Consider the following 72089-nt stretch of genomic DNA (forward strand, 5'->3'; position numbering starts at 1 on the left):
TCATTTCTCATTACTTATGTAAATACTACCGTTAATAATTCATCAATTACCGAGGCAAATTACAATACTCAAACCTGATCATTCATCTCGAATATCGTTAGCCAAACTAATGTTATTCTCTGTCTAAAGCATAACAATTGTAGTTCTTTCATATACTAAGTATATACAAAACATAGTTTACATGAACGCATTAATTCTTGAAACTAACTTATAACTCTCAAATCGGACTATCCTCTTAGGATGCCATTAGCCAAAGCCAATCATTTATTCATCTTGGACATCCACTTTGGATGCCATTAGTCGTAGCTAATCATTTGTTCATATCATCCACTTAGGATGCTATTAGTCGAAGCTAGTCATTTATTCATCTCAGTCATCCATTTAGAATGCTATTAGTCGAAGCTAGTCATTTATTCATCTCAGTCATCCATTTAGGATGCTATTAGTCGAAGCTAGTCATTTATTCATCCTAGTCATTCACTTAAGATGCTATTAGCTGAAGCTAGTCATTTATTCATCTCGGTCATCCGCTTAGGATGCCATTGGCCGAAGCTAATCATTTATTCATCCCGGCCACCCATTTAGGATGCTATTAGCTAAAGCTAATCAATTATTTGTCTCGGGCATCCATTCAGATGCCATTAGCCGAAGCTAATCAATCATTGTCCCGGTCATCCATTTGGATGCTATTAGTAGAAGCTAATCAATCATTTGTCCCGGTCATCCCTTCGAATGCCATTAACCGAAACTAATCAATGATTTCTCTCGGTCATCCCTTTGGATGCCATTAGCTGAAGTTAATCAATGATTTATCTCGATCATCCCTTCAGATGCCATTAGCCGAAGCTAATCAATTATTTGTCCCGGTCATCCATTCGAATGCCATTAGCCGAAGCTAATCATCAACCAATTAAATGTTTTAGAGGTGGTTTATGAAATCACTATAACATGGGTAATATCCCTTGAATTGCTCATTCAAACGATTCATAACAACTTGATATTCACTGTAACATAATAGCAGACCCTTCGTGATACTTGTACAGGTGTTCTGTAATAGTTTAACATTCAATAAAAAATTATAATAGATCCTTTGTAATACACAAACAAACAAACAGTTTAGCATTCAGTAACACAACAGTACACCCTTCTTATTACTCATCCAACCATTCATGACAATTAATGTTCAATACAATACAACAATAGATCCCTCGTAATACTCATACAACCATCCGTGATAATTAACATTCAGTATAATACAACGGTAGATCTTTTGTAATACTCATACAACCATTCGTGACAATTTCATTCGATAAAATATAACAGTAGATCCTTCGTAATATTCATACAACCATTCATAACAATTACATTTAATAAAATACAACAGTAGATCATTCATAATACTTATACAACCATTCAATAAAAAACAACACTAGATCCTTCGTAATATTCATATTACCATTCATCAATAACCTAAATTCATAATACCCCAATCAACATCTCATAGTCAGTTTAATATTCATCGCAACACAATAATACATCCACCTCAAACAAGTCATTTCAGAACATTAACATTTTCATCATTGTTTCAACATTCAACAAGAACATGATCGACATTTCTTAGTCGTTTCAACAATCATCAAGAATTTAATCAAACACTTCATCGTGGTTTCATTATTCAACAAGGATTTAATAATATATCATCATTTGTAAATCATTACAAAACATAAACATCATATGAGAAAAAGATGGAAACCACCTACATGTTCCACCTGTAGTTTCTCCTTGTCTTGACGATGGACCGATCCAGGCCGCACCACCTATGACATCAATGCCACAAATCAGTACATTTGCATCCTTAAATCACATTCCTCATCATACTTATTTCAAGAATCCATATGTCCACATTCAAGTGTTCCACATTTTACACCATCATACAATGAAGTTGTTACAAGCATTTAAGTCATTTTGACTAGGAGTCTATTATAGAAAATTGGCAGTGAAAACTAGTTCACTGCAAGCCGCATAATTTGACAGCGAAAACTTATTCGCTGCAGGCCACACTATTCAGCAATGGAAACTGTTTCGCTGCAAGCACTTCAATTTTGGCAGCGAATGCTACTTCATCGCAGCCAACACACTTTCAGCAGTGAATGCTAATTCGCTGCATGCAACTCAATTTTGGTAGTGAATCGCAATTTCGCTGCAGTCAATACACTTTCGGCAACAAACGTTTATTCCTTGCAGAACAACTCAACTTCGACAGAAAATGCTAATTCATTGCAGACAACTCAATAGCAATCACTGTAGACAACTCGATTTTGGCAGCGAATCACAAATTCACTAAAGAACACACTTTTGGCAGCGAACACTGATTCACTGCAGACAACACATTTTCAACAGCGGACACTGATTCGTTAAAGACAACACCATTTTGGTAGTGAATGCTAATTTGCTGCAGATAACATGATTTTAGCAGCGAATCACAAATTCGCTGCAAAACACACACTTTTGGTAGCGAATGCTGATTCGCTGCACACAATTTAGTTTCGACAGCGAATCACAAATTAGCTGCAAATGTCATAATTTCGGTAGTGAATGCTCATTCGCTACATAATTTCGGCAACGAATGCTAATTTGCTGCAGCCAACACAATTTCAGCAACGAATGCTAATTTTGCCGCAGACAACTCAATTTTGACAGCGAATCACAAATTCATTGCAGACAACACACTTTCGGCAACGAACGTTGATTCGCTGCAGACAACACAACTTCGGCAATACATACACTTTCAGCAGCGAATGCTATTTCGCTGCATACAACACAATTTCGACAGTGAATCATGAATTCGCTGCAAAACACTCACTTCCAGCAGCGAACGCTAATTCACTACAGACAACTCAATTTGGGCAGCAAATGTTAATTCACTGCAGAACACTCACTTTCGGCAGCAAATGCTAATTCGCTGCAGACAACTCAATTTCGGCAACAAATCATAAATGATTTTAGTATGAACACACACATGTATTTTCAATTCTAGTGCATAATTTGTCATCAAATCCCAACAGAGTAACATGATCTTAACATGAACACACACATGCATTTTCAATTTCAGCACATATCTATCATCAAATCCTAGCAGAGTTACATGATCTTAACATGAACACATACACACATGCATTTTGGCCAACCCCATAACTATGGTCGACCCTCTACCATATTTTATTCTTTCCATTTTATTCATTTTTTATTTGTTTGATATTCTGGAAATTGGCCTCATTTCTTCTTTGTTTCCTTGTCCTCTTAGTTGATTTTGGTTTCCTTCACAACTAGCATAAGGGTCTTAGGTCAATTTTCTTAGGGACTCCCTCATCATTTTTTATTTTGGGTCTCAAGAATAATGAGGAAAAAGAGACTATATGACCCTTATCTTTTGAATCTAAGTGGGTCTGGATAGTTTGGGAATATTCCTTCTCTCTTATCCTGGTTCTTCCCTTTCTTCTTCCTCTCTTGATTCTCTTTCTTCTGTCAGTTATATTCCACCCGTTACAACCCCTTCTCCTTTCGTCTAAGCAGTTGTTCAACCTTTACTCAAGGTCTCAACTCTTTCTATCTCTCTCACGTTCAAAGGGCACTCTCTGCTAGTTTGGTTTAAGTTTTTGTTGGGAAGAAGGAAGAGAAAAGAAATATGCAGCTGAACATGCAGCTACTGCAGACAACTTTGGGAAAAGGAAGGCTCACCTTCTCTCTCTCTCCTTGTATTTATAATCCCCATTAAATGAGGTGGGGTGTTTGGGGTTGGTTTAGATGTGTTCCTGTTTTGGTTTGTCCAAAAATGGTTTTACCCCTCCCTCTTAACTCCTAAAGACAATCTGGTTTGTTCCCTAAACTTTTAATTAGACTCAGCTGCTGCTAATTCAGAAATCGACAGCAAAAACTGTCGCTGCCGATTCAGACATCGGCAGCGAAAACTGAGTTAGAAATCGATAGTGAAAACTGCATCACTGCCAATTCAAAAATCGACAGCAAAAACTGTGTTTTAGAAATCGGTAACCAAACTATGTCGCTGCTGATTTCTAAATCGACAGCCAAAAACCTTGCCGATGCCGATTCAGAAATCGACAGTAAAAAAAAACTTTATCATTGTCATTTTAGAAATCAGCAGCAAAACTGCGTCACTGCCGATTCAAAAATCGACGACCAAAAACTGTGTTGCTGCCAATTCAAAAATTGGCAATGATGGTGGAGTCATTTCGGCTTTACTTCTTCTTTTTTTTGGTGTTTATAGATAAAGATTGCCTAAATCATAAAACCAAGGACCAAATCATAAAACACGCAATACTTTAGAGGATGGAATTAACCAAACCAGGAGCCAAATTCAAGAAAATTAAAAGTTTGATGGTCAATTAAGTGTCCAAGTGCACAAATCAGAAACTAATGACCAAGATGAAAATGGAGTTAAACTTTGGGGCTGCTGATTGAGTTTGGTAAGGATGAAATTGCATGAAATTCAAAGTTTGGGAGACAATTACAGGTGTTTCAAAGAAATTAGAAGAATAAGGACTAAAATTAAATTTGTCAAATCCTAAATTAAAAACCCTAATTTCTAAGAGATTGTTATGGAGTTCTAGACCTCTAAATAGCACGAGGGCTCTTGTAAATGGAAGAAGAACATCCCCTCTACAACCTCATTTCCATGAAATTGGACATTTACATTCCAATTATTCCATAGAAATTTCCAACATCTTGTCCCTGATCAGCCATCACTGCATTTTTAGATTTTGGGTTGATCAAGTTGGCACTTTCAAAGGAATGAATATAGAGCTATAAACCTCCAAATGAAGCAAGGATGGATCTAAATGAAAGGTGTGTATCTCCTCTACCAAGCTCAGGTAGTCTCCAATGATGTTTACATTATAGTTTCTTTGATAAAGCCTTAAAAGTGACCAACTCAGTTAACAATGACTAAGATCCCTATTTGTGTAAAACCACCTAACCTTTTTGTGTGTTTACACTTAAAAACTCCGAGAGGGTTCTTATCAAGGGTCATAAATCTTTCATCCAAGATTAGAATGTGAGAAATGCATGTTTTTGTCTCCAAGAAAGAGAAAACCACCTAGACAAAACTACCAGCCCTAAAAAACCATTGAAGAACAAAGGTTCTAGCTATTAGCATTTGTCTTAAGTTCTCTTATTTTGATTAAAGGGCTAAGCTTTGATCACTCTATGTTAGAATCCATCAAAAACCCTATAAATACCCCTTAGAAAATTTGAGAGGAAAAAAAAAGAGAACATGGAAAATCATGAGGGAAACACTCTATTGATAGACCCTACTATGAAAGTTAGAAAGAGTAGAAAGTGAAAGGGAAAGAAGAAAAGGAGATGGGAAATAGCAGCCTATAACCAATAAGCTTAGAGAAGGTATAACCATGTGAAAAATGAGGGGTAGAGTCCATGTGGCTTACCCTTTCATGCGTTTTCAATGTTTAATGATGTTTTTGAAACCTTTTAGCATTATTTTATGTTTTAGCATTTATGTGGATTGATGAAGCATAATAGTTTTGGAATATGTCAAATGTAACAATACGTGTTTAATGGCTTTTATCTAGGTTGTTAATGCATGTTCTTGGTTCCTGATTTTAGTTTGGGTCTTAAGTGTTTAAAGAGTTAGTTTTGGATTGAGTTTTGATGTTTTTGTTGGCTGATAATAGGGCTGCAGTTTTGGAAGTTGAAGTCTTATATATGTTCTTGATGATTTGAGGTTATTTGTTAGTATTGTTTTTATTCAAATCTGTTTGTAAGATAATGTGGTTTATTGGGGCTAAAAGAGTTGGTTTAGAGGCCTAAAATATATTCTTTGGGTTTCACAATGTATGTTGTGTTTTCTGGATAAAATGGGTTCATGTTCTTTATGATCATCAGAAAAACGTTGTCTTGAATGCTAGTTTTAAATCTTATTTGGATTTGATTTTGTTAAATAGAACTATTTAAAATGGTATTTAAATTTTCCTAGGAGTCTCAATGATCTTGTTAGACAGATCTAGAGTTGGTTTAGGGTTTTATGCGAAGATTACCTAAAGATCAAATGTTGTTTTCGGCTTTTAATATTTGCTTCAAAGGTTATGTTGTTACAAACCATAACACTACAAGATTTCACAGTTTTACCGACAAAAATATTCCGTCGGTGTGTGATTAGCAATTCATCGGTGATTTATTTACCAACGTCTTCACCGATGGATAAAGTCCGTCGGCTTTCCCTTCATTGGTGATTCCCCATTCTGTTGCTATATCAGTCGGAACAACAAAAAAAACATTTGCTGATGGTTTTACAAACAGAATTTGCGTGCCAAAAAAAACTTTTCCCGCTTGAAATATACCGACTGATTTTTTTTCCATCGGTGATATCGTGATTTACCGATGGCTATGTACCGTCAGTAAATTTATCGGTGAGTGTTTGAAATACCGACCGAATATATCCGTTTGTAAATTCATCGATAAGTGTGGCAGCTACTGTCAAATGCCAACGGATTAAGTCCATCGGTAAAGCTATCGGTGAGTGTATGAAATACCGACCGAATATATCCATCTGTAAATGCGTCGGTGAATGCTACTGTCAGATGCCGACAGATTAATTCCGTCGGTAAAACCCTTGGTAATAGCTTTTTCTAAATTTGTTTTTAAAAAATTATTTAGAATATATAATATAAAATTATATAAATTAATGGTAATAAAAACCAATTATGCAAATAAAATTTATATTCATTCTGTGTTGCCATGTTCATGACCAGTTCGTGAAGCTGTTCATAAGCCGCTTTTTGTTGTTCAGACTCCACTCTTTATTGTGCATATGACGCTTTGAGTTGTGCCTACTCCGTTGATAGATGGTCATATTTTTCGGTGAGCTAAGTCGTGTGTTGCTGTAAGGCCACGAACTCCTTAGATTGGGAGTTCGATATTGATTGGGAGCTCCCAACGGTTGAAACACTATAGGTCGACCGCAAGTTATCGATCATAGTGTTGGAGAGCCCGTAAACCCAATTTTTATCGGGTCCACCTGACGATACAACCTCTATCCACAAATCCGGATCGAATTCCGGATGGGTCAAAATATCGTTCTCGTATCTCTCCCTCAACCGATTATTATAGGTCTCTTGAAAATAAAAAAGTAATCATCATATTCAATTCAATAAACATAATAACTTACAAAATAAAATGGTTGAACAAACATACCACAATGTTGAGCACGGTTATCAACGAACTGTTGCGCCCCCTTTTGGCGGTCTTGACTTCGCACGTGCGTCTTCACAAATAGTTCCATCGGGCTCGGATCACGTCCAAGAGACGTAGCCTATAATGAAAAAATATTTATTAACAACAACTTAATTTAATGATATATATCATTTAAATTAATCTTACCATCCGTTTCGCATGTGTAGCAAACAGAACGAAGCCGCTAGTGTGCATTGTCACCGAGCCATGAATTGGCTGATTCTGGTTGCCAGTACTGGACTGTGAGCGTCGTGTGAATCGCTCAGACGTCACGTGCTCAAGAAAGTGCGGCCATATATCTTTCGGAATGTATATCTGTTTGAAATCCCTCCAAACCGCAACATTGTTCCAGCCTTGGAAACCTCTATCTCTCGCGGGTTTTTTTTCCCTTTTTTGTGCTTCATACTAAAAAGCACGCAACCTACTTCACGAAACCAAAAATTACATTTCAAAACATAAATTTTTGTCTAAAAAAAATCTTATATTGTTTTCGATGTTACCTAGTTGCCGCATGATTTTCCCACACCCTCCTCGCAACAGTGTTATGCTCATTGTCCCAGCAGAATTTGTTCTGTGTATAAATAATTAATTTTAAATAAAAATAATAATTTATTTATAATTATATTAATAAGCTGAAAATTATAAATTAACACCAACCTCAAACCTGTTAAACCATGCATTGATTTGAGGCATCCATTCAGGATGCTTGGATATCTGACTCCATTGAAACAATGGAATCTCCATCAACGATTTAAACGCCAATGATATTACTCGGGCAACTTCAATATTTGTGAACCTGAAAATAAATAAAATAAATTCAATAGTGATTACTTCATAAATTATATTGTAATTAAAAAAAAATACTAAAACTTTAACAAACTTACATTGAAAGGTCGTCCTTCCATTGTGTCTCGTACTTGCAGGTAAATTGATTCTGCTGTGAAGGCACACCGCCTATGCGCTGTGAAGTAGCGCTGGAAGAGGCAGCATCGGTTGACGGCGCTGGTGGTGTAGGTGCCTCTTCTTGAGAGGCACCTAAGGAAATATCATCCTCGCTGCTAGACGAACTAGCTGTGACCATACGTGAGCGACTAGCTCTGGTTTTCATTATACACATCTACATAATTTTATATAAATAATTATATAATTAAATTCAAATGTTAAAAAAAAATTCGACAGCACCTACCATATACTAGATACTACCCAAATCCACAAACCTACACATATTAACAATAGCCACAACCAATTGACCCAATCTATACTAATTATTCCAACATATTCAATTACTAATCCTAAAGTAAATTCAATATTAAGAATTACAATTCAACAAATTATTCAATAATTATGCCAATACAACAATAAAATATATTCAATAAATAAATAAAAACTCTAGACTAACAATTAAAATTAATGAAAAAAATTAAACATAAATCATGCAATAATAGAGTAAAATTAACAATTATTCCAAAATATTCAATTATTAATACTAAGGTAAATTCAACATTAACAATTACAATTCAAAAAATTATTCAATAATTATGCCAATACAACAAAACAATAAATTCAAAAAAAACTCTAGACTACCAATCAAAATAAATGGAAAAAAATAAACACAAATCATGCAATAATAGAGTAAAATTAATAATTATTCCAACATATTCAATTACTAATTCTAAGGTAAATTCAACATTAACAATAAATATTCAACAAATTAACTAATAATAATTATGCCAATACAACAATAAAACATATTCAATAAATTCAAAAAAAAAACTATAGACTTTAGGAATCGAATATGCTTATTTTAATAATGTGTTGAATTCAATACATTATCTACATTACAAAAAATACACCAAAACAAAAAACATAAAAAAAAATAGCAAAAAACAAAACCTTTAAAGTCAAATAAAATAGAAGAAACACATACCTTTTAAACTGATGAAGATTCACAAGAAAACTTGCTAGAGATTGCAGGTGAAAGCTTTGAAGAATGGAGAGGAAAAGAATCGAAATTTAAGGTGAAAAACTGAGAAGAAGAAAAAATGAACTAAAGAGGCAGTCGCTAGAACTTATATGGCAGTTTAACTGATGGATTCAACGATGGACATAAAATTAATTATTATTTTAATTTATTCTGTCGGTGAGGTGTCAAAAAGCTGTCGGTAATTTTTGAATTTCGCACCAAAATTTTTAATGACCCTCCATATTTTTCGTGGTCCGTCAGTAATTTTGTCGACAATATGATGCGTGCAGAGATGCATTTAATGCACAACCCTTTATAATTCGCCCAGTCCGTCGGTAATGTTGTCGGTAAAATTAACCCGCCGACAAGTTACCGATGGACGGATATCCGTCGGTATAGACGTCGGTGATTGTGGCATTTCAAGTAATTACTTTTGAACTCTTTGTGAAATGCCGACGGACTTAATCCATCGATATGGACATCAGTGATTGTGGTATTTCAAGTAATTACTTTCGAACTCTTTGTGAAATGTCGACGGACTTAATCCGTCGGTATAGACATCGGTGATTATGGCATTTCAAGTAATTATTTCGTGTTACAAAGTATATCATCCATGATCTATAATTATTTGAAGTAATTATTTCGTGATTGTGACATTTCAAGTAATTATTTCACGTAACAAATATTTCATGTTACAAAATATATCATCCATAATCTAAATTACATGAAAAAAATGGTTTTACATATGGCTTCATTTTGATTGTTAGTCATAATTTTCTTCTTCTTCGTCATCAATTGAATTGTCATCACCTTCATCGCAATCTTCAATATGGATATCATCTTCTTCATCGACATTTGCATGTCCGCTAAAGCTCAAAACAACATTCAATTCCTCTACGTCAACATCAACAAGACTATCATCGAAAACATGAAAATTTGAATATTCTTCCAATTCAATCGAAGGAGTAACTCGATATGGTTCAACCAACTCACTAACTTGAAAGACTTCATCTCGCTCACTTGTGTCTTCGTTCTCATCCTAAACAACCTCGACATGACCCCGGGGTTTTTTTTTTTAACACAAACAACCAATCCACTATTGATCGATCCTTTCTAAATGAAAGGGTGTATGTGTAATAAACTTGTTGACATTACTTTGCGAAAACAAAGACATTGTTTATGTTACGGAGTCTAGCTTTTGAGTTGATTTCGACTAGACCATAGTGCGGATCAACTCTGATTCCTCTATCAGTCGTGTCATACCAATAGCATTTGAATCAAAACACTCTATTCTGCTTGTTATGATATTGCAGTTCGATGACCTCTTCTAATCTACCATAGTAGTCAACTTCTAACTCACTACTAGTGGATCCCTTAACATAAACACCGCTATTGTATGTCTTTCTTCATTACCCGTATTCTTCAGTATGGAAAACATATCCATTGACAAAGTACCCGTTGTAGCACTTACATTTTCTTTCAGGCCCCAGGCTTAGTGAAGACAATGACTTAGGCACACTCCTTCCCATTTGATAAACCCTGTATGTAATGTACATCAATAAATAGTAAATGAACGAGAATCTCGTAATGACATGCATACATACAGTAATTTTGCAAGTTAGAATGAGTTTGTGATAATGCTTACATATGTTCTGAACTACGTGGCAAATTGTTCATCTTGTAATTGAAAGATCTGGGATTCGGTCAGTTGTGAGTTATTAGAGAGCAAATATTGTCGATGTTGCCTGCAAGTGATAATGAGTGTATGATATTACAATATATAATTAACAATATATTACTCACAAAGTTTAATTAGTATTACACATATATAAACTTACTAAATAAAAGGTTTCAGCTCATCACATTTAAATAGAACATAGTTATGTGCTTGTTTGAACTCTATTTCCGACAAATATCTTCCTCTTACGGCATTTTTAGGTGTGGGTCGTCCAGTATTAGAGAATATTGACAAGTTTCCACTGGAAGGCACTTCACTGCCATCATCATGCTGTGGAACGCGATTGATTCTCGTTCTCAGATGAGGTTCAAAATAGTATGAGATAAATGTTGAGATCTCCTCAACAATATAGGCCTCACATATCGAAGCCTCAACATGCGCCTTGTTCTTAACCTTTTTCTTGAGATTAAACAAGTACTTGCATTGAATTAATCAAGTATTTTCAATTAAGAAAAACATAGAAAATACTTTTATATATGAATTACATTACAACTGTAATATCTAACCGTTCGAATGGGTATATCCATCTATATTGGACCGGTCCTCTAGCTTTTGCCTCGAACGGTAGATATATAGGGAGATGCTCCATTGAGTCAAAAAATGATGGAGGGAATATCATCTCAAGTTTGCATAGTGTCTTGATGATATTCGTTTGAAGCCTCTCAATGTGATCAACATTCAACTTGCTGGAGCATATATCTCTGAAGAAATGACTGATCTCCGTAAGTGTATCCCATATTCCCTTTGGCAACAAATCACGAAAAGCTAATGGGATGAGTGTTTGCATAAACACGTGGCAGTCATGACTATTCATTCTATACAATCTGCAGTCCTCTATATTAACCAGCCTTGATATGTTCGATGCATGTCCATCTAGAAAATGCAGACTCTTAAGCCATTTGTAGACTAGCAGTTATGCGTTTTTCTCTAACATGAAGCTTGCTCTTGGTTTTGCGACCCATGAGTCATCGTAAACCAACTCCATATTTTTACGGTTATAGTATAAAGTTATATCCAATCTAGCCTTGATGTTATTCTTTGTCTTCCCCTTCACATCCATGATGGTGTTGAAAATGTCAAACATGTTCTTTTCGATGTGCATGACATCAAGGTTATGGCGGAGCAAATTGGTCTTCCAATAAGGAAGCTCCCAAAAGATACTTCGTTTTACCCAATTATGGGTCAAACCAAAACCAGAAAACTTTTGCTTACCTGATTGAAGGCTAAACACAATGTCACCGTACTCTGATACAACATCATTCAATTCTTCACTAGAAAGATACGGGGATGCAAAATCTTTTTCAACTCTACCAACAAAGAAATCTTTTCCGTTCTTTCTATACCTGTGATTAAGTGGCAAGAAGTGACGGTGACAGTAAAAAAAAGAAGCTTTACCTTCATTTGCTAGCGTGAATGCCTTGTTGTTTTCCATGTAGTATGGACATACGAGTTTCCCATACGTGCTCCAACCAGAAAGCATTCTATAAGCTGGAAAGTCATTGATAGTCCACATCAAAGCCGCCCTCATAAGGACATTTTGTTTCCTCGATATATCATAAGTCAGAGCTCTAGAGGACCACCACTGCGTCAATTCATCAATCAACGGTCGAAGACAAACATTTATATTCCGCCCCGGGCTGCTTAGACCGGGTATGACAGTAGATAAAAACATGAACTCCGGCCTCATACACATTCCCGGTGGCAAGTTATAAACTGTGAGTATGACTGGCCAACAAGAATAAGGAGCAGCAAATTACCCATATGGGTTGAATCCGTCTGTACACAACCCAAGACACACATTCCTTAATTCAGCTGAAAAGTGAGGATGCACATTGTTAAAGAGTTTCCACGCTTCGCCGTCAGAAGGATGCACCATCACTCCATCAACCGCATCATGTGATTGGTGCCATATCATGTGCTCAGCAGTCCTTGGTGATATGAATAACCTCTGCAGTCTAGGTGTGATCGGGAAATATCTAAGTTTTTTATATGCAACTAGAGTCTTTCCCCTGCCAGTTCTAGGTTTGTAACGGGAATGCCCGCATGTCATGCACTCGGTCATCTCAGCATTTTCAAGGTAGTATAACATGCAGAAGTTAGGGCACATGTCAATTTTCTAGTATCCTAAACCGAGGGGTTTCATCATGGACTTCGCAACATAGAAGTTCTCTTTTAGCTTGTTCCCTTTAGGTAAAATGCTTCTCCCCCATTCAATAATCTTGTCATACCCGGCCTCACTCAACCCGTGATCTGACTTGATGGTAAACACCTGTGCTACGGCTGATAATTTACTGTGGTTTGTACAGCCATCCCATAATGGTTCGTCAGAATCTTTCAACAAATCAAAAAACCTAGCTGCATCTGCATTAGGTTCTTCTTCTACGATTGGACATTGACTGACATTACCTTGATTCATTCTCGTTGCATCCATAAACATATTTTTATAAGGATTAGTGTTTTCATTTGCCGCTTTATGCATGTTGCTAGCACTAGAAGTAGACCCAACCACCGTTTCTCCCATTCTCCTCTTACTAACAAATACTTTTCCATGTGCATACCAACATTGGTGATTCTCCATAAACCCTTTGTATAGAAGATGCATCATTACAACATCTAGATACAGATATTTTTTATTTTGACACTTCCTGCATTGACACCTAATACCGCCTCCAGTAAAATTTCTGGGAATAGATGTTGCGAAATTAATAAAACCCTGAACCTCGTTACAATAATCAATCCTCCATAATCGTTGGGGTGAATCTCGATACATCCATGAACGATTATCCATGACTTATATCGAGCCTCTATAAAATTATGATGACATCATATATTAATTAACTAAGTTAGGTAAATAAACTTGCAAAAATATTACTTTACCACTCCAACAAACCAATCACAACTTCTCATAAATATTAAATATTCATTATCATTTATCAACGTCCATACAAATTAATATATATAAATTTACAGAAATTACCACTCTGCAATACCATTGATAAAACTTTAAACGGACCCATTAACAAAGCTCTAAATTATTTCAAAACAGAACATGTAATTAGGTATTTCCATAAAGTTTTAACAATTTACAAACAAATACAATCTTACAAAATCTAAAACAAACCATAACAGGTATAGAATTATACATTCATATACTACAAGTTTGTTGAGAAATAACAATAAAACATGTACATCTACTAACAAAATACATATACTAAAAAAACAATAAAATTGACATTTAATTCAATGTTAAAATTTAAGAAGATAGAATTACTTATAAAAATTGATAAAATCCGTCGATAAATCAGAACACGGATGTTGTGACCACAAAACTTCAAAAAATATAATTTGTTGTGCTGAGATGAGGGAGATTTTTGTTGGGGGGGAGGGGGGCTGGTTGTTTGCAGATGGGAGAGTTGGGATTAGGAAGAAGAAGGAGAAATAGGAGAGTAGAGGGTCGGTAGAGATGACATATATTAACTTTTTTCGACGGTTTCACCGATGGATTTTCCATTAGTGATGTCGTTGGTGATTCAATTAAACCTTCAATATAATTTAATTGAGTCCACCAACATCTAATTTTGGATTTTTCTTTCTCAAATTGAATTTTCTTTGTCAATAGAGCTATCAGCAGTCAATAAAATACTGCCAAATTTTAATTTTTGTATTTTTAAACCTCCCCAACCAAATTTTAACTATTTTCTTAGTGTTCTAGCATCCTCTTTCCACTGTTATATTTTTTTATTTTTTTGTATTATATTGTTTTTTTTTAAAGAGAGGAAAAAATATGAATTGAAGAATAACTCAAAAATAAGTTATGACATTCTTCGTGCACAAGGGTGAATCTGGATAGAGAATATGAGTTGCTAAATGTTTGATATAGAATACAAAAAAAAAAAAAAAAGAGCAAGAACAATTTCTCAACTACAAGCAACTCGGTAGTCTACGTTATACAAGCAACATGATGGATAAAACCCAAACTTACAAAAACACATAAACATGCATTCTCATGGTAAAGAAATTATAATCCCAACTATAGTATTTCCTTTATTGTGCCACACTTTCATTGTATACGAGTACAACAACAAAATTCAACAAAAAAAAAAGAGTGAAACTTGACCTACGGGAAAACAGAGTATCGCTGCATTATAATGACATATCTCTTTATATAGAAACGCCTTTCGTCGTTCCCATTCCAAGAATTTCGATGGAAATTTAAACTACAAATCCGGATGTTTTGATGCATTTTCAACACCTAATATATTATAGGATACTAACACAACTCTATCTGCAAAATTAAAAAGAAAACCATCAAATTAATATAATAAATTATCTATTTAAACCTAATAAAACAAATTAATACATTTATAATCAAAGAAATCATGTGAAGAGCAGGTCTACTAGCGATTAAGTTCAAAATTACTGAAATTATGGTTTTTTTTTTGTTGCGTTGAATTGATTGGAATTTGTTTAATAGTGTGAGGGAGTTTTGATTTGAGATATGAGATTTTAGGGTTGGATGTTTTTCCATTTTGGAGACTGATTTTTGCTTCATTCTGAGATGATATTGTTGTTGTTGTTTTATGAAAATGATGCTTGCGTTTGTTTTCTAAGGTGGCGTTTGCTTGCTCCATCACTAGATGTCTGTGGTTCAGAGATCTCATGTTGGTGGCTTTTTGCTTTTATGGTGGCGCGTGTCTGGGGGTGTGTACGCAGGAGAGGCGGTTAGAATTTAATCAAGGCTAAATTTTAAAATACTTCCCTGAACTTAAGTGAAAAAAAAAATATCCTTGAACAATTCCTTGATTTTGCACCCTAAACCTTATAATTTTTTTAATTTACTCTCAAGCAAAAGAAATTGATAGAAAAACTCAGTCTTGGTTCCACCAACAAGCCTTTCTTAAACATGATTAAGATTAATTAAGGCTTGATTTTCATTATTTACTATCCTTTTAAAGTCTAACTTAGTTCATGTATCGCGAAAAAGTCCATTGAAAGCTTTTTTGAACTTCTTAGCTCTAAGCCTTATTATTAGACCAACTGAAATCTCAAATGGATCCTTTAGTGTTGCTTGGATCGCATCAAATCTCCTCTCCAAGAGAATCCATTGACGATAAGATCATCATTTTCTATGGCCGACCCCAAGTTTTCTCTCTCCTATCTAATTTTCAGTTACCTTCTCTCTTTTCTCTCAACTCTGAAAAACTAAAAACATGTGAAAAATAAAGTTTTAGAATCAAAACATAAACACCTAAATTGAACCTTTTCATGTCTTAGGAACAATGAAGATTGCAATATAAAGTAATAGTGCAATCCATAGTGCCTTGGGTCTTGCTACATGATGTAAAGGCTATAGTTAAATGCCCATCTCTTTTAATATATCGTATAATTTTAAAACAAAATTTCCGTAATAAATCTTACATATTAAAATGTTAATTGATTAGAGCTAAAGTATGGATTTTATAAATGATAAATAATTGGTGATTTATGTCAAAAGTAACAATCATTTATGTCTGTATAAAAACAATCTGTAAAATATTATTTCAATAGCATTATTTACAAGAAAAAAAATAGTTTAAATATGAAAGAGGTGTCATTGGAGATGCTATTTAGAAGAGCCAAATTGATAATATAACTATTTGAATAGTATATAAATATAGTTTTTTTGTTTATGTGCACTCAAATGATAAAAAAAAAAACTATTTAGAAGGGCCAATTATATTTCAATATATTTGATACACAACTATTTTAACTTAATATGATTCGGTTTACTTGACGGGTCTGAAAACAACTCGGATGATTCTCAATCAATCTAATATTAAAAAATAAAATAATAAAAATAATAATAAAATAACCCAAGTCAACCCGGGTAAACTCTCGAGTTATGAGACTAGAATAATCTCATAAAAAAGTAAATTAAAAAAACATATATTTAAAAAAATCAAAAGAAAAAAAATAATGGAAAAAAATACAATGAATAGTGTTTTAGTATTTTTGCAATACACAGTGGGAATAACATTTTGTTTAGCACTTCTCCTAGAGCATATAAAATAAGCATTGAAGAGCTAAAATAATATTTTATTTTATTTATAGCTCTTCATTTAGCATTTTGATGCTATTATAGTTAGTATAGGGTAAAGAATACTGAAAGATTATTGTGGAAGTTGATTCGAAGATGGCTGTTGATATAATTCTCAAGCGTTCGCATTTGGATAGATGCGATCTGCAATTTGTTAGCTCGATCCAGAAGTTTCTGTATCATCCCTGGCAAATTCCCATGCATCAAATCTATTAATTAAGAGGCCAATTGGCGTGCTGATTTGATAGCAGTGAACCCTGTTAATTTTCTCTTTAGTGAAACTCTTGATGTTGTCTTAATTAAACTCATCTGCAAGGTTGCAACTCCTAGATTGTGCTAGTTTTGTCGTGTTTTTGTTTTTTATTGCCAACGTTTCACAAGTCTATATATTATGAGAACTGAGAGCAGCAATTATTTAGAAAGAGGAAAACTACGAGGGAGTACTGGTCGAAGACAAAACCACTCTTAAAACATTGCTGAATGGCAGAAGTAGGTTTCAGAATACAGCAGAAATAGAGAGGTTTCCATTGACAATGTTTCTCCGTTGGGACCCTCTCCTACATGCAGGCATGGCTTGGATTTGAGGTGCCAATCATGGAGGACAATATTGTTTTCTACTTTGGGTCGACCCTTCCATGCATGCATATAGGCATATTGGCTTGGATGGATTCATGGGACAGGCGATTTGAGGTGCGCAATGCATTGGGGCAAGGCTAAGATGGATTCATGATTGTAAAGTCCAGCCCGACCTCATTGGTTAATTGGAAGATTACAAATTTTAGACCTAACTCAGATTGGTTGGTAAATAACTTGCCATGCTTTTATCTCGATGAGACAGACCTATTTGATTTGTCAGCTTTTTAGTTTTTATTAATCCAATAGTTAAATTCAATCCAAACTTGACTATAAACATTAATAATAAAAATACTTGGCCATGCTTGCTTCCTCTCTGATACGAAAGAAGATGATGCCAGATGGCACCGTCACGGCCGCTTGTCCATATCGCTTCCTTTTCCTAGATTTGTTTTTTGTTAATTGTTAAAGTGATATGTTTTTTTTTTCCCCACTAGAAATTAAAACAAAAGATGAGGGTGTTGTATCTATTAGCTTGATTTGTGGTTGCATTGATGAAGAGGAGAGGGTTCGTAGCAAGCAGATCTCTAGATAGGGGATCATAGTATATAATACAGAGAAAATACGTTGTTAATTTCAAAAATTTATAAATTTTATTTTGATTCAAAAGGGTTTTTTTTATTTTTTTATTTATGAAATTGAGAAATAAAAAAAAATCATCAAAACATAATAAAAGAGATAGAAGGTTGTTAGTTGACCATCTTCTACCCATAAAAAAGATTATTCTTTATGTTAATAGGTATTTTTTTATTCTTTATTTTGCCTGAAAAAATAAATAAGGGTTGAGAGGTGAATTTTTCATAGTGTTTTTCAATAAAATTATTAAACACGCTACATACAAATTGTTGAACTTTAGATTAAATATTCATATTTTGATATATTTTAATGATAATAATAAAATAAAAAAAGAACTAATAATATGTCTTGTTGAGAATAAGTTTTAAATATGTTTATTCAAAGAACATATCAACAAGCACAATAGATTTAATGAAAAAATCCATCAAGCAGTTTAAGAAGTAAGCAAAGTGAAGACTTAGATTAAGTATTCATTTTAAGTTCTCAATGTAAATCTTTTATATCCTACTGAATAGGACAATTAAAATGAACTCACACATTTTATATACATTAAATAATTGATATATCATATGATAAAATCTAAGATAAACAATTCTGAAAATTCATCTAGGTTAATTTGTCAAAACTGGAATTCTGCATGAACTAGTTGGATTATTTGGTGAACTAGAATTCTGCATGACAAGTCAACCATTTGGTATGACCAAATGATCCGACTGACCTCTTATTCATCTGTGATGAACACCTGAGAATTCTATAAGAATCGGTTGATTGATTGGCTTGACCAATCTAAACTGGTCGACTATTTAAGTCGTCAATGAGATTATAATGGCTATAAACGATTAGTTTTTCTTGGAAACATATATATAACTTATATAATTGAAAAAATAAAGAGGGATTCTGAACATATATGATATAAAAGCAATTCTTAAAGTAAATACACTTTAAAATAATCAATTTTTTTATTATACTCTAATTTGTGCTATTAAACTTTCACAATCTAGCACAAGAGTGTTCAACCTCATTCTCACTACACTTAAACACCTTCAAATTCTATAAATGTTATCTTGTGAGATATAGAGATATTAAATCTTTCAATTGTATTATCTATCTATTAAGAGAGTTAGTTGTTAATCACTCTTGTAAACCTTTGAGAATTAGCTAAAAACTTTTGGTGTTGGTGAGGTCATTCCAGGAAGGAATAGTCTTGAAGAGGATATATCTTCAAGTGAGAAAAATATTGAAGAGGGCATATCTTGAAGTGGGAAAAATCTTGGTTGGATTTATCAAGTTGGAAAAAATCTTAAAGAGAAAATATCTTCAAGCGGTGAAAAATCTTGGCGTGGATTTATCATGTGGTGTAAAAATCTTGATGTGAATTCATCAAATTGGTATTGTACTCTTGAACTTGAACTAGTAAATAAATACAATACGCAAGTACGATTTAGTACTTGGGGTCTACATGTAGGCTTGTCGAACTACATTAAAAACGAGTTTGTAAATTCTCCTCTCTTATCTCTGTACTTTAAGTACTTTAATTATATTGTTGGTTATTATATTTATTTGAAGTAATTTGCATTATTTGTCAATATTAGTGATACATCTAATTAACTCCTCTCTTGGGTGTTATAATTGCTTTAATCCTTAAACAACATAAATATAATGAAAATAAATAACTTAAATGTATCATTTTAAAAACAAGAATAAAATTATAGTTTAAAATAAAAAAAACAATATCAAGCATTTTTTACAACCCTTTGTGATTTTTATTTATGTTTTTTTTGTTAAATTTTATTTTTGGCTTTTCTATGAGACTTTTTTATCATTATTATTATTGTGTGATTATATAAAAAATAATAAAAAAGTCCTAATATATTATTCTTATATTTTTTGATACATTCGCGGCATAATAATAAAACCATTAAAGTTTTTTTTATTAATTTTTTCTTTTATGACTCTCATAATCTTTTACTTCTAAATATAAACACTATGCTAAATTGTAAAAAACAAAAAAAGAATCACATTAATAGAATGAATAAGTTTTAATTAAAAAGATGTCTTTTATCATTATTTTAAATCCTTTAGAGTTTAGTAGATATTTATTGTAATCACCTTCAGTTTTTATTAAATTAAGTGCATTACTAAAAAAGTATATTTTTTTGTTCATAAATATAGATTAATAAAAGAAAGAAGGATTATAATAGAATATTATTTTATTTTGATAGAATTTAAATTATTAATTTCCAAAACAGTTATTGACATATACTGAAGTAAATAAAAATGAATAGTTCCAATCAATACTATATTATATATCTCAATCTATATTTATCTTTCACCTATCAATTTAGTTTTTGATTGGAGTAAATATTTTATTCTAGTATTTATTTATATATATAATTCATGATGTGTTTATTATACAAATGCATCAATTTTTATGTTCATATTAAAAAACAATTAACATAAAAACACATTAATAATATTTATATTTGTATATATTAAAAAATAATTTTTGATGTGACTCGTGACAGAATCATATAAAGTTGACTAATCTTTTACTATTAAGTGGAGCTTAATAAAGCTATTCTTTCGTACCCGAAATGAGCTCAAATCTGAAAACAAAATTGAAAACATAGTTTTGAAACCCGACCCAGTCATCGACCCGGTTAAGTGATTGGGTCACAGGTCAGATGAGTTGACCCTGGTTGACCCGGGTCAACAAAAAAAAAACCTATAAAAAAAAACACATAAGTAATTACACTACAACACTTACATAAACCAAATTTAAATTATAAGCCAACAACATAAATTTAATTCAATATCCAAAACACAAACCAAAATATTTAAATTCTAAAATATTTAAAACAAAATATCCAACAACATAAATTCTAAAATATTTAAAACAAAACATCCAACAACATAAATTCTAAATCAATAACATATTCACTTTTGTTGAATGAACACATTAACTTCTTCTGTGTCCATAGGAGCAAAATTTGGATCAAATGTCGATGGAATTAAGCCAATCTCATCAACACCTAATAAATCATCAGCATGCTCCTTTGAAACTTCCTCGTCACAATCATCTTCAATATCATTAACATTTATGACATCTACATTTCAAACATAATTAATAAATAAATATTATGTGTTCAACAAAACTTTATTTTAAATAATATTTATCACTAAATAATCAATCATTAATTACCATCATCTAAAGTATCTTATATGGTCATAGTTGATAGAGCTTGGTGAAAACTCTCTACTTCTTTAGTTGTCAAGATTGACGGGTCATCTTCTACTACCCAATTTTCAATGTCACAAATTGTCTCAACATTAATTGGATCATAATTTCATCATTTCCAATAATTTCTATATATTAAAAGTGAAGATAAACACAATATAAGTATTAATAATGTTACTAAACAAGATAAAATAATATTTAAGGAATTAGAGAAAAGAAAAATACTTTTGTTTCAATCTTAGATTGCAGTGGACGTAAACAAGGTTATTAAGCCTTTGGTGCTCCAATCTATTTGTCTTCTTGGAATGAATATGTTCAAACATACTCCAATTTCTCTCACATCCCAAAGAACTACAAGTTTGACTTAACACTCGTATAGCCAACTGTTGTAGATTTGGAGCGCTAGTTTCATATGTTATCCACCATTCATCTATACAAAAAAATAATAAGTAAAAAGAGACTATGTCAAATAATATTTTTAAATATAAAAATTATATACTTAGAGGCATAAGGGTGCGATTATTTATTGCGGACACTCGACCAAAGTTATGTTCAGCATTCCTAAATAACTTCATCTCACTTGTAATCTTACTTTGCAATGGTAGATTTCCATGTGCATACTTCTCAAGAACATCTAGAAGTCCAGAAATAGTGCTCATATGTTTATCCATTATATTTGCATCATATTGAAATTGAGGATTCAACCAAAATACCGCTGCATAAAGATTTCTATAAAATTGTCCATCCCACCGATTATTGATAATGTCTATGAAAGGTTTCACTCTAGCCTTTCTCTTTTGAAATCTCCTAACCATTTCTTCTTTTGCATGATGAATAGCATCATACAAATATCTCATCGAAAGTCTATCATCACCATCAACCATTCGTAGAACTCGAATTAAAGGCTCACTCATTCGCACAATTATTGCACATTCTTCCCAAAACAGAGAGTCTAGCACACTCTCAACAAACTTTTTTCCTTTGCTATCTTTAACATAAGCAGATGAGATCCATTCTCTAGATGTCACCATAGCTCTCAACTCATCTTTATGAGCTAAAATGCTTTGCAATGCAATGAAATTGGTAGCAAAATGAGTAGGAGCTGGACGAAGTATTTCTTTTTCTCAAGTGAACTTCCTCATCAAATACAATAGATAACAATGATTATAAATGTACTTTGTGATACCAGAAGCATGCTCAACAAAACAACAAACCAACTGCAATTTACCAATGTCCTGGAGTATGAGGTTGATGCAATGAGCAGCACAAGGAGACCAAAATATTGAAGGAAATTCTTCAATCAATAACTTGCCAGCAACAATATAATTTGTAGCATTATCAGTCACCATATGCACAATGTTTTCTACCCCAACAAACAAAACAACCTCTCTAAACAACTGATACAACAATCTAGCAGTCTTTGAGACATCTGATACATCCACGGTTTTCAAAAAAACTGTTCCTTTAGGACAATATACTAAGAAGTTAATTAAATTCCTCCTCTTCTGATCTGTCCATCCATCAGCCATTAAAGTGCAACCAATCTTCTTCCAAATGTCTCGATAAGTCTCAACATAAATCTTGACTTCATCAATCGCTTTTGCCAAGTAATAACCATGAATAGCATGCAAGTTTGGTCCTTTATTACCAGGACCCATGGCTGTTACAACATCTATGGCATGCTGATAATACACAGAATTAACAGCATTAAATGACACACATGCATCAATCATCCACTTCGCTAAAGCAAGATCACACCATTCAACTGTTTTCTTCCTTTGCCAACAATTCTGAAGAGACTTTTGAGCACCAGGAGTTGTTCTCAGCATGAAATATATCCCTAATGTTGCAGATTTCTTCTGCTTTCCACAACTTGTAGTCAATTGTTTTACAGTACTGGTGCTTTGAATCTTTTTCTTTTTTGTAACCTTCGGTGGTAATATATGTTTTTTAGTACTGACATCCTCATCATCCTTATCATCACCATCATCATCACCATCATCATCATCTTCTAATTGCCTAATCATCATCTCTCCATGCTTCCTTTGTCGTGCATTAAATGGATTGAATTCTGCTTGCATTTCTCTAACTCTTTTTTTTTGTTTCAGCATTTCCTTTAAGATTCAAAAGTATTTGATGTCGAACATCAAGAGGACATTTACGACATTATTCAACTTCTCCTTTAGCTCCAGTTAAATATTGCTTAAATCGATTAATGCCACCACCCGCAAATACTTTAGCACAATATAAACAAACTAATTTAATTTTTTTACACCCAACACTAAGTTCAAGAGCTTCTCTACAATGACCCCATGCCAAATCTGTTCTTCCTCTACTACCACTTGACATGGAAATTGAAGGTTGAGATGATTAGGTCGTTGAAGGATCACTACTTGGAGTACTACCATTATGTAAAGACATTTTAAGGACCTAACATAATTTATAAAAGGAAATATAATTTGAAGCCAAATCACTTTGCAATCCATTAATTAGATTAACAATGACAGCCTCATCAATCACACATAACAAAAAAATATTATGCTTCCCAGTAAATTTTATCAAAGCTATTTTCTTATCCTGAACTAATAACAAGCAACAAGATGTGGAAAATCAGCCAGCAGTCAACATGAGAAAGTATTGAGAAAGGAAAGTCTGATGCCACAGTAACTCTAGCAAAAGTTGATAAAATCAACTAATTAATCAATGTCACAGTAACTCCATGAAACACAGTTAACTAAGCACAACCAGCTTAAATAAAAATCTAGAGAAGAATCGATGCCACAATAACTCTACCAAAAATTTACAGAAGCAAAAGCAGAACAAACACAGCAACTTTCAGGCCAGCATATTAAAATCTGTACAACTTATGTTTGCTTAAATTTACAGTCAACTATAAAACCAAACAAACATTACTAGCCGAAATGTTTTAAACATAATCAATAATTCTTACAACAATTTCAATCTTTGGCTATAACAGTTCTTAGAACAAAATAGTTTCAATCTCTGGCTATAACAGTTCCAAAAGCAAATGCTTCGAACAAAACTAGTTTCCTCATCCATTTTCGACACTTCCTAATAGCAGAGGATTTATTACGCTGCAGAAAAGAAAGAATAGAGAAACATACCTGAGGTTGAGATGATTGGGCTGCGAATGAATCAGCAAATAGCAAAATGATGCCAGAATTGCAAGTTCAAAACATGGCCAAGAATAAAGAAAAGAGAGAGTGAAAGAAGAAGATTCGTGAACAGAAACAAGAGTCTAACCTTTTTTTGCAGTGAAACAACAATGATCAAGACGTCTTCTGCTCTCCTCTGCTCCTCAGCGATTGAAATTGATTTTTTTGTTAATTAGGTTTGCTCTGTAATCAATATGCCCAATTCTGCTTAATTGTTCTTCGTCGTTTTGGCTTTTAAAACAAAGGCCAAAACCACGTCGTTTAACATCTATCAGTATAAAAAAAAATAGACCGAGTCTCAGCCGGGTTTGACTGGGTGGTCCAGGTCTCGGGTTGATCGGGTTTCACCAGGCCAACTCCCGAGCGGGTTTTTGCCTCCACTCGAACCGGTCCCAAGCCGGGGTCAGCCAGATCCCGGATCGACTCACCGGGCTGGTTCGGGTTTTAAAACACTGATTGAAAATTCACCAGCTAGTTGAGGCCATGCTAGGCTGCTAGGCATTTGTTCACAAAATTGCTTTTATTTATTTAAGGGTAAGGGATACTTTCTGACCATGTGGAAGAGATTTTTTTAATTTATTATATTATTGACTCATTAATTTATATATTGATCGGTCAGAAGACTCAGAACTTACTTAAAATGAATGGAATCTTAAACAAAATTATAAATAAAATTTTTTTCAATAATATTTAAGATTTTTTAAAATATTTATATATATACGAGAAGTAGAATCTTAGATAATCTGTATTTTATAATTAGAGTTTTTTTTTTTGAGTGAAGATAATTTTTATTTTAAAAAATATATATTATTTATTGTTGAGATTTTTTTGCATAGAAGCATTCTTGAAGTGATCCTTGGACTCTGGCAGGCTATGGATCCGGTGACTTGGGTATTCTTGGAATTATGGTCACATATACTGGACACCAGAATTGCTGCGTCAGGTCTCACAATATTTATGGTCACATTTACTGTACAGCAGAATTGCGGCCAAGGAAAGCTTCCAAGTCGACTGGAGGAGGTTAATTACTGTAGCTGAGATAGTGGGGAGAGCTGAAGGCAGCCACCGGAGGAAGAGTGGAAAGCAACCATAGGGGACCGCAGCAAAGGGCTTTAAATTTGTAACAGGAATAATTGAAATGTACAGACAAAGTTCACAAATGCTACTGTTTCTTAAATTGTTTCCAGAGGGAAAGGGAGAGGAGAAGGGGACCCTTGAAAATAACTCCTGTCAGTGGTCCTCTAGGAATCCCTCCGTTAGACAGGCAACCAATAAGAATTCATTAAAGAGGATGGGCATGAAAATGTTAGCCAATCAACACTGAGATAAGACTATGTTATGGGTCCCGAATAGGACGACCAAAGCCTTGTATATTCCACATAACAAACCACCAATAGGGCACGGGGCAAGCTAGCGAGCTAGCTTGCTTTTGCCAAAGAATAAAAGCTCCACTGCTCTCTCCATTCAATAATTGTATATCAATTGGCCCCAAGATAAATACTTCAAGGGACACCCTAATACTCTTCGCAATAGTCATTTTGCATTCTTGCTTTATTTCATAAATATTATGCTCAGCTAGCTCCTCTTCAGTACTTAGGCCAAGCATAGTTAGTACTTCAATAGTTGTCTCACAACCAAATCTTTGGCATGATCAGTACTGGAAGGAAAGCGGCAAACGCCATGGGAGGCAAGACGGCAAGAGCTTGCGATAGCTGTTTACGCAAGAGGGCACGCTGGTTTTGTGTAGCAGATGATGCTTTCCTGTGCCAAGCCTGTGATGCATCGGTCCACTCAGCGAATCAGTTAGCAAGTAGACACCAAAGAGTCAGGCTGGAGACCGCATCATCATATAGGATCAGCAGTTCATTAAACACTGATCAGGATTATTCTCCACCAGCATGGCATCAAGGGTTCACAAGAAAGGCAAGAACCCCAAGGCATAACAGCAACAAGTCTTTATTGGTGCAACAACTGCTCAAAGATGATCGAGAGAAAGTCTTGAACCCTCTTCCTCTTGTTCCTGAAATTGGAAGTGAAGAAGAGCCAAATATGGCTCCTGATGAGAATGAAGATGATCAGTTGCTTTGTAGAGTTCCCGTGTTCGATCCGTTTGCAGCAAAAATGTGTGATATAGTAACAAGTGAAGATGAAAATATGGTTGTTGAGGTTTATGGACAGGAAGGAGCATGTGGCTTGGATAACCTACCAGGGTTTTTGCCTTCAGACATGGATCTTGCTGAGTTTGCTGCAGATGTTGAGAACTTACTGGGACGGGAAGCTGATGAGGAATACCATGATACTAAGGATTTGGAGCTGTTAGATTGTAGTAAAGGGGAAGATGAAAGACAGTTTTGTTTCGCGGACAAAGTAGTGAAAATGAAGGATGAACAAGAAATGGAAACTATCATAGATTGCCATTTTGATCAAGATTTTAATATGGCAAGAGAGTCATTGTTGGGTTGGAATTTCGATTACGAGACACTGGTGGACGGAGATGAAGAGGTGGAAGAGAAAAAGGTGCCAGTGCCTGAGACAGAAATGATGAATAGTACTGGATACAAGGAGATGAAGAGGAACGTATCTTTAAGGCTTGATTACGAGTCAGTCATCATCGCATGGGCTAACCAAGGCTGTCCGTGGACTACAGGAAGCCGACCAGAGCTCAACCCTGATGATTCTTGGACTGATTCCATGGTATATATATACTTCCCTCATTTTCATTTCAGGTTTTTTAAACATAAAATTTCTCGGCGGGGGGAGGAGAAAATGTATAGAAGAGAAAATCAAGGAAAAAAATCGGAAAAATATTTTCGTTGTCCCATAGTATGCTAATCATATTCTCTTGTACACCTTTTGATTATAGGTTGAATTTTTCAAATAAGATGGTGCAGCTCCATACATGCCCTAGCTAGCAAGTTCTAACCTATCTTCAGGATTTTTTAAAAAAAATCCTCAAATTTGCAGTGCACAATGCAATTACCCTGTCATATATGATCAATTAGTCTGGCGTAGTAATTTATTTTTAAAATTTATTAGCAGTAAGTTTTGGTGGATATGTGATTTTTTTTTTCTTTTCTATATGATATTATAGGGTGCGTGCCCTAAAGATGTTAATAATCCATCCGGAGGACTGGGGAGCCATACAAGAGGTGGAGATGGGGAAAGAGAAGCGAGGGTCATGAGATATAAAGAGAAGCGAAGAACACGATTGTTTTCGAAAAAGATAAGGTACGAAGTAAGGAAATTGAATGCAGAGAAAAGGCCTAGAATGAAAGGCAGGTTCGTCAAGAGGACATCCCTCATGGGGACTACTGATTTTCCTTGACAAAAACACAGTTTTAACTGCCAGCATCGATCAGCGAAAGCTTGAATGAGTTATTAGGCTCATTAGTATCAAATTTAATCTTACTAACAAGTGGAACTAAATTTAGATAGATGTCACTGTGACCTCTCAGTCTCCGACGACATGTTACTGTTTGGAAGTTCAAAGTGGGAGTTACATGGACATGCTATGAAGAAGTCAGCCTTAACAAGATGAACTGTTTTACAAATTTCTTGTCTTGGAGCTCTTCTGTTTGTTCATCGATATATGTTGTGCTTAGGAAATTTTGGAGATTAATACAATCTCCCTATTAAGGAAAATAGTTTGACAACATTGTAAATATACTAGGTGTCTACTATTCATTGAAGAAATGCTTGTTCTTCAATTGCGAGCTTTAGCTGGAATGTATTTCTTCTGCACAGCAGCTCATTAATATTTTTCCTTTCAAGCTATAAAGTTATCGCTACCATCTATTTCTTTCTGAATTTCTTGGATTTGTTATTTATGTCAACAAAAGCTAAGAATATTTTTTTCCTTGACAATTAAATGATATGTATTATGCCAATATAAAATTCAATCTTGGTGCAGATGATATATTAAGGCGACCTATTAGGTAGAAAGGGATAAAATTAAAAAAATTAGTTGCTATCTAATTTTATGATAACTAGAAACCCTAACAGGTTTTTCAAAGGCTCTAAGTAAGAGCTGATTATGTAACATAAAAGATAACAATCATCTCATACATCCTATTTAAGGTGAGTTGTTTTGTGTCTGTTTTTCATGATAGAGGTGCCTAAAGTGTTTACACGCTAAGGCTTTGCCTAAACTGAAATAACTATTGTTGTTGCCTATTTTTTACCACACAAAAAATAAAAATAAATAAAATCTAAAATACAAGAGGATAAACTTGAAAAAAGCCTAAAAGATTAACCAAGTTGGTGGTAAAGGACCAAAATAACAAGTGAAAAAGTTGGAGGACTAGAATGTATAAAATTAACAAAATTAAAGACCCAATTCTGATTGACAAATGACTCATTCGGTGAATTTGTTTTATTTGGGGTAAAGAAGTACAAATTAATTTGGATAAGCAAAGACTTAATGAGGATTTTGGAAGGCTTAATTAATTTTATTTAAGGACTTAATTGCAAGGAAAATCAGTTTTTGGATTAATTTGGGTGTTAATTGGAAGAAATTGAAGTTTAGGGACTGAAATTAGACCTTGAAAAGTTTAATTAGTCAAAGTAGGGGCTTTATTGTAAAAAATTAAGGGTTTGAATAAAGAAATTCAAAACCAAGGATCAAATTGTAAAATATGTGAGACTTCAAGGGTAGAAATTGACCAAATTAGAGGCTAAATTGAAGAAAATTGAAAGTTCGATGGTCAATTAAGAGTAGAAGTACACAAATCAGAAACCAAGGACCAAGATTAAAATGTCACTAAACTTTAAGGCTGATAATAAAGTTTGACAGGGATGAAATTACATAAAATTAAGAGTTTATGAGGTAATTATAGGTGCAATTAAAAGTAATTAGAAGAATAGGAACTAAAATGAAATCTATTAGATCCCAAATTAAAAACTCTAATTTCTAGAGGTTTAACCTAGATGACACATCGTTCATCCATTGTTCATCTCCTTCATTGATAGTTTTGGATGATTGGGTTGGCACATTCCAAGAGTTCGTTGTAGAATTCTAAACCTCCAAATGGCACGAGGTTTTTTGAATCTTTTTTAGTGTTATTATGTTTTCTAGTTTAATTTTGATTAATATGTAAAAATATTGTTTTTATTGTTTAAATCTTATTTGGAGTTGTTGTTGATATTACTAAGTATCAAGATAATATGTTTTTGACTGATTTTGATGAAATATGGTAGTTTTGGATTCTGTCAAAAGGTAGTAGGTAATAGGTGTTTGATGCCTTTTCAATTTTAGTTAGTGTATGTTTTTTCTAAGAATGGTTTAGGTTCCACGTGTTCAAAGAGTCACTTTTGAATTGAAATTTAATGTTTTTGTTGGTTGCCATTGGGGTTGCAGTTATGAAGTTGGAATTTAATGCATTTTTGTTAAGATTTGATATTTTTTATTAGTTCTTTGGATTCAATTATGCTTGGTATTGGTAATGTGATTTATGATGACAAAAAATAGTGTGTTTAAGGGTCTGGAATATCAAATATGGGTTTTGGCATTAATTCTTCAGTTTCTAGAAATTTTCCAGATTCTGGGTTCATGTTCTACTCATGAACTTTGCCTTAGCCTCTTGCTTTTTAGTTGTTTTGGGTTAATTCTTGGTACAAACATGTTAGCCTATCAACTTTAGCAAATAATCTAGGGTTAAAACCCATCAATAACATGTATTCATGCATTTAGATTATAGGGTTCTTTCAATAGCTCAAATACATTTTGATTAAATTGTGGCTTTTGAGTGTTAATAGAAGAAAACGGTTGCTTAATTCTTGATCTACGCATGATTACAAACAAAACCTTGCCCTTGATTGCCTAAAACCTTGTCTAATTTGTGATTTTTGTTTGAATGTTTACCGTGTTCTTCATGTTCTTGATGTTTGATCTATTTTTTGTTAGAAAATTTTTTGTTCTTGCTCCTTTTTCCCTTAATATCTCTTATCATACTCCAGTTCTTTCGGTTATGTAATTGCTTCCCAACATTTTTCACCAGGGTTGGATCCTATCCTTCTATTTGTCCTTGTCTTTTTATACATTTTTCATCAAGTCATTTCATTGTATTATCCTTCTACAAACATCATTTTTTATCTTCTTGTCAAAAAGAATAATATATATATAATTGCATGTCCCTATTTTACATTTGAATCATTACTTGGGGATTATTTGCATTCTCAGAATTATACGAAATAATCATCACTATGTTAAAAGTAAGGTAAGCCCTTTACTTGTAAGTTTTCTTGCACATGAACTCGAGGAACACACACTGGTCCAAATGTTCCTCCTATGATTTCCAAGCAATAAACATCAGTACCTGGTCAATCAACCATCCATTTTATTAATCTATAATGAATCCAATTTTCCACGACTTATGTGCTCCACACAAAATTCCATCCATTCCACCTAAGATATAATACCAAGATCATCTATACATTAATACACTATTTGCTCTACTGCTATCTTTTTTTCATCTTCTCTCAACCAAAAAGTTTCTCATATTTACTCATCAAGGCTGTTAAACAACCCAAAACTTCTTACAACTAGGCTACCATGATGACCTTGATTTCACTCCTTTTTAAGACTACTAAACCTAATTTCATTTCACCATATTTCACTATTAAAACAACCTTGGTCGTATCATGTTTAATTTGTCAAAACATTATTTACCTAAGTTATATATATGCTTGCCAAACAGTCACCATTTACCCCATAATAAGGCTGCTAAATAGACACAATTCCCATCACCATAAAGCCATCATAACATACACTATGTATAACACACAATTGGACCATTAAACAACCACCATTTCTCTATTACCATAGAGTTGCTAACACAATCTTTCTTTTTTCTCATTTGGGTTTCACAAATCGAAGCCCTTCATTTCCCAATCTATTATATCCATTGTCTCATACTTAGTCCCCGCTCTTGCAGTAGACTTATAACTTTTCCTTATCAATAGTCCCTATTCTTGTGGCTGACTTTAAGACATCGGACATTCATCCCTACTGAAGCGGCCACTTTAATTCAAGCTCATGATAAATTTTACTTTTATATCTTTTCTTATTAGCTTGTTCATGTTATTAAATGATTCTTCAATATATACATATCGTGATATAACAATTGTAAAGATCTAACTAAGAGTACATCTATTTTTTTTAATCTTGGGTAACTCTTCATTCTTTTAACACAAGGAACAAACTAAGACCTCTTCATGACTAAAATCAATTTCACTACTTTGTTCCCAGTTCAAAACCACCATCCTTATGCTTAGCATCTTAGTTTTAAGCACTAATAGTCACCCTATACTAGGGGCTGACGTATTTCACATTAATACTAGTTCTCGCTTTTCCAACCAATTAAATTTCATGATATCAATAGTCTCCACTCATATGGTTAACTATACAACCTAATATCAATTGCCCCCACTCATATGGCCAATAAGAATGACATTAGTCCCCATTCATGTAGCCGAGCATAGTCATAAGAAATTCCAAAGTCCCCACTCATGTTGGCAACTTTAAACCTTTCTCCCATTATAACCTATACTTGATTTTCCTTCTTTTTCTTTCTTACTTCTTTTCTTGCTTTTTTTTTCTTGCTTTCTTTACAGCAGTATAACTTTATAAAATTAAAGAAGTTTGAACCACAAAACTCTGAAAGTAAATAGTTAAGGCGTCGAGCACTTGTCTCTCATAATGATCATTCTCTCCCAGCATAAAGTCTTATTCATGTTGTCCTTTCTGAATCACATAACACAATCCTGTCAATACTTTTTACCTAGTCTGAATAAATTGAACCATGTTTTATGTTCGCAATATATTCCATATACACACATATCCAGTAATATTATGCTCAAGAGTATGCTAACTTTTTATACATTAAGACTTTATAGGTGTATTTTCAACTTCCTGTAATATATTTATACTCATTTATGCCTTTCAACAAGGTTCAAACTTTAAATTAACCTTTGTGTTCAACCACATGACTAAATAATTTCTATATTTTGAACTTTATGCTTGCATTAAAGCATACTAAAATGCATTCAAGTTTCTCAAACATCCATAACCTCATTTGGTCATGTTTAACCTAATTTCCAAAAAACATTTGTTTACAAATTCTTCAAGGTTTCAAACTAAACCTTATTTAAAATACACCTTTTTAACATCCATTCATCTATTTCACACAACTCAAACCAACAAATTTCAAGTTAATTCCTTCCTTTTTACAAATCAAAGTCTCGATCAAAATGGAGTTTTTCTACCCTTTAATTTTCAACAAAGTTTTCATCAAAACTCTACTTACATGTACTTTAGAACATTTGTATATTAAATTTAACATCATTTTGGATCAAAAAACTCAAGTAACCTTCCCCTTTTAACAAGTAATTTTTGGCCAACACAAGGGGTTCATTCTTTTGGAACTTTATTTTATTAAAACAAGAATTATCCTTTTTCATTCTCTTAAATCCTAACCTATATAATATAATTTAACAACACATTTTGATTTCCTTAAACATGCATCAATACAAAGAAATCAACGATAAAAACACATACCTATGACTTTATGATGGATTTGAAGAAGTTTCCATGACCATTTCTTCCTTTTTCTCTTTAAAACCTATACCTTTTCTCATTAAATTTCTTTATTTTTCTTTGTTTTTACCCCTTAAAACTCCTCTTGTTTTAATTTTCTCTTAAGAAACTAGATAATCCTCATTTAAATCTCTCAAAATTTGATGAAATCTCTCCTTTTTTGCGAGAAAACGATGAAAAAAATCCTTATCTTCCTACAAGGTTGTTATTGTCAGGTTTTTAAAGCCAAATGGGAGTGTTGTTTCTTTAATTTATGATTTTGTCACTCATTCATGCTTATGTGTATTTTTCAGATAAATTACTCAATCATTAATTATTTTTTCCCAGTTTTTCTTATTGAATTCCTTCCTCATTATCCCACAAACCACTTAGGATAATTTTCTTATTTTAAATTGTATTTACTTCATCTTTTCATAGCTCATTTATTTATCGGACTTATCATCATTACATGGTAACATTACCAATCTTTAACTGATGGTTACACTTACACTTTTTTGTACAATCCTTTATTATCTTTTATTCCTCGTTACCACACTAACTTCTCAAGATCATTTTCTCATTCTCAAAATAAATTTATTTTAAATTTGCATTATTATTTCCTCCAATGAAACTTGTTATCGGTTTCACCGACATTACAGATTTTGAATTAAAAACTCACAATTCTCATATGAATCTCATCAACATTTTTAAATTTACTCATGAAAATCATCCTCTCCATTTTGCATAATATTCCATATTATTCATATCATCTATTCATTTCTCTTCATCCTAAGTTTTCATTACTCGATGGGGGTCTTACTACCTTCAGTCTGATGTTTATACAAAGGTTTACACTCCACTTTCTCCCTATTTGATACCTTAAAAGTCATTGTCTCGGTATAGCGATCAATATTGACATGGTCCATACTTAACCAATCTATTCATAGAATTACATCAAAGTCATTTATTTATAAAGGTACTGATTACCTTCTAGGTATAACCCCTTATTTGTACATTACGCCCCTTATACATATTGTTTATATCTACCACTTCTCCTAGAGGGGTGATAATAGCTCTTTTTTCAATTTACATTTAGGTACATTTAGCCTATTTATAAATTTATATGCTATAAATGAGTATGTAGTTCTCGATCTAGCAAAATATATACTTTCTTAGCATTGATTGTTATCATTCCTACCGTCACACCTAGCAAAGCCTTGGCATCAACCTGATTTACATGGTCCTATCACCCTGACCTTGACCATCTCCTTGACCTTTTCCCTTACCAGCATTTGCATTTCACTAAGCATGCCTCATTTGCTCTATCCTCGGCCTATCCACAATGATAGATTGCTGCTCACTAATAGTTTGCATCTAATTTTGGCAATTGTTTTTCAAAAATGCCCTAATCCTCCATATAAATGACATTAATACTCTTAATACTTGTAATCCCTTCATCGATGTTCCTATTGCCTACAAATGAATCACCTTTCCGTTGTCACCATGCAATCCCTGGGATATTCTTAATTACATATATCACATTATAGAAAACCAACTGCTCCACTCCCTATTATTCATGATGAACTACCCCTCGAGTTGTTCTAAATATATTTATGCTGCTAAAAGATCGTCCTATACTAGGTTAGGAAAATCTACTAGATAATCCTCCAATAAGGAAGTTTCCCCTTTCTTATAAGAATATGTTGGTTATTGCCCCTTTCCTCCTCTATTTGAAATAGAGGGTTTGCCTGTAAAAGATGTAGGCTCTTTTCTCTTCACCAACTCTAGCCGATGTTGTCTATTCATATCTTGTTACTCCTCACCCAATACTGCCTCCAAGACCTTAACAACCTCTACTAATTCCAGAAATGTCCATGTTTGGAAATTAACCAACCCATTTTTAAGTCCCTATCTAAGCCCATCCTTAGATCTCTTAACTTAATATTGCTAATTAGGAACCAAAGTAGAAGAAAAGTCAAGAGATCATAAAAGCATCTCTAGTCCTCAAACACTATTGTATACTTCTGTATAAGGGCTAAAAATTCTTGTTTCATACTCCTCTTGTGCTGTTAGGTGTAATACCTAATCTCAAACCCCTTCCATAAATCTACCTCGGTCAATACTTTCCCTACTCTTTCCCTCCTCATTATCACCTACCAAGTCTAGGCACTATTTGAAAGTAGTTGTGCTACACAATTTACTCGTACATCTTCTAACACTAGAATCTAAGTAAGAGTCTCCTCACCTTTCTAAGCTATAGTTCAGACACCTCAACATCTTTCTCTCCCATAATAGGATACACCCTATATCCCTCATACTTTTAACCCAATGCACTAAAGTGAGAGCATTATCTCTTCATACCATAATCGTTGCTCTCTTTAAATCAGACACCACAACTCTTACAATATGCTTTAGATAAGTACGATCTTGATATGTCATAGCTACTATTGGTAGCACCATAGACAAGGGTCTATTGGACTGCCTCTCCCTATCAGACACCTTAAATTGCAGCATTCTTGATGTTAATGATGGAGAAATACCTTTATATATAAATGACTCTCTTTATGCTAATTGTGATTACATATTTGATGAATGAGATGTAGTATCCCCTAAAGGATCGCCAACTAATCCTCACCATTATCAGCAAATCTCCCTTGCCTCTAGACAAGAGATGAGTCAGTCTTAGTTTACACCATCCTATAATAAATATTTATTTCTCATCAATAAAATCATTTTTCTTGTCATGAGTCCACTGGATCATATCTAGATGTTCTGATACAAGCTATAACACCCCATTATTCTGGATGCAATATAAACAATAAATCAATATCATATCCATGAAAAAAAATGGCAAATACACACACAGACACACACACACACACAAACATACTAGGAAACTCCCACACACATACTAGAAAACTCCCTTATTCCTTATCATTTCCAAAGCATATGTATAATTTCATCATTTTAGCATTCTTAATTAACATCTGCACATGTTAACATATTTTATAGAAATAAATTATTTTGACACTTTCCTACAACATCATTAGTTTATCATATTCAATTGGTAATCTTCTCAATTTAATAGAATTTAATTTTCTAATATAATTTAATAGAATTATATTTCTTTTTATAATTTATTGGTATATAGTCTTAAATATAAACTATATTCACATAATAATTTCACTTTCTTTTTTTCAAATATAGCCTTAAAAATAATGAATCATCAAACTATTATATATATAAAAAAGGCATGCCCTTATAAATTTTAATACCATCTATCTTGATTGTGTCTTAATAACAAGTAAACATTTATACAATGAAAATAACTATTAGATAATTATTATTGAAATAAGTATCAAATCTTGATAGAAATCACAAATTCATTATAAAAAGAATTCTCAAATTATTCATGTTAGACTTTTTAGTTATCGTCATAAAATCACTACTATAGCATTATTCTTTTATGTTTTTCTTGAAATACGTAAAGTCTTTCTTAATACACTTCATTAGTGTGAAGTTCATCATATTATATAGAAGGTTGAAATACATAAAATTAAATGTACAATAACACCAAAATATAGTTAAGAAAGGAAAATCACACACACACACACACACACATATTAAGATCAAGCAATAGTAAAATATATAATTTTGATTTTCTGGAATCAAATAGGATTTATACAGTCAACACTCCCTTGCAGGTTTAGGTGTGAAAACTCGAGAGCTTGGACTTCAAGTATGGCAAAAAGATGTTAAACTTTAGTAAAGATATCAACCAATCTATCATTAAAAAAAAGATAAAGCGAGCCATCAACTGATTGCGAGTGATACATTAATAAAAAACTATTAATATGCTTAGTTCAAACATGAAAGACCAAGGTAAAAAATGCTTTCTTAACCAGGATCAATTAGAGGCTTGAAGACTCATATAATAAAATTAAAATGTAAAATCATAAGAATCAAGGGTTGGACATTGAAATTGCATTTATCTCTTTCAATAAGGTATTATGATGTCATTTTTATTGAGCATGATAACTTAATTTGAGCCATATGACTAGAGGAGCTTCAACCCAATTAGTTCTTTTATATTTTGCAGGTTAGTTAAAAGAATCAGCTATTGGACTAAGGATTTAATATGCAATGCAAGGTTAATTTTATTTTTTCAGTTAGGTTCAATTGAAGACTCGACAAGGCTAAAAACAGGGTTTGGATGCATTAAATTGATAGAAGGTCCAAAATCCAAAGTTGAAACCTATCTAATTTTAAAAGGCTCATTATTCAAATTAATAATGAAAACAATGATTCTAAACTCAGTTAGATAGGTGCTTGGAAGAATCTAGTTACATCCAACTCACAAATAGGACTATAATAAGTTTAAGTAAATGGACTTGATAAAAATGAATCCTCAAAGCTTTGACAACTCATTGTGAGACAATTTAGAGTAACTAAGGTCTAACCTTTGATATAGGTTGCCCTTTAGCCAAATATCTTAAGACTAGTATAGGTTTTTTAAGTTGTTACCTTTTTCAAGAAAAATAATTGGTGATTTTATTTGTGATTAGAGTTTTGACATGACCTATATGTTCATATGCAATAATAGATATTGTACAGTTGATAAGTAGAGTGTCAAAAGGTTCATCATTATGCATGCTAAAACACTCTATTGTTCCATCAATGTAGTTTTTTTTCTTTAAAGTCAAGTACAAACATCCTTTTGACCTAACACTTTTGATAGTATTTTGAATATTTTCTTGAATTGTTATATCACCCTTTAATTTCAGGTGTTATATAAGCAATAAATCAATATTACATACATGAAAAATAGGTGTGTGTGTGTGTGTGTGTGTGTGTGTGTGTGTGTATTAATTATTACCTAATTAAACATATTCATATTTCATTATTTTGGCTTTCTTATTAACATTCACGTATGTTAACATATTTTATACAAATGAATTTTTATTTTAAACGACACTTATAATGCATTATTTTTACACTTTCCTACAATGCCATTAGTTTATCATGTTCAATTGGTAATCTTTCTAATTTAACAAAATTTTGGCATTGTTTATCTATATTCAAAACACCACCTAAAAATTCATTTCATAATACCTTGCATGGAAAAAAAAAATTCCTCGGTCCATTTATCACCATATGATAGTCTCAAGTATACCATCAGTTCATTAATTTATAACTTAATAAGTAATTTCACATCAATCTCATAACTTCAAATTTCATTGCACATATAATACATAATATATTACAAAAGAAGTATATGTACAAAAGATGTTAAAAGTAAATACATCATAATTTAATATATAGAAAAATGAGGTTGATGAAACAATTATAACTATATAATTTTACATACATATATATAAATATATACCCAAACAAGACTATATGATAACTAGTAGATAAATTAGTGTTGTCCCATTGAGCAAGATAGACCTACAATCATATGACAATACAAGGGTTATTAAATCCAACAATACGTATATATTCCCTCATTAGAGAGAAAACAAGATATTCATTATATAAATACTTTAACATAAGTCATCAAAGAACAAGCAAGTTAATCTTAACATCAATACAAAAACTTAAATGACATATCATTGCTTATTTTGTTCATGTTTCAAAAAGGCAAGTCATCGTCCATACGACTAACCTTTACTACTCATAATTAAGTCACCATTCAAATTACTGACTATAACACAATCATTCATACTACTGTTCGTCTAAACAACCAACTAATACTCATATTTGTATCCACAGTCTACATTCAAATTGTCGACTATGGTAACAAATCAATCACAATAGTCTCTATCCAAACAACAAACTAATCCATATATATGTATTCATAGTCTCTATCGAAACAGCCAAATAATATATATATATATATATATATATATATATTAGTCTCTATCCAAACCGCCAACTAGGATACCAATCAACCATATTAATCTTCATCCAAATGGCCGACTAATTCACATAATTATATTAAGTCTTTGTCCAAACGACCAACTATGATACCAATCAATCACATTAGTGTCTATCTAGCATAATAAATAGTTGCACCTCTTCTCCTCAGCGCTAGCATCACTATGAGCAATAGTGAAATCTCTCCCCAACCGTGTTCAGAAGCCTTGCATCCTCATTTTCTCATTGTTGAAGGTCTAGTGTTTGTTAATGAGCAATTTTGACTACCTTAGAGGCAGAACTGGGTTCTTCCCAAAACATAGAACTTGTAGCCTCATGTATTACCTTTCCAACGCCATAAATTTCACTTGAATCGGAGTTCTATAACTCCAGATATAGTTAAAAATCTAAGGAGAGGTCAGACAGTAACAGTTCAAAAATGGACAGTAACAGTTGGACAGTAACAGTCCAAACGTCTGTTAATGAGCAATTTTGACTACCTTAGAGGTAGAACTGGGTTCTTCCCATAACATAGAACTTGTAGCCTCATGTCTTACCTTTCCAACGCCATAAATTTCGCTTGAATCAGAGTTCTATAACTCCAGATATAGTTAAAAATCTAAGGAGAGGTCAGACAGTAACAGTTCAAAAATGGACAGTAACAGTCCAAACGTCTGTTAATGAGCAATTTTGACTACCTTAGAGGCAGAACTGGGTTCTTCCCATACATAGAACTTGTAGCCTCATGTCTTACCTTTCCAACGCCACAAATGTCGCTTGAATCGGAGTTCTATAACTCCAGATATAGTTAAAACTCTGAGGAGAGGTCAGACAGTAACAGTTCAAAGACGAAGCAGTAACAATTGGACAGTGAAAGTCCAAATATAAAGAAAGGAATGATAACTAGGATTGGACAAAGAACGACAGTAATAATGAGTGAAATGAGAAAAACATAAAGTACTAAGAAATGACTGAAAGAAAGACTTATTGGTTATTGATATGGTTATTATAAAACATATCCTTGAGTGAGGAAAATTTATGAGATAAACCTGTAATTTGCAGGAGGGACCACAGATGTGGTGCAACAGTAGCAGCAAGGGAGCACGAGTAGAGCTTCTATTGTAGGTAGGTGATTCACACCTATGCTTCCTAGTTAAATTCCATGATTTAATATATTTTGATGTGAAATATGAATTACTGAATGTATGTGTATTCAAGGTGAAAAGTTGTTATGTGAATTGCCAAGTGATGAAATTATCACTGAAAAAGGAAAATATGAGAAGTGTGATTTGAGGCATAAAACTAGCATACATTAAGTGTATGTTAGGATCGGGTAAGGGGATCACCATGTATTGTCTAGCATACATTGAGTGTATGTTAGGATCCCGGGTAAGGGGATCACCCTGTATTGGCTAGCATACATTTAGTGTATGTTAGGATCCCAGGTAAGGGGATCGTCACGAATGGACTAACATACATTCAGTGTATGTTAGGATCTCGAGTAAGGGGATCTCCACGTATTGGCTAACATACATTCAGTGTATGTTAGGATCCCGGGTAAGGGGATCACCATGGAATGGCCAGCATACATTCAGTGTATGTTAGGATTCTGGGTAAAGGGATTGCCTTATATCGACTCCTATGGGGTGGTGATAACGATACCAGTGAAATTGGTATCAGGAATGTGATAAGCAAAAGTAATCACGTTGATGTCTGGAATGAAGGTTGATAGTGGCAGAGGGAACGATTATCAATAGTTGAATAAGGAAGAGATTTTAAATAAAAAAAAAAACTAGAAGGGAGAAGTAAATGAAATATGAATGCATGTTGCCCTGTTGAAATTATTAGATATTCATATTGTTATATTTATGGAAATATTCACCTTGCAATAATATGTATTTTGTTTCAGGATCATCGCATGCACGACAGGAGTAGATCCTAGCTTATGTTTCCTTTTTGAAGTCTAGGTTCTAGGGAGTATACCCTTGTATTTTTGTAAACATGAAAATGGTTGTATAACTTAATTTGTATAATAAATGTTTAAACTTGATTGGATGAATTTAACGTTGTAGTTTATATAACCATATTTCATGTTATGAATTTATATATATTTAAATTATCCATCCATAATGATATTTTTGTTATATCATACATATCATAAATATTATGGTTGATAGGTGTGAGTATAATTGTGGAATTGAAACCCAGGTTGATTGGGTCGGGAATTAAGTTATGAGATGCGAACTGTTAGAAGTGTAAACTGGTTACATGTCGGTAAATTAGGACCTTCCAGTATAGGGGGACTTCGTCGAAATTTCCGGTAGATGTTAACACGAAGACCGTGAATATGTATATAAAAAAAATTAACTGCTCTGTTTTTCTATTGACATGAGATTGTGGTTTTATCTCAGAAATGGGGGATGTTACATTTAGTATCAGAGCTCAGGTTGCTATTCCGGGGATAGGAATGATTATAAGGTTTTGAATATGTGGTTCAGAATAATGAGAACAAGGCAAGTAGCTAAGACTGATCCATTCCTAGTTCGGGGAAGTGATCAGAGTCTTCGTTATAAAAGTGATCCAGATTGGGATCCCTTAAAAGACACTTGCTCTCATGTACCTGCAACATCAGTATACTCTGAAGGAGGCGAGTCAGTGGGACTTCGAGATGATTCATTGTCCCGTCAGGCTGGGGTAACAATGCCCGATGCATCAGATATATGGGGGGAGATAATATACCCCTATCAGTGGCACCGGTAGACGGGTCAACCCCATTTTAGGATCCTGCTTCTATGGATCACATAGTGGGAGCCTCCAGTACAAGGGGAGTAGTCACCATAGTGCAGTAGGTGAGGTGTCTGAGAGGGATGGGTTGTATGACTTATCATGGTAAAGAGGATGTTGAGGTTGCTGGGCTTTGGCTGGAAAAGAAAAAAAAAGGGAAAGAGTTATAAATCAGATGTAGGTGCCAGAGATTTGATAGTTCTTATAGAGGGGTAAAACTATATATTGAAGGGTCAGGATTGAGGGTAGATCTTTTTTTTGTTTAAGTTATATGATTTTTACTTGAATCTTGGCATGGCTTGGCTAAGTAAACATAAGGCATAAATGGATTGTTTCACCAAGACAGTGACAATCCAAGGAATATGTGATAAAAGTGTAGTGGTTAAAGAGGAACAAAAAGATATTCCAAGTTGTGTAATCTCAGTCTTGGTGGCTAGAAAGTTATTGATGAAGGGTTGTTCTGCTTGGTTAGCCCTTGTAAGGGAGCTGGAAAGGGTAGTCTAGATTTGGCTAGTATTCCCGTTGTGAGGGAGTTTCGAGATGTATTCCCAGAGGAGTTGCCTGGATTACCTCCGGTTAGAGAAATTAAAGTGTCCATAGAAACTATTCTATAGGATGGCACCTATGGAATTGGCTGAACTGAAGGTCCAGCTTCAAAATGGTTAGATAAAGGCTTCATTCAGCCTAGTAACTCGCCTTGGGGAGCTTCGGTATTGTTTGTAAAAAAAAAAGGGGGGGGGATGGCACATTTTGATTATGCATTGATTTTCATCAATTGAATAAGTGATGGTGAAGAATAAGTATCCATTCCCATGAATAGATAATTTGTTTGATCAGTTGAAGGGTGTTAAGGTGCTCTCTAAGATAAAGTTAAGATCTGGATATCGCCAGTTGAGAATTAAGGAACAAGACAGATAAATGACTGCATTCCGAACCCGTTATGGACATTACAAGTTTTTAGTGATGCCTTTCGGGTTAACTAATGCTTTTACCATGATTATGGACTTGATGAATCGGGTGTTTTGGCCTTACCTGGACCAATATGCGGGGGTATTTATTGACAATGTCTTGGTGTATTCAAGCTCTTACTTGGAGTATGAACAACATCTAAGGGTTGTGCTACAAATTGTAAGGGAGAATTAATTATATGCAAAGCTGGATAAGCGTGAGTTATAGCTCAAAGAAGTAATTTTTTTTTTTTTGCCATGTAATATCCGTAGAAGGTACTGTGGATCCAAGAAAGGTAGAGGCCATGTTGAAATGGGAAAGGCCTACCAACATGACAGAAATCTAGAGTTCTTGGGTCTTGCTAGGTATTATAGGAGGTTTATTGAGGGGTTCTCCACCATAGCATCACCTTTGACTAAGCTGACCCGCAAAGAAGTCAGGTTTGTTTGGTCAAGAGAGCGTGAAGCGAGCTTTCGAGAACTGAAGGAAAGACTCATTTCTGCTCCTGCGCTGGCCCTTCCATCAGGGACAGAAGGGTTTATGGTATATAGTGATACCTCAAAAAGGGTTCTAGGATGGGTGTTGATACAACACGGGCGTGTGATTTCTTATGCATCAAGACAACTAAAGTCGTATGAGGTGAATTACCCAATTCATGGCCTAGAACTTGTAGCAGTGGGGTTTGCCTTAAGAGTATGGAGACATTATTGTTTGGGTCACAAGTTTAAATCTTTATAAACCATAAAAGTTTGAAGTATTTGATGTCACAAAAGGAGTTGAATATGTGACAAAGAAGATGGGTAGAGTTAATAAAAGATTATGATTGTGTGATTGACTACCATCCTAGAAAGGCTAATGTAGTAGCCGATGCATTGATTAGGAAGGGAAAAATAGTGATGAATGATTTGGAGATTTAGGAATAGGGAAGTATAGTGGAATTGAAGAAATTAGGCTTGCGATTAAGTGTAGGGTCTGAGGGATCACTATTAACTCAGTTAAAGATCTGATCTATGCTTTGAGACAGGATATCAAGGAGAGTGTAAACCAGGTAGATGAAAAAGTAAAGGATATCAAGGAGAGTGTAAACCAGGGTATAGAGAAAGCATTCCAAATGTTATCCGGTGGGCTAATAGTTATGGGTAGGCGAATTTATTTACCTGATCATAAGACTTTGAAGGATGAAGTATGAAGAGAAGCTCATGAATCCTGATTCGCTACTCATCCGGGAAGTACGAAGATGTATAAAGATTTAAAGGAATACTATTGGTGGCCAAATATGAAGAGGGAGATAGCATAATTTGTGTCGAACTGTGGGATTTGTCAACAAGTAAGATAAAACACCAGAGACCTGTAGGGGATTTATAGTTATTATCGGTTCCAGAATGGAAATGGGAGGATATTTATATGGATTCTGTGACAAGATTACCTAGGGGAAAGAAGGGGAATGATGTTGTATGGGTGGTTATGGATTGACTGACAAAATCTATTTTTGTTTTTGCCTATAAAAATGATTGATTCGGTGGATAAGCTAGCAAAAATTATATGTAAATGAAGTAATCAGACTTCATGGAGTGCCAGTGTCGATTATGCCAGAGTAGGATCCAAGGTTCACGTCGAGATTATGGCCTAATTTACAACGAGCATTGGGGAAAAAGTTGAATCTAAGCACAACATCTCATCCTCAGACGGATGGTCAATCTGGAAGGACTATTCAAACTCTTGAAGATCCTCTAGGGTCCTGTGTGCTGGAGTTCGGAGGGAACTGGGAAGATCTCCTGCCATTGGTGGAGTTTACTTATAATAATAGTCATCAAGCTACTATTGGTATGGCTTCATATGAAGCATTGTATGGGAGGACATGTCGTACCCAATTTGTTGGGAGGAAGTAGGAAAAAGGAAGCTTTGGGGACCTGAAATGGTACAACTGACAACTAACAAGGTGAGGGTGATTAGAAAGAGGATGAAGGAAGCCCAGGAAAAAAAAGGGGGGGTTATGCAGATAACCGAAAAAGGCCTTTAGAATTCCAAGTGGGGGATAAGGTATTTTTGAAGGTGGCGCCTTGGAAAGGCATCATTCGATTTGGAGAAAAAGGGAAATTAGCTCCGAGATATATATTGGCCCTTTCGAGATTAAGGAAAGAATCGAACAAGTTGCCTACCGTAAGAGTTGCCTGCATATTTGGATAAGATTCACAATGTGTTCCATGTGTCATTGCTGCGAAAGGCCAAGATAGACCCCTCACGGGTATTACCACATGTTCCTATGAAGATTAAAGGGGATTTAACCATGGAAGCTAAGCCTGTCAAGATCTTGGATCGAGATGTGAGGGCGGTAAGGCCCAAAGCGGACAATATACCGCATGTTGGGTCGGGCTGTTACATTTGGTATCAGAGCCGACCTCACCGGCTGTCCGGTGGTGTCGACGAGGTCGTCGGGCTCCTTAAGGGGGGTGGATTGTAAGATCCCATATCGGCAGGTGAGGAATGTGTTGCTGGCCTTATTAGTAGTGCTGGTGCTAACATGTTGTATGCGTTTTGGGGCGTCAGGCTCAGAAGTGAGCTCGCGTCACCAGGAACAAAACCGTGAGGGCGGTAAGGCCCAAAGCGGACAATATACAGCATGTTGGGCCGGGCTGTTACACCATGACCACTGTCTTCATGTCCTTATGAAAATTGTTTCAAGGTCCTCGTCACCAACTATCTCCATGTCCCTATGATTACTATCTGCATATCTCTTCATTAAACATTAACAATAATCTCTCAACAAACAACCATTCAGAGGCATGCCTATACAAGTGACACTTTTGTCCAAGCATAGCCATAAAGGTAAACTTTTACACTGTAAGTCTTCCCCCCCCCTCTATAGTTGGTTAAAGTCTTCCAAATATATATGTTTACAAGACTTCGAGGAGAAAATGATGATACGGGTTCAACCAAGCCTGTATTAGGCTTAGTATGACTCATTTTAGGTTCGATTTGACCATGGTTAAACCTAGCCTAACATGAGGTTTGGTTTGATCCCCCCTCTATAGTTGGTTAAAGTCTTCCAAATATATATGTTTACAAGACTTCGAGGAGAAAATGATGGTACGGATTCAACCAAGCCCACATTAGGCTTAGTATGACTCATTTTAGGTTCGGTTTGACCATGGTTAAACCTAGCCTAATGTGAGGTTTGGTTTGACTTGGTCAAACCAAACCCAACTGAACCCACATTGATCTTAGTTTGACCACGGTCAAACCTAGCCCAAAATGGAGTTTGGTTTGACCTGGTCAAACCAAACCCAACCGAGCCCACTTTGGGCTCGGGGTTGACTCATTTTGGGCTTCGTTTGACCATGGTCAAACCTAGCCCAAAGTGGAGTTCAGTTTGACCTGGTTATACCAAACCAAAATGAGCATGTTTTGGGCTTGTTTTACTTATCTTGGACTTGATGTGACCATGGTCAAACCTAGCCAAACATAGGGTTTGGTTTAACCCTATCAAATTGAACCTAACAAAGCCCAAGGGTTTGATTTGACTCTTTTTAGGTTTTTCTCTTTTTTTATAAGTTATAACCTACATGGAAAAATTGAAAAAAATTAAACTACCACCTTGGTAGTTCATATATTTTTTCTAGATATTTTGAGGTTTTCTTTACTATATATTTCATGTTTTAACAAAAGAGAAAAGGAAGATTGTTATATGAAAAATCCAAAAAACCACTTCTCAATCCATTCTACATACAATATGTTTTCCTATAAAATCCTAAATTAACTTAAGCGTTGAAAAGTTATATTGCAAGTGACACCTACCTTCCAACCCAAAATTATACGCAAAGAAAACCAAGGTTCAGTGAAGTTTTTTTCAGCTTCATAAATTAATTAAAAAAAATAACAGTGATCAAATATTAAAACCCAAAAACATATTAAATTCTCATTCCAATTCTCATCTTCATGTCTATTTCTTCTAACCAAATACTTTAAAATGAACTTTGTTTCCTTTTCATGTTAAAAAATAGCAAGCTAGATTTTTGCCTTAATCTAGCATACATATAGATTCAGAATCAAGTCTTGTACAACTATTAGAGTGGTTAGAATATACATAATTTCTAAGAATATGATAATTAATACAATGTTATAGCACATTGAATTTCTTAAGAGATTTGTCCTACACAACATCAACTTTGATATGGTAGAATGAATTGAGACTAATTATGCAATTTCTCCAATAAATATGCATTATTACTTCCTCTAATCTCCAAGTCAAAATAAATGGAAATGGAACACTCACACAAAACAACAACAAACCAAGCACAAAATTAATGTTAAACAAAAACAAACCGGCAAGCATATTCATTCATTAGCATGATGTAAAGCTATCCTGTACAAGAGAAGCAAATATGGCAATGCATCCCCATTTCCTCGTCCATGGGAACTAGGGCTGCTGTGTTCTCGTATAAATAGACATCTCTTGCAAGATTACTGTGAAACTATATTCCAGGAAATAAAAGAGTAAAGAACCTTGTACCTAGTACTTTCCATTTCTCTATAAAGAGAAAGAGATGTCTATGTCAATAACCAAGTCTTAAAATTTTATTCTTTTTCTTTAAAAACACTGGCACGAGAGGTGTCATATTGCTAGCCACCGTTCTAGATTCGCTCGAGTTATTTTATTGGATTTGTTTTTTAATTGAATGTTTTTTCATTTCAAACCTTTAATATATTTAATTAATTTGAATTGAGGTTTCTAATTTGTTTCGATTTAGATTTCAAAGTGTTGTCACGAGCTCATCTTCTAGATTGTAAGTTTCGTAGGTTAAACATGATTAACTCTAGTCGACCCAACATGTTAGCGTTTTAATATTTTTTTAAAAAATTGTGTTATATAATATATCTTAATATTTTAAAAATTCTTCGTTCATTATACATCAAATTTTGACTTTCTAGTATTTTTATATTTTTTATAAAGTTAAAAAAAATTATCTGAGCCAAGAAAAAAAAATAGTGACAACTAAAGGTTGAATTGTTGACGACATAGCAAATGGTGTAAACATGTCCCCTATTCAACATTGCCATCGCGGGCTCACAGTACATAGTTGTGCCCTCTGTATTCACTGCAGCCAGCTAAAGCAACACATGCAGCCAACAATTTGAACCACGTACCTCTACTTGTTTTGATCCATAAGATCATTCCTTTTCTTCTCGTTCACAAATTATAGGTTATAAAACAAAATGGAAACCCCATTAGAATTGAAGCAAATCTATGTGTTGAACGTTCTTCTAACTAGTTTACACATTGAAACAGTTTGATTTTAGTTTCGAAAATTTATAAAAGCATAAAGCACTGCAAATCATGGACAATCACACCCCCAAATCATCCTCAACATCCACATCAAATCCAAAAATCAAGATGATAGCCCACAATTAGGCGTTTGATTGTTAAAAAAGATCCCAACAGGGGAATACTGGCTCTGCAAACATGTTTAACCACTTCCTTTCTCACTTTTGTTTCTTATTATGGAGTCTAAACATGGGTCCATAAGAATGAGATTATAACCTTTTTTTTCCCTAGGTGCAACGTGGACTGAGCATGCACCATCCCTCCAGCCCAATATCCTGCTTTTAGGAATTCAGCTCTGTTACAATCTTGGACAATGCCATGGGCACCACCTCGCCGCCGCCTATGAATTCATGTCCAGTAATGCTGTCTAACAGAACAAACTACCTTTCAGTCCAATAGTTGAAAAGGGGTGTGAAAGCTTGGATCTCAAAGGGGCCCTATAATTCCCAATGATTGAAAAATTCTAATGTGTCGTTCTCGTCCATCATAATCAGCAACTTCTTGACAATATATAAGGTCATAATCCATCACAGAATTAAACAAAGGCACCCAATGACAGGAAAATTTATTGCGTTATCTGCGTAACTTTCATTCATTGATCCTGTCTGAATCATCTGCAGTATTTTGATGCTAACAATTAAAACGATGGAAGGTGAAAGCCAAAGCCACTAACATCTGGCCTCTGCACATTACAGGTAAGGCAATTAAAAAAACCTATAGATGATAAGTAAGGGTCAAATAAAGAAAAACAGCCACGCATTAAATTAATATAGAGGCCCAACTTCCCTCCACTTCAAGTATCAACCTGCTCTCAAAATCAGTCACCTGCGAGAAGGAAGAGAGCTTATTTACCCTACTGTTGTAAAATTATGTTAATTCCAATGCATAAAAACATCATGGATACCAGAAGAAAGAAAATCTTCGTGCATCATGCAAAGCAAAAATTTCCAAATTCAGGACATTGAGCATGTAGAACTGTAGACTAATAATTGTTTCATTACTAAAACCAGATACCAGCAAATTATTGATGAATTTCTCGAAAGAAGCAGCTGCATCTGTCTATACTGACAAAAGGAAATAACAGGAAGAAAGTTACCCCAACATCTAACTGAGAAATAGACAGATGTATCAAGTAAAAACATATAATTTGGCATCAAATTCCTTCCAAGAGCATGAAAGCAAAAAACAATAACAGGAGGGAGGGGCACCAGTACCATTATTAACAGCTAATTGAGCTCTGTTCAGAATTAGGAATCTTTTATTCTTGATTCTGTACTCTTTTTTTTTTTCATTCAGCTTCTATAAAACTCCCAAATAACTAGAATCCTTTCTAACTCCACTTCACATTAACAAGATCAAATTCAATCAATCTATTTTAAATGTTAGGCCTAACTCTACCCCATCCATCACATCTACCAGTATACCATACACTATCATTGAGGTGGCACTTTAATCAGTTCAATAACATTGGAATTGCGCATGATCCGGCTGAATATTGCTGCAGAAATTTCTCCTCATAATGAATTTAAAATCCCAACTCTTGATTTCCCTGGCGTTGATGCTAAACTAATTGATAAATAAAATCAACAAAAAAAGTCCACAAGAACCAATTCTCTGAAAACTCAATTTATTTGATCAATCAAATATAGAAGGCAAAGCATAACTTAAATGTCTAACTAAAGTACTATTGTAGGCACCATAGGGAAAAGGAATGAAGGAGTTCTGGCAGTGAGTAAGAAATTAGAACATAAAAAAACCCCAACTCCATTAGGTATAGGAAACTAGACTTGAATGGCACCTGCTTTAACTGCTGAATCGTAAATAATATTAATAAAATTTTAAAACTATTAAAATCTAGAATAATTTCTCTTCATTAGCCAACGTAATTTCTCCCCATGACCTCCCACTAACTTTTGCATATTTTCTGGAAAGTTTTCTAGTTCTAGCTTTTATTTAATTAGTATTTTATTAGTGCTAAAGTAATTACCTATATTAGGTTTTATATAGACTACTAGTATTTTCTTATATAGGAATGCAAGTTCTTGTAAGACTTTGACTATTAGAAACTCTCTATAAAGGTATGTAATGCATTATTTTCAAGAGTATCCGTTATGAATATAATTCAAAACAACTTTGCTTTTGATTGTGTGACTCAATCTTCTCTTAGGTGTGACTCCTAGAACCCTAGGTATGAAGCTTAGGTTTTATATCCCTTAGGTGTGACTCCAAGAAACCCTATTAGTTGACACTAGTAGTTTTTACAATGATCCTCAACCCCTTTGAACAATCTACATTAGTCCCTTATGACCCCTACCTTCAAACAAACCAATCTTAAAGCCATTAACTATCAAAACTTAACCTACTGCCCATCAAAACATTGTTCACGTCAATGTTCATAGTCCTAAACATCCCCTGAAACTCCGATCTAGAACGGCCCCCAGAGCTGTCTTGCATCATTACAAGTACAAACATTCAAGAAGTCATAACCACCATTATCTTGAACCATTGGATATATAATCAAATCCTAAACATTACAAGCACAAATTCAGACAAAGTGTTAGTAGTTTTGTGTCTAACCTAAGCATAACATGCACAAATTCCAAAAGAAGAAAGAAGCGAACCCCCCCACCCCCACCTTAACTTTTCAAAAAGACCAATGATGTATTATATCTTAAAATGCAAAGTGTTAGCACTGTACCTGTAACTAAATAATCAGAAGAATACAAATTTGTTTCAAGTAGAAACAAAAATGGTTGCACTCTTTAAACAATTTTTACGATCCGAGATGCATGATGAGAACTAGGTATTGCTAGAGATAACCAAACAGCCACAGAAACAGAACTAATTGTGCAACAATTTAGGGCAGTATTTTGTGTTTTCCATATTGGCATTTTGAACAATTTGCTTAACCATTTATATGGTTAAAGTTCAAAAGGCTGCAAGATGTAAATTATTGATAATGCATTTGTGATAATGTTAAGCCAGCAAAATCTCCAAATGGAGAAGTTGCCAACCAAATGACATTATACAAACCCTGCACCAATTAAAAGCATATAACCTAACATTGCCAACAAGACACTAACTCTTCTGCTCTGATGAGTAAATTTTACCTAACCATCTAATGCCATGCAGCATGAAGACCTCAACCATAGGACATTCCATGGTGACAATGATTCTTCTCATCTGGTGAGAAGAGCAGTTTTCTTTGTTAGTTCATGAATCTTTTAAGGGTTTTTCTTTGGCTTGATAACTCAAAGGTAATTTTATATAAGAGAATCAAATGGGTGTTTATTATTTAAATGATAACAAGACGCCAATACACAAAACATTCCTCTCTCATTAACAACCACTTAGAGTCAGTTTGTTTTTGCATTTCAAAAACGCTTTTGAAAAAATTTGAAACTTTTTATTTTTTTCTTTACTTCAATGTTTTTTTTTTTCCAAATCGTTGTGATGTACTAATATTAAAAATAAATTTTAAAAAATGAAAAAAAATACTATTTCAATGTATTTACAAGCAAAAAACACTTTGGAAAGCAATTGCTACCACATTATCAAACGAGCTCTTAGTAAACTAGCTCAAAACACCTATGAAAAGCCTCGCGCTTTCCAGATATTGGCAGTGGTAGTTCTGACAAATACAACATTCAAACAAACATTCCCCTGATTGAGATGCACAGCAAAACAATTATTCACCCTATCCAACTCAAAAAGTTTGAGGACTTTGGGAAAGACCAGTAGCCTTCCCAAATCACCCTCTAAAAAATAAAAACAAAAGCCCCTCTTCCTAAATCCCATTTTAAAATTCAGAAAGAGAAAAGACCAATCCTTTTTTAATATATTTCCATATTGCCACCTTAGAAATATTCCTCCTTCCTTTTGAAGCAAGACTTTGTGATCCATGTCCACAGCATACTTTGCAACAAAAATAAATCTCTGCAAAACTATTCTTCTTCACCATAAACATTTCACACAAATCCGTTTAAGAATTTTGAGCAATCAGATCTTATTCAATCAAAATTCGTTGAGATCCAAAAACCAAACACTTAAGTTGTAAATCCTGCAACAAGAAGCAAAACTAAAACCTCATCCACAGTAAATCCTGCAAAATGCAGTAAATCCTGAAAATGCAGATGTTCTCTACTTAAGCTCATTATGAGTAACACATCAAAACCTAATCTAGTTAAAAATAAACAGCAAGCATAAGCAAGATATTTTGCTGAATTACATTAAAATTCAAGACAGTTTTTGTTTAGCTCATCAGATACCCTCAGCAACCAAAATGCATCCCCTCTCTGACCCTAGACAGCAATAACTAATTTTCCCTTAATTTCCTACAAGTGATAACTTTAAGCATATACATGACCTGTTCACCCAAGCCCTTTGAGAAGGAACAATACACCATGCTGTTTCTCAGACTTTGCATTGCCACATTATGTCTCTTCAATTTCCCTTCAAAAGTCTCCATGCATGAACCAAAGTTGGGTCTACCCATTGAAAAATCAATTCTTCTTATCAGGTTAGCCATACTACTTCAGTGCCAGCTTACAACAAACCAAACATCATTAACGACCTCTGAACCACTATAACAGGGAAAATATCATAGAAAATTGCCGTTGTATTATATGGCCTCATGCTTCATGCTGCCTTATATTTAGACAGCCAGATAATCACCCCAGAACCCAGATTAAAAGATCACTAACCTTTACTACACCGCTAAAGATAAAACAATCCACTTAACAGACAACACATTAATCCATCTCGATGAAGAAATTTATAGGAAGGAAAAATACTCAACATCAACACCAAGACGTCATCAGCAATATCAAATCTTAAAAAAAATAAAAAACAACTCCTTTCTGAAACGATACACAATCATTCTAAAGTACATGCTATCATTGCCAGTGTATAACAAAGCAAACTAAAATAAGCCTACAGTTTCCTAAATTAAGGCCTGTCACTGTACCAAGATCCAAACAAATAATTACCCTTCACAAAACACTCAAAGATAGTGCACATTACACAGCTAAAACATAGTAAATTAGAAATGCAACCGTACCTTAATACAAAACCAGGCAGATCAAATACTGAAATGGATTCACTCAGACTCAGCTGTTGCCTCCACTTTAGGACCTAATTCACAAAACCCATCAATTAAATTATACCCATAAAATAAATCATTCATTTTCTCCTAAAATCATTCCAAAGTCACAAAACACGGCAAATAATCACTAGATAATACCGTGGAGACAAGGAGGGCGTTGGTCCTTGCCCCACCCGATGCCACGAGTTGAATCAAGATACTGCTGGACAAAATGGCGACATTTCTGGAGATGATTGACTCCTTCAATGCGATAGCACCACCGCAGTTTCTCTCTCAAGATCTTGGCTTTCTCTATGTCAATCCATTTCTCTCTAACAAGATGCTCTCTCATTTCCAGCATCACCACTGGGTCCTTGTAAGGGTTTGATGGATCGAAATCATCTGGAGGGGAATCCTCGAACTCTGCTACTCCCTTCTTCCTCCCCATTTCTCTCTGCTGTCACTGCTTGCTCGCCCTGTGTCGTGTGGTTCGGTTTGGTTTGGTTCTTTTGCTCTGGTGAAAAGGCCTTGACTTTTGCCTGTTCGTTTGGAGTTTGGGTTTGGCTATTTACATCCTAGAGGCCTTGTTAAGTGGCCCTTACCAAATCCATATAATATGCCTCAGGTTTTCCTTACTCTTGTTTTTGTGCCAAAAAAAAAAACTATAAAATACTTTTATAAAAAAAACTAAGCTATGAGACAATTTTCGTGTTCAATGAGCACACTATGTGCTCTCATATCAAATACTGTACATTAGAGTAGTCAATTTTATTTAAATTTTCAATTAGATCCTCAAAATTTGTTTTTGCACAATTAAACTATTTAGGACCAAAGTAATACCAAATACTTTATTTTTTAAGAGAGGGTGAAATTAAAAAATATAAGATCAAAGTGAAAATCACGAAAAAAATAGATTGAAATTTTGAATTTCATATAAAAAAATTAGTTTAGTCCCCATCTTTTTTAGTTAATAGGTGATCGATCCATTTAGCTATTAAAAATTCAATTTTAGTAAAAAACCTTATTTTCCTCATATTTCATTCTTTCTTTCTTTTTCTTGGTGAGAGGAGAGAGAGAGAGATTCATCAATTTTTTGTGTAGAAAAAGAAAGTCATCGTTAACATCTATTCTGACCACCAAAGTGATTGAAATTGGTGTCAACGAGGTCTATTCGGTGAGGGGGGTTTTATTATGGTTTTTTTAGCCTTAATGTTGCCTAAAAATAGATATAAGCATAGGATGAGAAAATTTATATGGTTTGATTTTGTGATTTGGATCTTTTTTAGGTTTATTAAATTGATAAGTTAGTTTGTAAATGTTCTGGAAGTGTTTGAAAGGTGTTTTAGAGTTAAAATGAGTTTTTTGGATAAAAAAAACTCATAGCCTCAATTTTTCGGACAAGTTGTTTGCTCTATTATTACTTTTCATAAAATATGAACGGACAATTGTTCATTTGCTCCATTAAATAAGAAGAAAAATACGCTCGAGGTTGTGTCTAGGCTTTTCCTTTCAAATGTCTGAGGTGCTAGTCCATAAGCCAACACTATTGGGCTTTATATAAATATATAAAAGGAAAAAAAATCAGGTTTAGTCCATGACTCGGATTGTAAGTTCAACAAGTTAAGCCGCAACATCCAAGCGATCATTATTTTCTATCTTTCTTTAATGCATTTTGTGTTCCTCAATTTAAAAAAAAATATAATTCCACCATTTTTTATCGGTAATCTATTTTTTTATTTAACTTAAAACTAAAAAAATACAATTTCATCATTTGTTATCATTGATTTACTTTTGCTATCTCAGTCTCACACCCCTATAATGGTTTCTTTTTTCTTTAAAAAAATTATTTCTTGCAAAAAAAATATTCATGCACTTTATTGTCATATAAATTTGTTAAATGAAAAATAATCTCTAGGATAAAAAAATAATTATTGAATATGATGGCATGTGTGACTTACGTTGCAAATTTGGTATGTTGACTCGAGTTCACTTGGGTTTTTTTAAAATTGAGTACTATTTTTTATCAATTCCTTCCTTCAATATTGAGTTAATTAGATATTTAGTTTTCCAAATTGTTTTTTCAAGACTATCCCCACAAGTTTCGCATGTCAATCTAGGCTGACCCAAGTAAATTCAATGTGTTTTTATCTCAATATTACATAAAAATGGCATTCAATATGCAACTGATTTTAAATTCATGGTTAAATTTTATTTCTTTTTTAGGAGACGCGTTAGCAATACCTAAATATTTTTTTTACATTTTGAAAAAAATAATTTACTCTTGGGTGTGGCGTATCGCGAGCTAATTGGCTAGTTAATAATACCTTAAAAGGCATAGGGGAAATCTTATCCCCCCACACACTGTAGGTATACACTCTTAGGCACTACAAATACTCTTAGGCACTACAAATTCACTTTGTGCATGGATTTTTTTTTTTTTTGTTCCTTTCCTTTTTTAAAATATTTCTTTTAAGGACCTATTTGAAGGCTAATCTAGCTAAAATTGTGAAGGAATGGAAAAATTGAAAGCAGAGGAACAAAGTGAAAAGCACGAAGAAGATGGGTGGCATTTTCAAAATTTTTGGAAAAATGCTCAATTCAAGCTTCATACTTTTTGAATTTTAAAAATTAGATCCCCCCTAATTTTTAGAATTTCAAATCAAAACTTTATTTTTTTTATTTTTAAATCCTTTTTTTGAGAGATGAGAGATAAATTCACAAGATTCCAACATCAGAAAGAGGAAATTATTGTTGACACAAATTCTAACAACCAAAATAGTCGATCTTGGTGTTAACAGGTACAATTTGGTGAGGCATTCCATTTAGGTGTTTTTTTCACCTTCAAATTTCCTAAAAATATATGTTTGAGTTTGGGAAGTTTTTGAATTTGGGTTGATTACGGGGTTTTTCTATGGTTTTTTGAAATCATAGATGAGTTTATAAGGGTGTTTAATGTGTTTTAGATCAAAAATGGGTTGAATGTTTAGTTTTTAGGGTAAAACAAACCTCCCTTGATTTTTTAACCATCATGGTGGCCTGAATCTAAAAAGGAACAGGAAACGCATTGCTTTTTTTCTTATGGCAAACATTTGCTCATTAAAAAAAATATAAGTCAGCTTAGATCCACAAGCCTAACCCTTTTTCTTTGGTCCATTGATTTTTTTTTCCTTTCAATATTTTTCCATCCAATGTCATCCTTTAATTTTGGTTTTTTTATTGAATTTTTTTGTTAGCTTTTAAATAAAATTAACAATTTTTTATGATGTTTTATATAAAATATTTTTTAATTTAGTGCATAGCATTTAAAAAAAAATCTTAATTCGATATATTCTTAACCCTTTAAAAAAAATCATTTTATCGATCGTTTAGTTTTTAAAGGTTTTTTATTTAACTTTATAAAAAATACCTTTTTTATTATTAAACTTTAAAAAAACTCACATCACTCCTTATTTTTTTAAGAAAAAAGAATTGATGTTTGATGTTTAAAAAAAAAGAGTTGCATGCACCTAGTTGGCTTGTAATAAAAAAAAAATAGAAATAAAAATTATTTAATACAATGGGCTCATGATCCGTTTCTCTTGTTTGACATATTAACCACGATCATCTCGTGTATTTTTTATTTTTTAAAATTTAATATTTTTATTATCAATTTTTTCCTTCAACTTTTTTTTTGCATTTGCCATAAAAAAACATGTAGGATAAATCCATATAATCATTTTTTTTGAAAAAAAGATTATTCGACCCGCAAAATATATATCAAATAGTTAGTAAAATACTATATAAGAATAAAATAATTTATATACAACACATATATAAGATACATATGTTAATAAAAAAAATTATTCAATGCTCCATTCAATTTTAACATAATTGCATTAATAGTACAAGGAAACGACTTCATAAGATTTATTCGTGTATAAACCTTTTTTTAGATATACATTTTGGTGATGAAAAGAAAAAAGCAATGCTTGTTGCTTGGGCTAGCTTAAAGGATAGGAGACAATATAAAAAAAAAGAAAACAAAAATGCAGGAAAGAAAACAAAAATAACAAGGCATGAAGAAAAGAAGAAATAACAACATGAAAATAAAGGAAAGAAAGGGAAAGAGAGAGAGAGAAAAGAAGAAAAATAGTAGGATGTTATATACACATAAAAGCTTCAATTAGTACATGCATCATATTATTGAAGAGACTTTGCCAAGATAAATCCAATAATACCAAGTATAACCACGATCAAAACCAAGAGTAGACCACACGCGTTGTCTAAAGACAACAATCAAAATCACCGCCTTCATTTTAGACTCTCCACTTCAATCCATAGTCCTTATACAATTCTCCAATCTAGTATAAAAATTGAATTTACAAAGAAAAAGGGAAAGAAAAGAGGAAATAAAGGAAGAAATAAAAAAAATTTATTCATATTCCACAACTCTTCTACTCTACTACTCAAGGGATTGCTCTTGCTTGCTTAGAGTAGCCTAAAGGACTGCACCAACCTAAGGGACTATACTAGCTTAATGGACTGCTCTCAATTACTTAAAGCAATCTAGTTGACTAATCTTTAGCTTAAGGATTCACTCAGAAGTAGGTTTCTTCTAACCACCTTCAAATCAAAAATTCTCATGCAAATTCACTAGAAACCCGATGATTAGCACACATCACAATGCATAGTCACTAGCTTTAGAAAAATTGTCACAATTCTACACTCTATTGTGCTTATGCATGAAATGTTTAGTGCAGTGCGGACCTTTATCTATCATTCTTGTCAATGGCTATCTCCTGCAAATCTATATCCTACGATGACACTTACTTTTGCCAAACTTTCACATTAATCACCCTCGAATGCTAACATTTTCCTTTAATGGCATAACAAGTATACCGATAACTCAACTTTTAGATTACCTATAAGGTATAATGATGTAGAACAAGTAGCGGAAGCATACATGCTCAAGAGGGATCACCCGCAATTCAAAGGCAACTGAATTTCGGCAGCCGGGGTGTCGAAGTCAGAATGCTGCGAAACTCTCCGAGTCAATGTGTTTCGTCGTTTGCGGAAGAAGTCAGTGGCTATGCCCCTGTTGTCCACCAGTTTTTGGCCAAATTCTATTGTTTCGGCCCCGAAATCGTCATTTTTTCCATTTTTGGAAAGTTTTGTTTTAGCCATAACTCTTGATTTCCGAGTCCGAATTGACTTTCGTCAATTCCTGTTTGCTCAGGATTCATAGGCCTTTCATATTTTGCATTTATCTCAAATTTGCCATTTATGGTAAATTTAATGTTTTGTGATTTTCATGAGAGCGAAGGTTTTTTGTTTCGCGGAAATCGTCTGTGTATACCCTGGATGTCGCTGCGAGAGAAATTGATCCGTGACCTTCATGGGGGTGGATTGAGTGGACACTTGGGCAGGGACAAAACAATGGCTAGCTTAGAGGAACGATATTTCTAGCCACAACTGAAGAGAGACGTCGGCAATTTTGTACAGAGGTGCTATATTTGTCAGGTATCTAAAGGTCAGTCGCAAAATACTGGTCTTTACACACCGTTACCTATTCCTAACAATATTTGGGAACATTTGTCTATGGATTTTGAGCTGAGGTTGCCTCGCACCCAGTGAGGGGTGGATTCTGTTTTTGTGGTGGTTGACAGGTTTTTAAAAATGGCTCACTTCGTCCCTTGCCGAAAGACCTCAGATGCTTCGCATATAGCCCGGTTATTTTTCAGGGAGGTGGTCCAACTTCACGGAGTGCTGCAGTCAATTACTTCTGATCGCGACACGAAATTCCTTAGCCACTTTTGGGTGACTTTATGAAAGATGTTTCAGACTACGCTGAACCGAAGCATAACCGCGCACCGCAAACTGATGGGCAGACAGAGGTGACAAACAGAACTTTGGGAAATCTGGTTCGTAGCATTTGTGGAGATAAACCAAAACAGTGGGATCATGTGTTGCCACAGGCTGAGTTTGCTTACAATAGTGTTGTTCATAGCGCAACGGGGAAGACTCCTTTTGCTATGATATATGTGACACCACCGAGACATACAGTGGACTTAGTTCGTCTACCTAAGGGAGGCCCAGGATTTAGTATGGCCGCTGAGAACATGGCGACACAAGGCCAGACCGTGCAGGAGGAAGTGAGGCAGAGGTTGGAAGCAACAAATGCAAAGTACAAGGCTGCGGCGGATAGGCATCGACGTCGCCAGGTGTTTGAAGAGGGAGATTCCGTGATGGTTTTCTGGCGCAAAGAAAGGTTTCCCGTAGGCACTTACAACAAGCTGAAGCCCAAGAAATATGGTCCGTATCAGGTTTTGAAGAAGATCACCGATAATGCCTATGTAATTGATCTTCCCGAAACCATGGGCATATTTCCAAGACTTTCAACGTTGCAGATTTGTTTCAGTATTATGCAGAGGAACACTTGTATCCTGATCCCGATCCAGAACCTAACTCGAGGTCGAGTTCTTTTCAAGTGGAGGAGTCTGATGTAGAACAAGTAGCGGAAGCATACATGCTCAAGAGGGATCACCCGAAATTCAAAGGCAACTGAATTTCAGCAGCCGGGGCGTCGAAGTTGGAATGCTGCGAAACTCTCCGAGTCAATGTGTTTCGTCGTTTGTGAAAGAAGTCAGTGGCTATGCCCTTGATGTCCACCAGTTTTTGGCCAAATTCCATCGTTTCGGCCCCGAAATCATCATTTTTTCCATTTTTGGAAAGTTTTGTTTTAGCCATAACTCTTGATTTCCGAGTCCGAATTGACTTTCGTCAATTCCTGTTTGCTCAGGATTCATAGGCCTTTCATATTCTGCATTTATCTCAAATTTGCCATTTATGGTAAATTTAATGTTTTGTGTCGTTTCCTTATCTGTCATAGGTTAGGTTAGAGTTTTGCTTTATATACCATTGTAAGGTCTCTGACCGTGGCAGCTATTGATTTTTGAATAAACAAATCTTGAGTTTTCTGAGAGTTTCTCTCGTTGTAAATCATTTACGGAATATTGACGTTGGTCGTATTCATTAACTGTTTTCTACTGCGTCATATAAAAATATTATTCTTCATCATTACGTCACTTTTTACAATGCAATTTGGTATGACTAAGAACTATAAATACAATATCACATATTTTTTTGCTTTCTTGCACATCATTTCTCTCTTACAATTTACTAAATTAAATATTAAATATTTTTTTATTAAGATAGAAGACTTGTTTTGCAAGAAATACCGAGCTAAAAAATAAAACTCACATTCAAGCCCAGACAATTTCAACCTAAGATTTAACCACAAAAATCTAATATGAGGTTTTCATGATTTCATCATTGACATCATATATATATATATATATATATATATATATAGAGAGAGAGAGAGAGAGAGAGAGAGGAACTTGAATAAAAGTTATTTCATTCTAGTTTCACTCCTTACTTAATAATTATTTTTACAATTAGTGATGTATTTTTTTATGCATCACTCCCATGATCACATACATAATTAAAATATATATAAAAAACAAGTTAATATTATTTTAAATTAGAGTATATTATAAAAATTAGAGTATATTTATTTGAATTCAATATATAGTGACCTTCTTTTTGTATCAATAATCTCTGGTTTGAGTTTAATTAATATTATTATTTTTTTAAATAGTTATTAGTATTCCCATCATGTATAACATGAGATTTGAAGAGAAGGGATAAGAAAATAGAGCATTTAATAATAAGGTAATATTTTCATTTGAACAATATTCAAGGTTATAAAAAATAATAATTAATGTGGTAATAGATAGGTGATGTCATGGGTTATATAGAATGAAAAGAATCAAAACGCAAAAACATTGTAGCCACTATTCATCCAAAATGCTCTTACATTGGTATTGTTGTTCAAGAAACAATGTTGTTTTTTTCTTCTTTTTTTAACTTTCATCTATGAAGTTTAATTAACAATTATTCAAGCAAGTCTAGGTGTATGACCGCATCTTATACTGTTTTTCTGATTGTTTTTTTAGAAAAAATGATTAAATTCACTGTAAACAAGATAATTAAACTATTATTTAATTTTGTCATAGTTATCAAATAAACTTATAGTTTTTTTTAGTAGTATTAACAATTACCTTGTTAATTAATATATATTAAACTAATATAAAAAAATATTTTTAAAAAATGCTCATGAGTATTCAATGAAAATAAAATATTTATTTTGTTATTTTTATTTATTTTTACATAATTTTCTCATATTAATTATTCTTTTATTTTTTTTCCTATAATAACATATAAATTATTGAGTTGTGATTTTTTATGCTTCACTTTTTAGATCATGATAAATTTTTATATAAAAATTAATGCTTTTGATAAGAACAAATATTTTTATTAAAAAACACATAAATAAGAAAAAAGAGTTTTGATTGAAGGGATATATTCAAAGAAGAAATGTTAAAGAATGAGAGAGATGTGAATTTCAACCTACTCATACCAAATGAATTTTTTTTTAATACTAGGACCTATCCAAACATGCATAAAACCCAATCCATTCCGTCAAAAACCTTGACCAATGCCTTCACCAAAATAATAAAGTTGACTTTGGATTTTTGTTTTCCCATCCCATGTACATTATCAAACTTTTATTTTATATATATATATATATATATATATAAAATAGATTGATGGAGTCTAACTTTGTCACATACAGAAATGGATGAATAAAAAAAATAGATGAATGTAGGAATCTTTGAAATCACCCATTTGTTTAGATTTTCCATCAAGGGACTTAGCCCATCACTTCCGCAGCTTCCAGCTTTTGGACAAAATCTTCCATTGTTTTTGTCTTTAAATTTGATGTGACGACTCCTAACCTCTATGATGTTGGTGTTATGTGTCACGAGCTATTCGGGAGTCTTTTATATATATATATATATATATATATATATATATATATATATATATATATATATATATATATATATATATATATATATATATTTAAAAAAATTAAATAATCTTTTAAAATAAAAAAATATAATATTCAAAGTTTAATAAATTTAATAATATCATTAAAAAAACACAAGGATTCAATGCAAAAGATGAACATTTGTCAATATTATAGAAATATATCTTCATAATATTACCAAAACATCTCAATAATATTATTTTTTAACAAAGTCAAAATTAAACAAAAATAGGATAATTACATAGAAAGAAAAATAAAAAAAAACTATAAATCTAAAACAATAAGACAAAAAAATTCAATTACTGTTAACTTTTTAAATTATGACTCGGGTTATAAGATCAAAGGCACTATACATAAGAAAATAGTGAGAGTTCAAATTACAAAAAAAAAAACATAAAAAAATTCCAAAAACAAATACAATAAAAATAATGAGTGTTAATATTGCAATAAAAAATAAATCAAAAGGCAACAATAAATTTTAAGTTTGAGAGTTAAATTGAAAAGAAAGAAAACATTAACAAAAGAACAAAAAAAAAACAAAGACAAAAAAAAAACATTATAAACTTGGATTGAAGGGTGAAACTAAAAACAATGAAACTTTTATAAAAGATTCAAGAAAAAAAATAAAAAATCATAAGAATAAGCATCAAATCTTAAACATCAAAACATAATATAAAAATGAATATACAAAATTATTGAACATGTTTTTTTACACTTAAAAAAAATCATACATGTAAATAAAAAAAACTTATGCATGCATCTAATTAAACAAATCAATAACCATTATATAAAGCAATGAAAACTAATAATCATCAACAATAAACAAAAATTAAATTGAGAAAATCAAGCAAAAAATGAAGATTAAGATATCTAAAATCGCAATACGGGTAATTTACCTGATCATGTTTAATGAATTCTTCTATCAAAATAAATTTGAAATAGAAACCGACACACACATAAAATTTATTGAAAAATAATTTTAAAAAAATAATGCAAGGCAGCATATATGAAAAATCTTACAAAAAAATCAATATTAAAAAAAACTAATCTATATAAAATTAAGAAAATATCACCTATGAATCATACTCACCTTTTTAAAAATTAAATACACCTAATATTATTTAATAATAAATCACAATCTAATTAAAACATCAACCCAAAAATTATTTGAAAAAAAAACACAAAAATACATTATTTTTAAAAAATTAAAAATAAAAAAAAATTAGGCCAGGTGCTGTTGGGTCTAGCAAGCCAGGCCCAACACCTGGCCCAGTAAAGCAACGGCTGCGTGCATGACTTTTTTGTTTTAAGTTTGATGGGGAAGACAACGCGTCGTCCACCCCAAGTATATAAAAAAATGACGCGTCACCTATGTCAGCAGACGACATGTCATGCACACAGCCCAAAATCCGGTCATGGTGGTGGTCAGAAAACCATGGTCCTTTGTTTTTTTTACCAAAAAACTCAATAAACCACCCCAAAATCCACCTAAAACAAAAATTCTTTTCGAACTCAGATCTGCTTTTTTAGGTGTTTTTAAAGTAAATAAAAAAAAACCTAAATGTAATCCCTTTATTATATGGAATCTTTTAACATTAAAATCAACTGTTTTGGTGGTCGAAATCTTTCCCAATAGCTACTTTCTCTCTCTAAGCTGAAATCTAACGCCTCCCTCTCTCTCATAATATCTAAAAAAGATGGGGGGATTAAAATGAATGTGTTAGCGAAAGTTTCAACCCGCCCTCTATGTTACATGAGATTTTCACTTCAATTTTCTGTCTTTTAATTTGACCCTCTCTCCTAACAATATGCAACTAGGGGTTAATTTGGGCTCAAAAAGACCAAATCGCGCAAAATAAAATTTCGAGTATCAAAGTGAACATTACAAAAAAAATACACTGCTTCATTGCACAATGCATTGTGAGAGACTGCACAATAATTCTAAAAACTAATATCTTTTAATATAGAGTATAATGGTGAGGAGTGATATCCTAGAACGGAAGTGAAATGTAAAATATCACTCACGTGAATGAGATAATGAATTCTTAAATAGTTTAATAAATATCAAAGTTAAAATTTTATTAGTTAATTTGAGAAGAAGTTTTTTATTTGATAACTATACACTTGATGAATGTGTGATATATAAGGAATCTATTCAAAAAACCAGTCTTCTCTCTACCCTATAATTGTACATTTTATTCCATTAGAAACATATGTGAAAATAATTGAGGGTCAGAAGATAAATATAGTTTTTTCCATCAAATTACATTCAAGATTTCATTCTTTTAAAGGGTTTGGTTTGAATTAAGGATCACTTTTTTTTTAATAATTATTTGAATGTAAAATCATGAAGTTCTAACATCATGGTATTATATTTAATTGTTCATATTTATAATTAGAGAATTGCTTATATGTGGTAGTTAGGTTTGGGAGCTTATGGTTTTCCATTTAAAGATTATTATTTCTTTTATTTTTTTTTGTGAATCCTAGATCTTACATGTGGTAGTTATTCTTTTGCTGTCTATTATAATAATTTTTGTTTATAAATGTTTCTCAGAAAATATCATTATTTATATTCTCAAAACGCAAATGTACCTTTGTGGAGAGATAATTCTTATATATATATATATATATATATATATATATATATATATATATATATAGGCATTGGATATTTAATTTCAATTTATCATTGAAGGATTAACTTTTACTGAATTTACATTATTTGGTGGTATGGCATTATTGAATAATTAAATGCTTGCAATAACAAGTGATGATTTTCATGAATTGAATTTTTCAAACTAGTAAAGTAGGCTTATCACCTAAGCCCATAATGTGGATCAAGATAAAGCCATGCGAGAATCGAACTTGAGTGGCTAAGATGGAGTCTTTGGAATAATTAGCATTTAAGCCCATTAATTATTTCTAACATGAAAATAATTAATGTTTGTATATTCTTAAACACAATAAAAATAAATCAAGAACATGATATATTATGACTAAATGTTCGAATATTTATGTTTGGTTATTATATTTGCAATTAAAATTAAAATTATAAATGATTTGTTAATTACCAAATTGGTTAAATACCTTATACAAATGAGTTTCAAATTGTATAACATTTTTTCTTCAATTACCTACGATTTTGATGATCAAGATATTTCAGGATCATTCAAAGATTGATTAGTTCTTGTAATTAATGAATATAATTATTGGTAATCAAAATGTGCTACTATTTTCGTTTACATATCTAAAAATATAGTAAATGCATCTAATTAGTAAATATATAATTATCAAATCAAGTTAAATCTTATTAGCATCATTATGATTATTTTTTGTATATTGTTGCGACGCCATGAAGAGATCATCAATATACATTTATTATTTATGTAAATTATTTTTTGAATCCGTATCCTATATTCAAGTTTTAACTCCAAGTATTAATATTTGAATATTTTTATTAATTTTTGAACTATTTGTTCATGTTTCTCATTATTTGCAAGCTTCGTCTATTTTAATATTTAAAGAGCTTAATTTCTCTGGTTCGTGTGAACAATCATATTTCACCAAGGTTTTGGATCTTGATTTCGTACTTCAAGTTGAGAAACCTGCTATTATTATTATTATTATTATTTTTTTTTTTTAAAAAAAACCTGCTATTATTATTGACATCAGTAGTGGTGAAGAAAAATATTTCCATAATGTTTGGAAAAGATCAAACAAACTGAGTATTGTATTTACTTGAATGAGTATAGTTAATAACATCAAGCGTGCTCATCCCAAAACTAAAAGTCGTAAGGGATTTATATGGAAGAGCGTTTCCAAATTACTTTTCACATGAAACATCTCTGTAAGCTAATTAGGATAGACAAAGAAAATTATAAAACTAAGTGGATTGCCACTTAGTTTTATAATAACTAAAAATTCTATTTAGTGATTAGAAATATTTGAGTAAGAAGCTGGTTATGACAAAGAAAATATAAAATCATCCTAAGATATTATATCTAAAATAAATTGTTTTATATTTGTTTTTAATGATGAAGTACCTATTGTGCTAAGAGTTTGTCTAAACTGACATACACATGTTTGTTATTAAGGAAGGAAACGAATTAGACTTATGATAGTTGTCGCACCTGACATCGCGACGACTCTCCCTCTACCTAAGGTAATTTTTTATGATGTTTTTTTTAATAAAATATGATTTAATTTTTACTTAGTTTATGAATAAGATTTCAACAATTTTTTTTTTTAATATTAGAAGGCATTCTTTCTATGCATTCATAGTTCAATTTTTTTCTTTAATTTTATTCAATCACTTTCCTTACAAATTATTTTTTATTGTTTTAATAAATATAATATTCGTTTCAAGAAAAACGATTATTAAATACAATTGAGCCTATGACTTCTTTTTTTGTATCAGTTATTTATATTCATATCTACCTCTTAGTTTTTTTTTTGTTAAATATTATTAGTTTTAACTTGGTTTTCACATTAAATGTTAACATCTTTTATAATACGTGCAACCTTGTATAATATTTTTTTTTGTTAATTTTATTCAATCTCTTTCATATTATATTTATTTCTATTATTGTTTGATTAAATAAAAATTTGATTTTAATAAACAAAGTCATTAAACACAACCAAATACATGATTTATATTACAAGATCAAATATCTTGATTTATATTTATCTTTTGATTTTTCTAGTTTAGTTTTTAGTTATCGTTAAAGACTTTTTTTTTTTAATTTATTGGCACGAATAGTTCTCGATTTATTAATTAAATGCATGCACATACTTTTTGATTTATGATTAGTTTTTTCCTTTCAAAAAACACATTGGAAAAGTCCATATTTTTTTTTTTTGCTAAAAACATATTATTTAACCCGCACAAGTAAAAAAGTTAGTCTTTGCTATCACAAAATAAAAAAGGGTAATGTAATCACGAATGCGACCAAGGTTGTCAATTACATTATGTTATAATATAAATAACTAACATACCTTATACTATTTTAAAAGATAAAATAAATTTTATCTTGGAATTTTAATTTTTTATCCAAATTCTGGCAAAAATATTTTGGGTTTGCTTTATCCAAATTCCGTTCCATATGTTTCCTTGAGAGATTGTAGGGAAGCTCTATCCATACCATCTTGCTGAATTTTCCGGGAGCTTTCTCAAGCATGAAGGTTAAAGAAAAAGCTTGCTTTTAACATAATTTGGAATGGTCGGAGCACATGCCAGCGGACAAGTGTAGTTAAGGTTTGGGACCTCAAGTTTCCTCGCCCCCAGTCCTTTGAAGAAAGGATGTCTCTTCTTTTGTCCATTTTGCTTGGGAAAATGGAGCTGTAGCTAGTGAAGCCGATATACCGTGTCAAGAAATGAGCATCGTCATATGCATTTGAGTCCCACAGTGGATGTGACCTTAATCTGCCCTCCTCCATTTCCCTCCACGCGGGCGTATGTGTTCTCTTCTGAAAGTCTCGAAGAGTTGATGTATAATTAATCTCTTCTCAAGTCGGGACTTGGATCTTAATATATGATTAAAGATGCCATTTTTTTTCTCTTAATGAAAAGATCATAGCTAGCATGGACACCTGACATTGCGACGAGGAGCAGAAATCAAAATATTATGCGCAGAAATGAGGTAGGAGGTAGTTAATACAGTGGCAGAGGTCGCTGGATTTGGTTAGGTTGATAGTTTGCAAGGACTTTTGACATGTGGCTAGCTAGTCCCACAATGGAGCTTCGTCTCCATGAAGAATTTTCTCGACTCGATAACGGTTCCATAGAGAAACGCCAGAAAGCCAGCTAGTTCAGTACAAATTCCAGTTTATATGATTCTTGTGTGCATCAAGTCATCTTCATTGGAAAGTGACTTGAGTGGTAACACACATGGGGATGTGATGAGCGATGTCCCCCACAGACGAAATTGGCAGCTTGAGGCTTGAAAAGGATTTATGCTGGCTGGACAAGTGGTCACATGCCTCTGTGTACTGCTGGTCTGTTTTCCTTGCTCTAGACTGACCTATGTATGCGCCCCCGCGGATCTACTGCAAGCAAGCGAGCAAGTGATGCCATCAACAGCTGTTTTCACGCCTATCTCTCCCATGCCATGATCATCTTCATTAATAATGCCAGTCCTTTTCAGCTCAAGATTATTTTAGGATTTCTATTTCATTTTCTCGATATTGCTGTACATTTCGATTTCTTTTTCACGCTATGCCCCTCTCTATCTCTGTAGATATGCGCACACATTCTCTCCCGCCCTGGCTAGAAAGCTACAATTATAACCTGTAGGGCTGAAAGCTACACGATTTGCTGTTTCCCTCTTATGAGGATCGATCTGCCATAGTGCCATGCAAAATTAAGAGGCATAATTAATTTATGTTGTGAAGTTGGCCACAGCCTTTCGAGCATTGTCAAAATCTTTGGTTAAATGACTACAAATCATCGTCATCCACGTGCATGGCAAGGGGTCCCTTAGGCCCACCGTGTATGTCGCTTTGTCTATACAATCTGCTATGGTATTCACAGGATGTTCACAAACACCGGCACATGTAACATATTTGTATTATATGACTTCATCCAACCCATCAAACTTGAATAATATAGATATTATAAATAATAATAGATAAAAAATTATAAAAAATAATACCACAAATTGGGTGATGCATCGAGATTTTAAAACCTAGTTAACCCCATCTAATTTATATATCATATACTTCTTTTATCTTTATTTTTAATAGTTTGTACGTGGATTGAATATTTATTTTTATTTTATTTAAAAATATTTTGGCTTCAATTTTTTTGTTAGTGGACTTTTTATTAGATTTTTTTAATATAACAAAAAAGAAATAAGACAAAAGAGCTTGTCTCTTTGCTAAAAGGAAGGGAGAGGTATTTAGAATTTAACGATAGTATAAGACATAAAAATTAGATCTAATATTGAAGGTGTTACGTCACCTACAATCCATGTTATAGGCTCACTTCTAAATGCAAACCCATGAAAAATAGTAATAAAAACCCAACCATGAATATATATAATATCCATAAAAGATTACTCCAACTCAATATATCAAACCCTCTTAGATCCAAAACAAAATTGAATGGATTAGGTTTATAATTTGTAAAATATTAGAAGTTGGGTTAGATACAATTATGAGCCATTAATTTAGATAGGTCCATTAATTTAGAATTAAGTTTTACTATTGATCTTTTTCTTATTTCTTTATCTTTTGTGTGTTCCATGTGGCCTATTGTTCCCCTACTTGTTCTTTATTACAACTGTTATGTTTTTATTTTCATGAAATACGAAATAGGTCTTACACATCTCACCCTCTTATGTTAGGACTAAAATTTAGAAAAATAAACTCATATAAACAGTAGATTACCCTAAGCGAACATGGTTTCCCTAAGTGAAAGAGAGAGAGATGTTAGAAGTCTGGAGCCAATGAAGCAAAAGTTAGGTTATACTGGCTTATGAAGAAGATTGCTAAAGGATGAAAAGGAAAACATAGGCCAACCCCTTTAAAGTCTCTTTATACAAGGATATTTATCAATCTCTAAACTTCTGAAGAAGGTTATGATAGGGACTAGACTATCCATTGGAATCCATTGAGCATTTAAAACAAAGCCCTTAAACACAGTTCAACATGATTGGTTACAGATAAGTTGAATAGAAGGGAGGAAATTAAGTCATAAGTACTCTAACATGGAAAAGCCTTAAAGCTTGGTCAACATTCGAGGAACTGGGAGAAGAAATGGAAGAAGACATACTTAATTTCTCAAATGCCCTTGTAGATCGAATTAGCTTTGATACCATATTAGAAATAACTAGAGAAGTAGGTAGGAAATGAACTCTTATATTACGTTACTTTTAAGAGAGGAAGTCCTTATAGACTTGGACTTGAATACAATACTAAACACATATTTATACTAGTTTAGGATAATTCAAAAGACTTAAAAATATAAAAATATATCTTTAATAGTTATACTAAGAGATACATAGGAGAACTAAAAGAATACTTTGACTTCAAAATTAATCGTAATAGTGTCAACCCAATCCATATTAGTATTATTTAATAAATAAGATAAAAGGATAAGAGTTAAGACACTTCCAAGGATATTGAGGCACACCATTACTCTTCAGGCTTGACTATTCAAAGGATGTTCAAGTACATCAAGAATTTTCAGGTACATCCTGGCTTTTCAGTTACAAAGATTGTAATTTTTTATCCTTATAAATGTGTTTGCTAGTAAACAAGTAAAAGAGAGTAAAAAAATATAAGAAAGAAAAGAATATAGAAAAGAGACTCTCCTTGCTAATTCCCAAAAGAATTGTTTCCGTAAACAACATACACCTAGACAATGAATAAAAAAATAATTCTATATTATTTAAAGTGATTATACGTAGACTAGTGATATAAGTTTTCTAAGACATGTTTATAATGCTATTTTTCCCAACAAATACCCTACTCACTATTTATTAGGTAAAAAAATTAAATATTTATTTTTTATACATTGAATTTCAAGTATCCATTAATTAAATACAAAAGCAACAATTTAGGGAAACTAATTGATTGTTCTTCGATAATAGAAAGGGTGACATAGGGGTACTGGTTAGAGCGAGAACAAAAAATGCAGAGGTAAGGGCTATAAGGCTAGCCAACTGGAAATTTGACATCTTTATTTTCTTCGATCAATGCTGAGACTTTTGTTTTGATTGGCATATATATATTGCTTGTCTAATATTAATATTGAGCATGTATATATTATATTGGATCTAAAAAAATAATATCCTATAATTGTATTAAAAAATATAAATATTCTATACTTATATGTATATGATACAAATGTATATATGTCGTATTGGGTTTCATATCAAAATTAACAATATCCATTTTCTTATCGAATAAGGAAACTATCTAAAAGAACTTAACCATTTAGGTCAGTTGGCGTTGGTATCCATCAAATTTGGGTTAAATTATCATCCCTACACTTGTTTCTACAATAGGTTAGAGACAAAAGGTTTAGGAAAAATAAGTCCAAAACTAGATCCATTATACCATGAGATAATCCTTAGAAGTTCTCATTTAGAAAAAAAAAACAAGGAAGAGAAGAAAGAATAAAGGAAAGAAAAATAATGATGTAAAAAAAAGGTTAAAACACCCCTCGAGAAATAACAACCAATGAACTCAATAAACTAAATTAGATAGGATCTAAGAAGGATTATAGGAGGGAAGAGGAGTGAAGAAGAAAAAGGAAGAAAACAAATGTGATATAGGATCTAACGCGAAAGCATAATAAGGATAATGATTAGTACTTAAAAGTGCATTTTTATCAAGGTTTTATATCATCATTTTGCACTTGAAGTATCAATAACTCCTTAACTAAAGCATGTTTTATAATAACATATCTAATCATATAAGATACCTTTAATTTATGGTAAATATTCATCTTAAATGCAGGCCTATCACATAAATGAAAGAATTGATTGATGAGTTGAAGTACTGAAATTGAAAGGACAAACAGATGGCCAAACTTAGAAAAGAGATGCTGGTGTAGTCCAAACTGGAACACTGTTCGGTAATTGGGTCATATATGGAGCTGTAGATCTTGGGTTTAGGTCCATTTTATATGGATGGAAAGATAAGACATAGGCCTACAACTTTCATGTGGAGCCTAAGATTTAACAAGGCCGTTTTCAAGTCCAAATTGTAGCAACAAAGAAGAAGTCCGAATCTGTCCTGCAACCCAGATACTGTTTAGTGTTCAGCCCATATCTCAAGTTCTAGAAGTCCAAATGATCTCAAATTTTTACCCTGGAAAGATGAGACCGTTTCCTAGAACTTTCATGATTTAAGT

At 33.1% G+C, this 72089-nt stretch overlaps 3 protein-coding genes across 3 annotated transcripts; 1 reads left to right on the top strand and 2 right to left on the bottom strand.

Annotated features, from left to right (window-relative positions):
• Positions 1–21189: 21189 nt before the first annotated feature.
• On the bottom strand, positions 21190–23571 carry LOC133676049 (uncharacterized). Its single transcript, XM_062097617.1, has 3 exons — positions 22719–23571; positions 22083–22607; positions 21190–21332 (listed from the first exon to the last, which is right to left on the bottom strand). Exons 1-3 carry the CDS (start codon positions 23569–23571, stop codon positions 21190–21192), a joined length of 1521 nt encoding a protein of 506 aa, XP_061953601.1.
• A 2507-nt stretch (positions 23572–26078) lies between these two features.
• LOC133676223 (zinc finger protein CONSTANS-LIKE 6-like) lies at positions 26079–28473 on the top strand. The gene is made up of 2 exons (XM_062097847.1): positions 26079–27360; positions 27758–28473. Exons 1-2 carry the CDS (start codon positions 26314–26316, stop codon positions 27989–27991), a joined length of 1281 nt encoding a protein of 426 aa, XP_061953831.1. The 5' UTR covers positions 26079–26313; the 3' UTR covers positions 27992–28473.
• Positions 28474–48762: 20289 nt separating this feature from the next.
• LOC133676328 (NADH dehydrogenase [ubiquinone] 1 beta subcomplex subunit 10-B-like) lies at positions 48763–53876 on the bottom strand. Its single transcript, XM_062097992.1, has 3 exons — positions 53452–53876; positions 53269–53342; positions 48763–49034 (listed from the first exon to the last, which is right to left on the bottom strand). The coding sequence occupies exons 1-2, from the start codon at positions 53738–53740 to the stop codon at positions 53308–53310; spliced, it is 324 nt and encodes a 107-aa protein (XP_061953976.1). The 5' UTR covers positions 53741–53876; the 3' UTR covers positions 48763–49034; positions 53269–53307.
• Between the last annotated feature and the right edge of the window lie 18213 nt (positions 53877–72089).

This window comes from Populus nigra, chromosome 16, assembly GCF_951802175.1.
Source record: "Populus nigra chromosome 16, ddPopNigr1.1, whole genome shotgun sequence".
In the NCBI taxonomy this organism is placed as follows: Eukaryota; Viridiplantae; Streptophyta; class Magnoliopsida; order Malpighiales; family Salicaceae; genus Populus; species Populus nigra.

What these genes read in the sequence shown, in the direction of transcription:
- LOC133676049 (XM_062097617.1), bottom strand. Translation starts at nt 23,571, where the DNA reads ATGCAAGCAGAATTCAATCCATTTAATGCACGACAAAGGAAGCATGGA. An exon ending in CCTCATACTCCAGGACATTG is followed by an intron (nt 22,608 to 22,718) that starts GTAAATTGCAGT and finishes CTTGAGAAAAAG; the next exon opens with AAATACTTCGTCCAGCTCCT. An exon ending in TGGAAATCTACCATTGCAAA is followed by an intron (nt 21,333 to 22,082) that starts GTAAGATTACAA and finishes ATGATATTGAAG; the next exon opens with ATGATTGTGACGAGGAAGTT.
- LOC133676223 (XM_062097847.1), top strand. Translation starts at nt 26,314, where the DNA reads ATGATCAGTACTGGAAGGAAAGCGGCAAACGCCATGGGAGGCAAGACG. An exon ending in ATTCTTGGACTGATTCCATG is followed by an intron (nt 27,361 to 27,757) that starts GTATATATATAC and finishes ATGATATTATAG; the next exon opens with GGTGCGTGCCCTAAAGATGT.
- LOC133676328 (XM_062097992.1), bottom strand. Translation starts at nt 53,740, where the DNA reads ATGGGGAGGAAGAAGGGAGTAGCAGAGTTCGAGGATTCCCCTCCAGAT. An exon ending in ACGCCCTCCTTGTCTCCACG is followed by an intron (nt 53,343 to 53,451) that starts GTATTATCTAGT and finishes TTTGTGAATTAG; the next exon opens with GTCCTAAAGTGGAGGCAACA.